Below are 70,401 nucleotides of genomic sequence, written 5' to 3' on the forward strand. Positions count from 1 at the left end.
ACATAAGAGGTCTGAGTTTACTCGTGACGGAAGCCGTCTGAGTGTACTCGTGTGAGGCCTGCTGCTCTCAGGTCCTTGCTGGGAGCTTCAGCAAGAGCACTCTGGAGCTCGCCGACAAAAGAATTGTGAGCCCCCCCGGCCTCAAGTAAAAGTCCAGATTTCCCCCGTCAGTAACACCTCGGAGTGCCATAGGAGCGAAGAAGCATGCGTTAACGGGATGCTTCAACAGTGCTAGGGATTTCTTTCACGAGACACTGTGCACTCACGTTCGTCGTAACAACTGTCAAAGGGCACTGTATGCCTTCCAACTCCTCTGTTGCGTTTGAGCCACAGGAAGTAAAGGCATTCGTTTGATTAAGCTCCGTGAACGGGCAACGATGATGGCGAAGCGCTGCCCTGTTCGCTCGAAAGCTCTCGTCTGTACGGCCTTCCAACGGCCTCAGGGTACGCAGTTGTAAACAGCCTTACATTCCATGCTGGTGTGCCCCCAATTAGGAACTTGGGCTCTTCTGTGAGACACCCACGTGCGTCCCAAATGAAACCGGGGAGCTCCCCCAGGACGTCTGCGTACGGCAGTCGGTTGCCAGCTGTTTACTTCCAGCCGGAGAAAGAAGAAGAGGACAGCTTTCCCAGGGACAACTCTGGACCCTTGGGACCATCCAGAGTCACCAAAGCCTAAACTTTGCACGGCCTGGGGAACACTCTTCCTCATGGCCAGCAATCCCCACGTCAAAACCTTTCTCAGCAGAGGCAGGCACTCTCTCCCTCGTACTAGATAGCTCGGCAGAGCCTTCCGAGAAACATGCTGCGTCATTCAGCTTGAACGTGGGACGCGGAGGGGAGAGTACGCTTTCTCCCCGTTTGGAGGCGCCTTGCGCTTGGCTTCAAAGCTGCCTGAACAGCACTAGCGGCCCGACGTCTCTGCACGGCAGGATTGTCGTTGTGGGCCGAGGCTGCGTGTTCTCTCAAAACGAAAACCGTGCTGGCGATCCCTTTCTAGGAACTCCTCCCACGGCACCACATGTTCAGCTCCGGCCGAACGAAAGGTGACCTCAGGCCTCAAGGTAAGTTCCAGTGTTTCACGTCGGGGGAGTTGGGTGTGCAGTGGTTTCCATGAGGCCATACTCCACCACGGAGCGCCTTCACTCTGCGACGCTCCTGGGGGCACACAGGATAGGAGCGCGTTCGCCAAGTTCGCAGGATGACTTCTCTCCGTGCCGGAACGGCGGCTCCTGGCTTCTGAGGAACCTTAGCCTCAACAGGGCCCTGGAGAAAGCTCTTCACATTCATAGCAAGGGCAAGGTACTGCTCTCTGGCTTGCCTGGGTTGAGTGCCCCAGTCGTCAAAGAGCCTCGCGAAGGCAGTGCTGCACAGACTCCCTTTGCCAGTCGCACGGCCTCCCTGACTGAAAGAGAACTGCAGTGCCAAAAGGCACCGTGCTGACGACTGGCTCCAGGAGGAGACTCGGGACAGCACTCTCACAGAAGCGAAAGCTAGGCTGTGGGCCCAGCCTGAGGACCAGCACGTTTTCCACACTTAACACAGCTAAGGCATGAGCCAGACGACAGCCTTGGTCCCTGAGGCCTACCTAAGGTACTGCCATACTTACCCAGTAGATCCCACGCAGAGGTCCCTGTGCCCAAAAGGGCCTCCATGGAAGGGCCCTGTTCCTCCCGTGTGTTTCCTTGAGGTAATCGGAAACCACTGAGGATAACTACGTGAGCTCAGCTTTGAAACTGGGCGACCCTGGGCAAACCTTATTCCCCTCCGTGGTAGACGAGACAGTTGCGGGTCCTAAGCTGCCTGAAGCACACTCCTCGCGCCCACCTTCTCTTTGCTGCCGGAAGGCCTCACATAAGACGTCTGAGTTTACTCGTGACGGAAGCCGTCTGAGTGTACTCGTGTGAGGCCTGCTGCTCTCAGGTCCTTGCTGGGAGCTTCAGCAAGAGCACTCTGGAGCTCGCCGACAAAAGAATTGTGAGCCCCCACGGCCTCAAGTAAAAGTCCAGATTTCCCCCGTCAGTAACACCTCGGAGTGCCATAGGAGCGAAGAAGCATGCGTTAACGGGATGCTTCAACAGTGCTAGGGATTTCTTTCACGAGACACTGTGCACTCACGTTCGTCGTAACAACTGTCAAAGGGCACTGTATGCCTTCCAACTCCTCTGTTGCGTTTGAGCCACAGGAAGTAAAGGCATTCGTTTGATTAAGCTCCGTGAACGGGCAACGATGATGGCGAAGCGCTGCCCTGTTCGCTCGAAAGCTCTCGTCTGTACGGCCTTCCAACGGCCTCAGGGTACGCAGTTGTAAACAGCCTTACATTCCATGCTGGTGTGCCCCCAATTAGGAACTTGGGCTCTTCTGTGAGACACCCACGTGCGTCCCAAATGAAACCGGGGAGCTCCCCCAGGACGTCTGCGTACGGCAGTCGCTTGCCAGCTGTTTACTTCCAGCCGGAGAAAGAAGAAGAGGACAGCTTTCCCAGGGACAACTCTGGACCCTTGGGACCATCCAGAGTCACCAAAGCCTAAACTTTGCACGGCCTGGGGAACGCTCTTCCTCATGGCCAGCAATCCCCACGTCAAAACCTTTCTCAGCAGAGGCAGGCACTCTCTCCCTCGTACTAGATAGCTCGGCAGAGCCTTCCGAGAAACATGCTGCGTCATTCAGCTTGAACGTGGGACGCGGAGGGGAGAGTACGCTTTCTCCCCGTTTGGAGGCGCCTTGCGCTTGGCTTCAAAGCTGCCTGAACAGCACTAGCGGCCCGACGTCTCTGCACGGCAGGATTGTCGTTGTGGGCCGAGGCTGCGTGTTCTCTCAAAACGAAAACCGTGCTGGCGATCCCTTTCTAGGAACTCCTCCCACGGCACCACATGTTCAGCTCCGGCCGAACGAAAGGTGACCTCAGGCCTCAAGGTAAGTTCCAGTGTTTCACGTCGGGGGAGTTGGGTGTGCAGTGGTTTCCATGAGGCCATACTCCACCACGGAGCGCCTTCACTCTGCGACGCTCCTGGGGGCACACAGGATAGGAGCGCGTTCGCCAAGTTCGCAGGATGACTTCTCTCCGTGCCAGAACGGCGGCTCCTGGCTTCTGAGGAACCTTAGCCTCAACAGGGCCCTGGAGAAAGCTCTTCACATTCATAGCAAGGGCAACGTACTGCTCTCTGGCTTGCCTGGGTTGAGTGCCCCAGTCGTCAAAGAGCCTCGCGAAGGCAGTGCTGCACAGACTCCCTTTGCCAGTCGCACGGCCTCCCTGACTGAAAGAGAACTGCAGTGCCAAAAGGCACCGTGCTGACGACTGGCTCCAGGAGGAGACTCGGGACAGCACTCTCACAGAAGCGAAAGCTAGGCTGTGGGCCCAGCCTGAGGACCAGCACGTTTTCCACACTTAACACAGCTAAGGCATGAGCCAGACGACAGCCTTGGTCCCTGAGGCCTACCTAAGGTACTGCCATACTTACCCAGTAGATCCCACGCAGAGGTCCCTGTGCCCAAAAGGGCCTCCATGGAAGGGCCCTGTTCCTCCCGTGTGTTTCCTTGAGGTAATCGGAAACCACTGAGGATAACTACGTGAGCTCAGCTTTGAAACTGGGCGACCCTGGGCAAACCTTATTCCCCTCCGTGGTAGACGAGACAGTTGCGGGTCCTAAGCTGCCTGAAGCACGCTCCTCGCGCCCACCTTCTCTTTGCTGCCGGAAGGCCTCACATAAGACGTCTGAGTTTACTCGTGACGGAAGCCGTCTGAGTGTACTCGTGTGAGGCCTGCTGCTCTCAGGTCCTTGCTGGGAGCTTCAGCAAGAGCACTCTGGAGCTCGCCGACAAAAGAATTGTGAGCCCCCATGGCCTCAAGTAAAAGTCCAGATTTCCCCCGTCAGTAACACCTCGGAGTGCCATAGGAGCGAAGAAGCATGCGTTAACGGGATGCTTCAACAGTGCTAGGGATTTCTTTCATGAGACACTGTGCACTCACGTTCGTCGTAACAACTGTCAAAGGGCACTGTATGCCTTCCAACTCCTCTGTTGCGTTTGAGCCACAGGAAGTAAAGGCATTCGTTTGATTAAGCTCCGTGAACGGGCAACGATGATGGCGAAGCGCTGCCCTGTTCGCTCGAAAGCTCTCGTCTGTACGGCCTTCCAACGGCCTCAGGGTACGCAGTTGTAAACAGCCTTACATTCCATGCTGGTGTGCCCCCAATTAGGAACTTGGGCTCTTCTGTGAGACACCCACGTGCGTCCCAAATGAAACCGGGGAGCTCCCCCAGGACGTCTGCGTACGGCAGTCGCTTGCCAGCTGTTTACTTCCAGCCGGAGAAAGAAGAAGAGGACAGCTTTCCCAGGGACAACTCTGGACCCTTGGGACCATCCAGAGTCACCAAAGCCTAAACTTTGCACGGCCTGGGGAACGCTCTTCCTCATGGCCAGCAATCCCCACGTCAAAACCTTTCTCAGCAGAGGCAGGCACTCTCTCCCTCGTACTAGATAGCTCGGCAGAGCCTTCCGAGAAACATGCTGCGTCATTCAGCTTGAACGTGGGACGCGGAGGGGAGAGTACGCTTTCTCCCCGTTTGGAGGCGCCTTGCGCTTGGCTTCAAAGCTGCCTGAACAGCACTAGCGGCCCGACGTCTCTGCACGGCAGGATTGTCGTTGTGGGCCGAGGCTGCGTGTTCTCTCAAAACGAAAACCGTGCTGGCGATCCCTTTCTAGGAACTCCTCCCACGGCACCACATGTTCAGCTCCGGCCGAACGAAAGGTGACCTCAGGCCTCAAGGTAAGTTCCAGTGTTTCACGTCGGGGGAGTTGGGTGTGCAGTGGTTTCCATGAGGCCATACTCCACCACGGAGCGCCTTCACTCTGCGACGCTCCTGGGGGCACACAGGATAGGAGCGCGTTCGCCAAGTTCGCAGGATGACTTCTCTCCGTGCCGGAACGGCGGCTCCTGGCTTCTGAGGAACCTTAGCCTCAACAGGGCCCTGGAGAAAGCTCTTCACATTCATAGCAAGGGCAACGTACTGCTCTCTGGCTTGCCTGGGTTGAGTGCCCCAGTCGTCAAAGAGCCTCGCGAAGGCAGTGCTGCACAGACTCCCTTTGCCAGTCGCACGGCCTCCCTGACTGAAAGAGAACTGCAGTGCCAAAAGGCACCGTGCTGACGACTGGCTCCAGGAGGAGACTCGGGACAGCACTCTCACAGAAGCGAAAGCTAGGCTGTGGGCCCAGCCTGAGGACCAGCACGTTTTCCACACTTAACACAGCTAAGGCATGAGCCAGACGACAGCCTTGGTCCCTGAGGCCTACCTAAGGTACTGCCATACTTACCCAGTAGATCCCACGCAGAGGTCCCTGTGCCCAAAAGGGCCTCCATGGAAGGGCCCTGTTCCTCCCGTGTGTTTCCTTGAGGTAATCGGAAACCACTGAGGATAACTACGTGAGCTCAGCTTTGAAACTGGGCGACCCTGGGCAAACCTTATTCCCCTCCGTGGTAGACGAGACAGTTGCGGGTCCTAAGCTGCCTGAAGCACGCTCCTCGCGCCCACCTTCTCTTTGCTGCCGGAAGGCCTCACATAAGACGTCTGAGTTTACTCGTGACGGAAGCCGTCTGAGTGTACTCGTGTGAGGCCTGCTGCTCTCAGGTCCTTGCTGGGAGCTTCAGCAAGAGCACTCTGGAGCTCGCCGACAAAAGAATTGTGAGCCCCCCCGGCCTCAAGTAAAAGTCCAGATTTCCCCCGTCAGTAACACCTCGGAGTGCCATAGGAGCGAAGAAGCATGCGTTAACGGGATGCTTCAACAGTGCTAGGGATTTCTTTCACGAGACACTGTGCACTCACGTTCGTCGTAACAACTGTCAAAGGGCACTGTATGCCTTCCAACTCCTCTGTTGCGTTTGAGCCACAGGAAGTAAAGGCATTCGTTTGATTAAGCTCCGTGAACGGGCAACGATGATGGCGAAGCGCTGCCCTGTTCGCTCGAAAGCTCTCGTCTGTACGGCCTTCCAACGGCCTCAGGGTACGCAGTTGTAAACAGCCTTACATTCCATGCTGGTGTGCCCCCAATTAGGAACTTGGGCTCTTCTGTGAGACACCCACGTGCGTCCCAAATGAAACCGGGGAGCTCCCCCAGGACGTCTGCGTACGGCAGTCTGTTGCCAGCTGTTTACTTCCAGCCGGAGAAAGAAGAAGAGGACAGCTTTCCCAGGGACAACTCTGGACCCTTGGGACCATCCAGAGTCACCAAAGCCTAAACTTTGCACGGCCTGGGGAACGCTCTTCCTCATGGCCAGCAATCCCCACGTCAAAACCTTTCTCAGCAGAGGCAGGCACTCTCTCCCTCGTACTAGATAGCTCGGCAGAGCCTTCCGAGAAACATGCTGCGTCATTCAGCTTGAACGTGGGACGCGGAGGGGAGAGTACGCTTTCTCCCCGTTTGGAGGCGCCTTGCGCTTGGCTTCAAAGCTGCCTGAACAGCACTAGCGGCCCGACGTCTCTGCACGGCAGGATTGTCGTTGTGGGCCGAGGCTGCGTGTTCTCTCAAAACGAAAACCGTGCTGGCGATCCCTTTCTAGGAACTCCTCCCACGGCACCACATGTTCAGCTCCGGCCGAACGAAAGGTGACCTCAGGCCTCAAGGTAAGTTCCAGTGTTTCACGTCGGGGACGTTGGGTGTGCAGTGGTTTCCATGAGGCCATACTCCACCACGGAGTGCCTTCACTCTGCGACGCTCCTGGGGGCACACAGGATAGGAGCGCGTTCGCCAAGTTCGCAGGATGACTTCTCTCCGCGCCGGAACGGCGGCTCCTGGCTTCTGAGGAACCTTAGCCTCAACAGGGCCCTGGAGAAAGCTCTTCACATTCATAGCAAGGGCAAGGTACTGCTCTCTGGCTTGCCTGGGTTGAGTGCCCCAGTCGTCAAAGAGCCTCGCGAAGGCAGTGCTGCACAGACTCCCTTTGCCAGTCGCACGGCCTCCCTGACTGAAAGAGAACTGCAGTGCCAAAAGGCACCGTGCTGACGACTGGCTCCAGGAGGAGACTCGGGACAGCACTCTCACAGAAGCGAAAGCTAGGCTGTGGGCCCAGCCTGAGGACCAGCACGTTTTCCACACTTAACACAGCTAAGGCATGAGCCAGACGACAGCCTTGGTCCCTGAGGCCTACCTAAGGTACTGCCATACTTACCCAGTAGATCCCACGCAGAGGTCCCTGTGCCCAAAAGGGCCTCCATGGAAGGGCCCTGTTCCTCCCGTGTGTTTCCTTGAGGTAATCGGAAACCACTGAGGATAACTACGTGAGCTCAGCTTTGAAACTGGGCGACCCTGGGCAAACCTTATTCCCCTCCGTGGTAGACGAGACAGTTGCGGGTCCTAAGCTGCCTGAAGCACGCTCCTCGCGCCCACCTTCTCTTTGCTGCCGGAAGGCCTCACATAAGACGTCTGAGTTTACTCGTGACGGAAGCCGTCTGAGTGTACTCGTGTGAGGCCTGCTGCTCTCAGGTCCTTGCTGGGAGCTTCAGCAAGAGCACTCTGGAGCTCGCCGACAAAAGAATTGTGAGCCCCCCCGGCCTCAAGTAAAAGTCCAGATTTCCCCCGTCAGTAACACCTCGGAGTGCCATAGGAGCGAAGAAGCATGCGTTAACGGGATGCTTCAACAGTGCTAGGGATTTCTTTCACGAGACACTGTGCACTCACGTTCGTCGTAACAACTGTCAAAGGGCACTGTATGCCTTCCAACTCCTCTGTTGCGTTTGAGCCACAGGAAGTAAAGGCATTCGTTTGATTAAGCTCCGTGAACGGGCAACGATGATGGCGAAGCGCTGCCCTGTTCGCTCGAAAGCTCTCGTCTGTACGGCCTTCCAACGGCCTCAGGGTACGCAGTTGTAAACAGCCTTACATTCCATGCTGGTGTGCCCCCAATTAGGAACTTGGGCTCTTCTGTGAGACACCCACGTGCGTCCCAAATGAAACCGGGGAGCTCCCCCAGGACGTCTGCGTACGGCAGTCGCTTGCCAGCTGTTTACTTCCAGCCGGAGAAAGAAGAAGAGGACAGCTTTCCCAGGGACAACTCTGGACCCTTGGGACCATCCAGAGTCACCAAAGCCTAAACTTTGCACGGCCTGGGGAACGCTCTTCCTCATGTCCAGCAATCCCCACGTCAAAACCTTTCTCAGCAGAGGCAGGCACTCTCTCCCTCGTACTAGATAGCTCGGCAGAGCCTTCCGAGAAACATGCTGCGTCATTCAGCTTGAACGTGGGACGCGGAGGGGAGAGTACGCTTTCTCCCCGTTTGGAGGCGCCTTGCGCTTGGCTTCAAAGCTGCCTGAACAGCACTAGCGGCCCGACGTCTCTGCACGGCAGGATTGTCGTTGTGGGCCGAGGCTGCGTGTTCTCTCAAAACGAAAACCGTGCTGGCGATCCCTTTCTAGGAACTCCTCCCACGGCACCACATGTTCAGCTCCGGCCGAACGAAAGGTGACCTCAGGCCTCAAGGTAAGTTCCAGTGTTTCACGTCGGGGACGTTGGGTGTGCAGTGGTTTCCATGAGGCCATACTCCACCACGGAGTGCCTTCACTCTGCGACGCTCCTGGGGGCACACAGGATAGGAGCGCGTTCGCCAAGTTCGCAGGATGACTTCTCTCCGCGCCGGAACGGCGGCTCCTGGCTTCTGAGGAACCTTAGCCTCAACAGGGCCCTGGAGAAAGCTCTTCACATTCATAGCAAGGGCAAGGTACTGCTCTCTGGCTTGCCTGGGTTGAGTGCCCCAGTCGTCAAAGAGCCTCGCGAAGGCAGTGCTGCACAGACTCCCTTTGCCAGTCGCACGGCCTCCCTGACTGAAAGAGAACTGCAGTGCCAAAAGGCACCGTGCTGACGACTGGCTCCAGGAGGAGACTCGGGACAGCACTCTCACAGAAGCGAAAGCTAGGCTGTGGGCCCAGCCTGAGGACCAGCACGTTTTCCACACTTAACACAGCTAAGGCATGAGCCAGACGACAGCCTTGGTCCCTGAGGCCTACCTAAGGTACTGCCATACTTACCCAGTAGATCCCACGCAGAGGTCCCTGTGCCCAAAAGGGCCTCCATGGAAGGGCCCTGTTCCTCCCGTGTGTTTCCTTGAGGTAATCGGAAACCACTGAGGATAACTACGTGAGCTCAGCTTTGAAACTGGGCGACCCTGGGCAAACCTTATTCCCCTCCGTGGTAGACGAGACAGTGGCGGGTCCTAAGCTGCCTGAAGCACGCTCCTCGCGCCCACCTTCTCTTTGCTGCCGGAAGGCCTCACATAAGAGGTCTGAGTTTACTCGTGACGGAAGCCGTCTGAGTGTACTCGTGTGAGGCCTGCTGCTCTCAGGTCCTTGCTGGGAGCTTCAGCAAGAGCACTCTGGAGCTCGCCGACAAAAGAATTGTGAGCCCCCCCGGCCTCAAGTAAAAGTCCAGATTTCCCCCGTCAGTAACACCTCGGAGTGCCATAGGAGCGAAGAAGCATGCGTTAACGGGATGCTTCAACAGTGCTAGGGATTTCTTTCACGAGACACTGTGCACTCACGTTCGTCGTAACAACTGTCAAAGGGCACTGTATGCCTTCCAACTCCTCTGTTGCGTTTGAGCCACAGGAAGTAAAGGCATTCGTTTGATTAAGCTCCGTGAACGGGCAACGATGATGGCGAAGCGCTGCCCTGTTCGCTCGAAAGCTCTCGTCTGTACGGCCTTCCAACGGCCTCAGGGTACGCAGTTGTAAACAGCCTTACATTCCATGCTGGTGTGCCCCCAATTAGGAACTTGAGCTCTTCTGTGAGACACCCACGTGCGTCCCAAATGAAACTGGGGAGCTCCCCCAGGACGTCTGCGTACGGCAGTCGGTTGCCAGCTGTTTACTTCCAGCCGGAGAAAGAAGAAGAGGACAGCTTTCCCAGGGACAACTCTGGACCCTTGGGACCATCCAGAGTCACCAAAGCCTAAACTTTGCACGGCCTGGGGAACGCTCTTCCTCATGGCCAGCAATCCCCACGTCAAAACCTTTCTCAGCAGAGGCAGGCACTCTCTCCCTCGTACTAGATAGCTCGGCAGAGCCTTCCGAGAAACATGCTGCGTCATTCAGCTTGAACGTGGGACGCGGAGGGGAGAGTACGCTTTCTCCCCGTTTGGAGGCGCCTTGCGCTTGGCTTCAAAGCTGCCTGAACAGCACTAGCGGCCCGACGTCTCTGCACGGCAGGATTGTCGTTGTGGGCCGAGGCTGCGTGTTCTCTCAAAACGAAAACCGTGCTGGCGATCCCTTTCTAGGAACTCCTCCCACGGCACCACATGTTCAGCTCCGGCCGAACGAAAGGTGACCTCAGGCCTCAAGGTAAGTTCCAGTGTTTCACGTCGGGGACGTTGGGTGTGCAGTGGTTTCCATGAGGCCATACTCCACCACGGAGCGCCTTCACTCTGCGACGCTCCTGGGGGCACACAGGATAGGAGCTCGTTCGCCAAGTTCGCAGGATGACTTCTCTCCGTGCCGGAACGGCGGCTCCTGGCTTCTGAGGAACCTTAGCCTCAACAGGGCCCTGGAGAAAGCTCTTCACATTCATAGCAAGGGCAACGTACTGCTCTCTGGCTTGCCTGGGTTGAGTGCCCCAGTCGTCAAAGAGCCTCGCGAAGGCAGTGCTGCACAGACTCCCTTTGCCAGTCGCACGGCCTCCCTGACTGAAAGAGAACTGCAGTGCCAAAAGGCACCGTGCTGACGACTGGCTCCAGGAGGAGACTCGGGACAGCACTCTCACAGAAGCGAAAGCTAGGCTGTGGGCCCAGCCTGAGGACCAGCACGTTTTCCACACTTAACACAGCTAAGGCATGAGCCAGACGACAGCCTTGGTCCCTGAGGCCTACCTAAGGTACTGCCATACTTACCCAGTAGATCCCACGCAGAGGTCCCTGTGCCCAAAAGGGCCTCCATGGAAGGGCCCTGTTCCTCCCGTGTGTTTCCTTGAGGTAATCGGAAACCACTGAGGATAACTACGTGAGCTCAGCTTTGAAACTGGGCGACCCTGGGCAAACCTTATTCCCCTCCGTGGTAGACGAGACAGTGGCGGGTCCTAAGCTGCCTGAAGCACGCTCCTCGCGCCCACCTTCTCTTTGCTGCCGGAAGGCCTCACATAAGACGTCTGAGTTTACTCGTGACGGAAGCCGTCTGAGTGTACTCGTGTGAGGCCTGCTGCTCTCAGGTCCTTGCTGGGAGCTTCAGCAAGAGCACTCTGGAGCTCGCCGACAAAAGAATTGTGAGCCCCCCCGGCCTCAAGTAAAAGTCCAGATTTCCCCCGTCAGTAACACCTCGGAGTGCCATAGGAGCGAAGAAGCATGCGTTAACGGGATGCTTCAACAGTGCTAGGGATTTCTTTCACGAGACACTGTGCACTCACGTTCGTCGTAACAACTGTCAAAGGGCACTGTATGCCTTCCAACTCCTCTGTTGCGTTTGAGCCACAGGAAGTAAAGGCATTCGTTTGATTAAGCTCCGTGAACGGGCAACGATGATGGCGAAGCGCTGCCCTGTTCGCTCGAAAGCTCTCGTCTGTACGGCCTTCCAACGGCCTCAGGGTACGCAGTTGTAAACAGCCTTACATTCCATGCTGGTGTGCCCCCAATTAGGAACTTGGGCTCTTCTGTGAGACACCCACGTGCGTCCCAAATGAAACCGGGGAGCTCCCCCAGGACGTCTGCGTACGGCAGTCGGTTGCCAGCTGTTTACTTCCAGCCGGAGAAAGAAGAAGAGGACAGCTTTCCCAGGGACAACTCTGGACCCTTGGGACCATCCAGAGTCACCAAAGCCTAAACTTTGCACGGCCTGGGGAACGCTCTTCCTCATGGCCAGCAATCCCCACGTCAAAACCTTTCTCAGCAGAGGCAGGCACTCTCTCCCTCGTACTAGATAGCTCGGCAGAGCCTTCCGAGAAACATGCTGCGTCATTCAGCTTGAACGTGGGACGCGGAGGGGAGAGTACGCTTTCTCCCCGTTTGGAGGCGCCTTGCGCTTGGCTTCAAAGCTGCCTGAACAGCACTAGCGGCCCGACGTCTCTGCACGGCAGGATTGTCGTTGTGGGCCGAGGCTGCGTGTTCTCTCAAAACGAAAACCGTGCTGGCGATCCCTTTCTAGGAACTCCTCCCACGGCACCACATGTTCAGCTCCGGCCGAACGAAAGGTGACCTCAGGCCTCAAGGTAAGTTCCAGTGTTTCACGTCGGGGACGTTGGGTGTGCAGTGGTTTCCATGAGGCCATACTCCACCACGGAGTGCCTTCACTCTGCGACGCTCCTGGGGGCACACAGGATAGGAGCGCGTTCGCCAAGTTCGCAGGATGACTTCTCTCCGTGCCGGAACGGCGGCTCCTGGCTTCTGAGGAACCTTAGCCTCAACAGGGCCCTGGAGAAAGCTCTTCACATTCATAGCAAGGGCAAGGTACTGCTCTCTGGCTTGCCTGGGTTGAGTGCCCCAGTCGTCAAAGAGCCTCGCGAAGGCAGTGCTGCACAGACTCCCTTTGCCAGTCGCACGGCCTCCCTGACTGAAAGAGAACTGCAGTGCCAAAAGGCACCGTGCTGACGACTGGCTCCAGGAGGAGACTCGGGACAGCACTCTCACAGAAGCGAAAGCTAGGCTGTGGGCCCAGCCTGAGGACCAGCACGTTTTCCACACTTAACACAGCTAAGGCATGAGCCAGACGACAGCCTTGGTCCCTGAGGCCTACCTAAGGTACTGCCATACTTACCCAGTAGATCCCACGCAGAGGTCCCTGTGCCCAAAAGGGCCTCCATGGAAGGGCCCTGTTCCTCCCGTGTGTTTCCTTGAGGTAATCGGAAACCACTGAGGATAACTACGTGAGCTCAGCTTTGAAACTGGGCGACCCTGGGCAAACCTTATTCCCCTCCGTGGTAGACGAGACAGTTGCGGGTCCTAAGCTGCCTGAAGCACGCTCCTCGCGCCCACCTTCTCTTTGCTGCCGGAAGGCCTCACATAAGAGGTCTGAGTTTACTCGTGACGGAAGCCGTCTGAGTGTACTCGTGTGAGGCCTGCTGCTCTCAGGTCCTTGCTGGGAGCTTCAGCAAGAGCACTCTGGAGCTCGCCGACAAAAGAATTGTGAGCCCCCCCGGCCTCAAGTAAAAGTCCAGATTTCCCCCGTCAGTAACACCTCGGAGTGCCATAGGAGCGAAGAAGCATGCGTTAACGGGATGCTTCAACAGTGCTAGGGATTTCTTTCACGAGACACTGTGCACTCACGTTCGTCGTAACAACTGTCAAAGGGCACTGTATGCCTTCCAACTCCTCTGTTGCGTTTGAGCCACAGGAAGTAAAGGCATTCGTTTGATTAAGCTCCGTGAACGGGCAACGATGATGGCGAAGCGCTGCCCTGTTCGCTCGAAAGCTCTCGTCTGTACGGCCTTCCAACGGCCTCAGGGTACGCAGTTGTAAACAGCCTTACATTCCATGCTGGTGTGCCCTCAATTAGGAACTTGGGCTCTTCTGTGAGACACCCACGTGCGTCCCAAATGAAACCGGGGAGCTCCCCCAGGACGTCTGCGTACGGCAGTCGGTTGCCAGCTGTTTACTTCCAGCCGGAGAAAGAAGAAGAGGACAGCTTTCCCAGGGACAACTCTGGACCCTTGGGACCATCCAGAGTCACCAAAGCCTAAACTTTGCACGGCCTGGGGAACGCTCTTCCTCATGGCCAGCAATCCCCACGTCAAAACCTTTCTCAGCAGAGGCAGGCACTCTCTCCCTCGTACTAGATAGCTCGGCAGAGCCTTCCGAGAAACATGCTGCGTCATTCAGCTTGAACGTGGGACGCGGAGGGGAGAGTACGCTTTCTCCCCGTTTGGAGGCGCCTTGCGCTTGGCTTCAAAGCTGCCTGAACAGCACTAGCGGCCCGACGTCTCTGCACGGCAGGATTGTCGTTGTGGGCCGAGGCTGCGTGTTCTCTCAAAACGAAAACCGTGCTGGCGATCCCTTTCTAGGAACTCCTCCCACGGCACCACATGTTCAGCTCCGGCCGAACGAAAGGTGACCTCAGGCCTCAAGGTAAGTTCCAGTGTTTCACGTCGGGGGAGTTGGGTGTGCAGTGGTTTCCATGAGGCCATACTCCACCACGGAGTGCCTTCACTCTGCGACGCTCCTGGGGGCACACAGGATAGGAGCGCGTTCGCCAAGTTCGCAGGATGACTTCTCTCCGTGCCGGAACGGCGGCTCCTGGCTTCTGAGGAACCTTAGCCTCAACAGGGCCCTGGAGAAAGCTCTTCACATTCATAGCAAGGGCAACGTACTGCTCTCTGGCTTGGCTGGGTTGAGTGCCCCAGTCGTCAAAGAGCCTCGCGAAGGCAGTGCTGCACAGACTCCCTTTGCCAGTCGCACGGCCTCCCTGACTGAAAGAGAACTGCAGTGCCAAAAGGCACCGTGCTGACGACTGGCTCCAGGAGGAGACTCGGGACAGCACTCTCACAGAAGCGAAAGCTAGGCTGTGGGCCCAGCCTGAGGACCAGCACGTTTTCCACACTTAACACAGCTAAGGCATGAGCCAGACGACAGCCTTGGTCCCTGAGGCCTACCTAAGGTACTGCCATACTTACCCAGTAGATCCCACGCAGAGGTCCCTGTGCCCAAAAGGGCCTCCATGGAAGGGCCCTGTTCCTCCCGTGTGTTTCCTTGAGGTAATCGGAAACCACTGAGGATAACTACGTGAGCTCAGCTTTGAAACTGGGCGACCCTGGGCAAACCTTATTCCCCTCCGTGGTAGACGAGACAGTTGCGGGTCCTAAGCTGCCTGAAGCACACTCCTCGCGCCCACCTTCTCTTTGCTGCCGGAAGGCCTCACATAAGACGTCTGAGTTTACTCGTGACGGAAGCCGTCTGAGTGTACTCGTGTGAGGCCTGCTGCTCTCAGGTCCTTGCTGGGAGCTTCAGCAAGAGCACTCTGGAGCTCGCCGACAAAAGAATTGTGAGCCCCCCCGGCCTCAAGTAAAAGTCCAGATTTCCCCCGTCAGTAACACCTCGGAGTGCCATAGGAGCGAAGAAACATGCGTTAACGGGATGCTTCAACAGTGCTAGGGATTTCTTTCACGAGACACTGTGCACTCACGTTCGTCGTAACAACTGTCAAAGGGCACTGTATGCCTTCCAACTCCTCTGTTGCGTTTGAGCCACAGGAAGTAAAGGCATTCGTTTGATTAAGCTCCGTGAACGGGCAACGATGATGGCGAAGCGCTGCCCTGTTCTCTCGAAAGCTCTCGTCTGTACGGCCTTCCAACGGCCTCAGGGTACGCAGTTGTAAACAGCCTTACATTCCATGCTGGTGTGCCCCCAATTAGGAACTTGGGCTCTTCTGTGAGACACCCACGTGCGTCCCAAATGAAACCGGGGAGCTCCCCCAGGACGTCTGCGTACGGCAGTCGGTTGCCAGCTGTTTACTTCCAGCCGGAGAAAGAAGAAGAGGACAGCTTTCCCAGGGACAACTCTGGACCCTTGGGACCATCCAGAGTCACCAAAGCCTAAACTTTGCACGGCCTGGGGAACGCTCTTCCTCATGGCCAGCAATCCCCACGTCAAAACCTTTCTCAGCAGAGGCAGGCACTCTCTCCCTCGTACTAGATAGCTCGGCAGAGCCTTCCGAGAAACATGCTGCGTCATTCAGCTTGAACGTGGGACGCGGAGGGGAGAGTACGCTTTCTCCCCGTTTGGAGGCGCCTTGCGCTTGGCTTCAAAGCTGCCTGAACAGCACTAGCGGCCCGACGTCTCTGCACGGCAGGATTGTCGTTGTGGGCCGAGGCTGCGTGTTCTCTCAAAACGAAAACCGTGCTGGCGATCCCTTTCTAGGAACTCCTCCCACGGCACCACATGTTCAGCTCCGGCCGAACGAAAGGTGACCTCAGGCCTCAAGGTAAGTTCCAGTGTTTCACGTCGGGGGAGTTGGGTGTGCAGTGGTTTCCATGAGGCCATACTCCACCACGGAGTGCCTTCACTCTGCGACGCTCCTGGGGGCACACAGGATAGGAGCGCGTTCGCCAAGTTCGCAGGATGACTTCTCTCCGCGCCGGAACGGCGGCTCCTGGCTTCTGAGGAACCTTAGCCTCAACAGGGCCCTGGAGAAAGCTCTTCACATTCATAGCAAGGGCAAGGTACTGCTCTCTGGCTTGCCTGGGTTGAGTGCCCCAGTCGTCAAAGAGCCTCGCGAAGGCAGTGCTGCACAGACTCCCTTTGCCAGTCGCACGGCCTCCCTGACTGAAAGAGAACTGCAGTGCCAAAAGGCACCGTGCTGACGACTGGCTCCAGGAGGAGACTCGGGACAGCACTCTCACAGAAGCGAAAGCTAGGCTGTGGGCCCAGCCTGAGGACCAGCACGTTTTCCACACTTAACACAGCTAAGGCATGAGCCAGACGACAGCCTTGGTCCCTGAGGCCTACCTAAGGTACTGCCATACTTACCCAGTAGATCCCACGCAGAGGTCCCTGTGCCCAAAAGGGCCTCCATGGAAGGGCCCTGTTCCTCCCGTGTGTTTCCTTGAGGTAATCGGAAACCACTGAGGATAACTACGTGAGCTCAGCTTTGAAACTGGGCGACCCTGGGCAAACCTTATTCCCCTCCGTGGTAGACGAGACAGTTGCGGGTCCTAAGCTGCCTGAAGCACACTCCTCGCGCCCACCTTCTCTTTGCTGCCGGAAGGCCTCACATAAGAGGTCTGAGTTTACTCGTGACGGAAGCCGTCTGAGTGTACTCGTGTGAGGCCTGCTGCTCTCAGGTCCTTGCTGGGAGCTTCAGCAAGAGCACTCTGGAGCTCGCCGACAAAAGAATTGTGAGCCCCCCCGGCCTCAAGTAAAAGTCCAGATTTCCCCCGTCAGTAACACCTCGGAGTGCCATAGGAGCGAAGAAACATGCGTTAACGGGATGCTTCAACAGTGCTAGGGATTTCTTTCACGAGACACTGTGCACTCACGTTCGTCGTAACAACTGTCAAAGGGCACTGTATGCCTTCCAACTCCTCTGTTGCGTTTGAGCCACAGGAAGTAAAGGCATTCGTTTGATTAAGCTCCGTGAACGGGCAACGATGATGGCGAAGCGCTGCCCTGTTCGCTCGAAAGCTCTCGTCTGTACGGCCTTCCAACGGCCTCAGGGTACGCAGTTGTAAACAGCCTTACATTCCATGCTGGTGTGCCCCCAATTAGGAACTTGGGCTCTTCTGTGAGACACCCACGTGCGTCCCAAATGAAACCGGGGAGCTCCCCCAGGACGTCTGCGTACGGCAGTCGGTTGCCAGCTGTTTACTTCCAGCCGGAGAAAGAAGAAGAGGACAGCTTTCCCAGGGACAACTCTGGACCCTTGGGACCATCCAGAGTCACCAAAGCCTAAACTTTGCACGGCCTGGGGAACGCTCTTCCTCATGTCCAGCAATCCCCACGTCAAAACCTTTCTCAGCAGAGGCAGGCACTCTCTCCCTCGTACTAGATAGCTCGGCAGAGCCTTCCGAGAAACATGCTGCGTCATTCAGCTTGAACGTGGGACGCGGAGGGGAGAGTACGCTTTCTCCCCGTTTGGAGGCGCCTTGCGCTTGGCTTCAAAGCTGCCTGAACAGCACTAGCGGCCCGACGTCTCTGCACGGCAGGATTGTCGTTGTGGGCCGAGGCTGCGTGTTCTCTCAAAACGAAAACCGTGCTGGCGATCCCTTTCTAGGAACTCCTCCCACGGCACCACATGTTCAGCTCCGGCCGAACGAAAGGTGACCTCAGGCCTCAAGGTAAGTTCCAGTGTTTCACGTCGGGGGAGTTGGGTGTGCAGTGGTTTCCATGAGGCCATACTCCACCACGGAGTGCCTTCACTCTGCGACGCTCCTGGGGGCACACAGGATAGGAGCGCGTTCGCCAAGTTCGCAGGATGACTTCTCTCCGCGCCGGAACGGCGGCTCCTGGCTTCTGAGGAACCTTAGCCTCAACAGGGCCCTGGAGAAAGCTCTTCACATTCATAGCAAGGGCAACGTACTGCTCTCTGGCTTGCCTGGGTTGAGTGCCCCAGTCGTCAAAGAGCCTCGCGAAGGCAGTGCTGCACAGACTCCCTTTGCCAGTCGCACGGCCTCCCTGACTGAAAGAGAACTGCAGTGCCAAAAGGCACCGTGCTGACGACTGGCTCCAGGAGGAGACTCGGGACAGCACTCTCACAGAAGCGAAAGCTAGGCTGTGGGCCCAGCCTGAGGACCAGCACGTTTTCCACACTTAACACAGCTAAGGCATGAGCCAGACGACAGCCTTGGTCCCTGAGGCCTACCTAAGGTACTGCCATACTTACCCAGTAGATCCCACGCAGAGGTCCCTGTGCCCAAAAGGGCCTCCATGGAAGGGCCCTGTTCCTCCCGTGTGTTTCCTTGAGGTAATCGGAAACCACTGAGGATAACTACGTGAGCTCATCTTTGAAACTGGGCGACCCTGGGCAAACCTTATTCCCCTCCGTGGTAGACGAGACAGTTGCGGGTCCTAAGCTGCCTGAAGCACACTCCTCGCGCCCACCTTCTCTTTGCTGCCGGAAGGCCTCACATAAGACGTCTGAGTTTACTCGTGACGGAAGCCGTCTGAGTGTACTCGTGTGAGGCCTGCTGCTCTCAGGTCCTTGCTGGGAGCTTCAGCAAGAGCACTCTGGAGCTCGCCGACAAAAGAATTGTGAGCCCCCCCGGCCTCAAGTAAAAGTCCAGATTTCCCCCGTCAGTAACACCTCGGAGTGCCATAGGAGCGAAGAAGCATGCGTTAACGGGATGCTTCAACAGTGCTAGGGATTTCTTTCACGAGACACTGTGCACTCACGTTCGTCGTAACAACTGTCAAAGGGCACTGTATGCCTTCCAACTCCTCTGTTGCGTTTGAGCCACAGGAAGTAAAGGCATTCGTTTGATTAAGCTCCGTGAACGGGCAACGATGATGGCGAAGCGCTGCCCTGTTCGCTCGAAAGCTCTCGTCTGTACGGCCTTCCAACGGCCTCAGGGTACGCAGTTGTAAACAGCCTTACATTCCATGCTGGTGTGCCCTCAATTAGGAACTTGGGCTCTTCTGTGAGACACCCACGTGCGTCCCAAATGAAACCGGGGAGCTCCCCCAGGACGTCTGCGTACGGCAGTCGCTTGCCAGCTGTTTACTTCCAGCCGGAGAAAGAAGAAGAGGACAGCTTTCCCAGGGACAACTCTGGACCCTTGGGACCATCCAGAGTCACCAAAGCCTAAACTTTGCACGGCCTGGGGAACGCTCTTCCTCATGGCCAGCAATCCCCACGTCAAAACCTTTCTCAGCAGAGGCAGGCACTCTCTCCCTCGTACTAGATAGCTCGGCAGAGCCTTCCGAGAAACATGCTGCGTCATTCAGCTTGAACGTGGGACGCGGAGGGGAGAGTACACTTTCTCCCCGTTTGGAGGCGCCTTGCGCTTGGCTTCAAAGCTGCCTGAACAGCACTAGCGGCCCGACGTCTCTGCACGGCAGGATTGTCGTTGTGGGCCGAGGCTGCGTGTTCTCTCAAAACGAAAACCGTGCTGGCGATCCCTTTCTAGGAACTCCTCCCACGGCACCACATGTTCAGCTCCGGCCGAACGAAAGGTGACCTCAGGCCTCAAGGTAAGTTCCAGTGTTTCACGTCGGGGGAGTTGGGTGTGCAGTGGTTTCCATGAGGCCATACTCCACCACGGAGTGCCTTCACTCTGCGACGCTCCTGGGGGCACACAGGATAGGAGCGCGTTCGCCAAGTTCGCAGGATGACTTCTCTCCGCGCCGGAACGGCGGCTCCTGGCTTCTGAGGAACCTTAGCCTCAACAGGGCCCTGGAGAAAGCTCTTCACATTCATAGCAAGGGCAACGTACTGCTCTCTGGCTTGCCTGGGTTGAGTGCCCCAGTCGTCAAAGAGCCTCGCGAAGGCAGTGCTGCACAGACTCCCTTTGCCAGTCGCACGGCCTCCCTGACTGAAAGAGAACTGCAGTGCCAAAAGGCACCGTGCTGACGACTGGCTCCAGGAGGAGACTCGGGACAGCACTCTCACAGAAGCGAAAGCTAGGCTGTGGGCCCAGCCTGAGGACCAGCACGTTTTCCACACTTAACACAGCTAAGGCATGAGCCAGACGACAGCCTTGGTCCCTGAGGCCTACCTAAGGTACTGCCATACTTACCCAGTAGATCCCACGCAGAGGTCCCTGTGCCCAAAAGGGCCTCCATGGAAGGGCCCTGTTCCTCCCGTGTGTTTCCTTGAGGTAATCGGAAACCACTGAGGATAACTACGTGAGCTCAGCTTTGAAACTGGGCGACCCTGGGCAAACCTTATTCCCCTCCGTGGTAGACGAGACAGTGGCGGGTCCTAAGCTGCCTGAAGCACACTCCTCGCGCCCACCTTCTCTTTGCTGCCGGAAGGCCTCACATAAGAGGTCTGAGTTTACTCGTGACGGAAGCCGTCTGAGTGTACTCGTGTGAGGCCTGCTGCTCTCAGGTCCTTGCTGGGAGCTTCAGCAAGAGCACTCTGGAGCTCGCCGACAAAAGAATTGTGAGCCCCCCCGGCCTCAAGTAAAAGTCCAGATTTCCCCCGTCAGTAACACCTCGGAGTGCCATAGGAGCGAAGAAGCATGCGTTAACGGGATGCTTCAACAGTGCTAGGGATTTCTTTCACGAGACACTGTGCACTCACGTTCGTCGTAACAACTGTCAAAGGGCACTGTATGCCTTCCAACTCCTCTGTTGCGTTTGAGCCACAGGAAGTAAAGGCATTCGTTTGATTAAGCTCCGTGAACGGGCAACGATGATGGCGAGGCGCTGCCCTGTTCGCTCGAAAGCTCTCGTCTGTACGGCCTTCCAACGGCCTCAGGGTACGCAGTTGTAAACAGCCTTACATTCCATGCTGGTGTGCCCCCAATTAGGAACTTGGGCTCTTCTGTGAGACACCCACGTGCGTCCCAAATGAAACCGGGGAGCTCCCCCAGGACGTCTGCGTACGGCAGTCGGTTGCCAGCTGTTTACTTCCAGCCGGAGAAAGAAGAAGAGGACAGCTTTCCCAGGGACAACTCTGGACCCTTGGGACCATCCAGAGTCACCAAAGCCTAAACTTTGCACGGCCTGGGGAACGCTCTTCCTCATGGCCAGCAATCCCCACGTCAAAACCTTTCTCAGCAGAGGCAGGCACTCTCTCCCTCGTACTAGATAGCTCGGCAGAGCCTTCCGAGAAACATGCTGCGTCATTCAGCTTGAACGTGGGACGCGGAGGGGAGAGTACGCTTTCTCCCCGTTTGGAGGCGCCTTGCGCTTGGCTTCAAAGCTGCCTGAACAGCACTAGCGGCCCGACGTCTCTGCACGGCAGGATTGTCGTTGTGGGCCGAGGCTGCGTGTTCTCTCAAAACGAAAACCGTGCTGGCGATCCCTTTCTAGGAACTCCTCCCACGGCACCACATGTTCAGCTCCGGCCGAACGAAAGGTGACCTCAGGCCTCAAGGTAAGTTCCAGTGTTTCACGTCGGGGGAGTTGGGTGTGCAGTGGTTTCCATGAGGCCATACTCCAAGACGGAGTGCCTTCACTCTGCGACGCTCCTGGGGGCACACAGTATAGGAGCGCGTTCGCCAAGTTCGCAGGATGACTTCTCTCCGCGCCGGAACGGCGGCTCCTGGCTTCTGAGGAACCTTAGCCTCAACAGGGCCCTGGAGAAAGCTCTTCACATTCATAGCAAGGGCAACGTACTGCTCTCTGGCTTGCCTGGGTTGAGTGCCCCAGTCGTCAAAGAGCCTCGCGAAGGCAGTGCTGCACAGACTCCCTTTGCCAGTCGCACGGCCTCCCTGACTGAAAGAGAACTGCAGTGCCAAAAGGCACCGTGCTGACGACTGGCTCCAGGAGGAGACTCGGGACAGCACTCTCACAGAAGCGAAAGCTAGGCTGTGGGCCCAGCCTGAGGACCAGCACGTTTTCCACACTTAACACAGCTAAGGCATGAGCCAGACGACAGCCTTGGTCCCTGAGGCCTACCTAAGGTACTGCCATACTTACCCAGTAGATCCCACGCAGAGGTCCCTGTGCCCAAAAGGGCCTCCATGGAAGGGCCCTGTTCCTCCCGTGTGTTTCCTTGAGGTAATCGGAAACCACTGAGGATAACTACGTGAGCTCAGCTTTGAAACTGGGCGACCCTGGGCAAACCTTATTCCCCTCCGTGGTAGACGAGACAGTGGCGGGTCCTAAGCTGCCTGAAGCACACTCCTCGCGCCCACCTTCTCTTTGCTGCCGGAAGGCCTCACATAAGACGTCTGAGTTTACTCGTGACGGAAGCCGTCTGAGTGTACTCGTGTGAGGCCTGCTGCTCTCAGGTCCTTGCTGGGAGCTTCAGCAAGAGCACTCTGGAGCTCGCCGACAAAAGAATTGTGAGCCCCCCCGGCCTCAAGTAAAAGTCCAGATTTCCCCCGTCAGTAACACCTCGGAGTGCCATAGGAGCGAAGAAGCATGCGTTAACGGGATGCTTCAACAGTGCTAGGGATTTCTTTCACGAGACACTGTGCACTCACGTTCGTCGTAACAACTGTCAAAGGGCACTGTATGCCTTCCAACTCCTCTGTTGCGTTTGAGCCACAGGAAGTAAAGGCATTCGTTTGATTAAGCTCCGTGAACGGGCAACGATGATGGCGAGGCGCTGCCCTGTTCGCTCGAAAGCTCTCGTCTGTACGGCCTTCCAACGGCCTCAGGGTACGCAGTTGTAAACAGCCTTACATTCCATGCTGGTGTGCCCCCAATTAGGAACTTGGGCTCTTCTGTGAGACACCCACGTGCGTCCCAAATGAAACCGGGGAGCTCCCCCAGGACGTCTGCGTACGGCAGTCGCTTGCCAGCTGTTTACTTCCAGCCGGAGAAAGAAGAAGAGGACAGCTTTCCCAGGGACAACTCTGGACCCTTGGGACCATCCAGAGTCACCAAAGCCTAAACTTTGCACGGCCTGGGGAACGCTCTTCCTCATGGCCAGCAATCCCCACGTCAAAACCTTTCTCAGCAGAGGCAGGCACTCTCTCCCTCGTACTAGATAGCTCGGCAGAGCCTTCCGAGAAACATGCTGCGTCATTCAGCTTGAACGTGGGACGCGGAGGGGAGAGTACGCTTTCTCCCCGTTTGGAGGCGCCTTGCGCTTGGCTTCAAAGCTGCCTGAACAGCACTAGCGGCCCGACGTCTCTGCACGGCAGGATTGTCGTTGTGGGCCGAGGCTGCGTGTTCTCTCAAAACGAAAACCGTGCTGGCGATCCCTTTCTAGGAACTCCTCCCACGGCACCACATGTTCAGCTCCGGCCGAACGAAAGGTGACCTCAGGCCTCAAGGTAAGTTCCAGTGTTTCACGTCGGGGGAGTTGGGTGTGCAGTGGTTTCCATGAGGCCATACTCCACCACGGAGTGCCTTCACTCTGCGACGCTCCTGGGGGCACACAGGATAGGAGCGCGTTCGCCAAGTTCGCAGGATGACTTCTCTCCGCGCCGGAACGGCGGCTCCTGGCTTCTGAGGAACCTTAGCCTCAACAGGGCCCTGGAGAAAGCTCTTCACATTCATAGCAAGGGCAACGTACTGCTCTCTGGCTTGCCTGGGTTGAGTGCCCCAGTCGTCAAAGAGCCTCGCGAAGGCAGTGCTGCACAGACTCCCTTTGCCAGTCGCACGGCCTCCCTGACTGAAAGAGAACTGCAGTGCCAAAAGGCACCGTGCTGACGACTGGCTCCAGGAGGAGACTCGGGACAGCACTCTCACAGAAGCGAAAGCTAGGCTGTGGGCCCAGCCTGAGGACCAGCACGTTTTCCACACTTAACACAGCTAAGGCATGAGCCAGACGACAGCCTTGGTCCCTGAGGCCTACCTAAGGTACTGCCATACTTACCCAGTAGATCCCACGCAGAGGTCCCTGTGCCCAAAAGGGCCTCCATGGAAGGGCCCTGTTCCTCCCGTGTGTTTCCTTGAGGTAATCGGAAACCACTGAGGATAAGTACGTGAGCTCAGCTTTGAAACTGGGCGACCCTGGGCAAACCTTATTCCCCTCCGTGGTAGACGAGACAGTGGCGGGTCCTAAGCTGCCTGAAGCACACTCCTCGCGCCCACCTTCTCTTTGCTGCCGGAAGGCCTCACATAAGAGGTCTGAGTTTACTCGTGACGGAAGCCGTCTGAGTGTACTCGTGTGAGGCCTGCTGCTCTCAGGTCCTTGCTGGGAGCTTCAGCAAGAGCACTCTGGAGCTCGCCGACAAAAGAATTGTGAGCCCCCCCGGCCTCAAGTAAAAGTCCAGATTTCCCCCGTCAGTAACACCTCGGAGTGCCATAGGAGCGAAGAAGCATGCGTTAACGGGATGCTTCAACAGTGCTAGGGATTTCTTTCACGAGACACTGTGCACTCACGTTCGTCGTAACAACTGTCAAAGGGCACTGTATGCCTTCCAACTCCTCTGTTGCGTTTGAGCCACAGGAAGTAAAGGCATTCGTTTGATTAAGCTCCGTGAACGGGCAACGATGATGGCGAAGCGCTGCCCTGTTCGCTCGAAAGCTCTCGTCTGTACGGCCTTCCAACGGCCTCAGGGTACGCAGTTGTAAACAGCCTTACATTCCATGCTGGTGTGCCCCCAATTAGGAACTTGGGCTCTTCTGTGAGACACCCACGTGCGTCCCAAATGAAACCGGGGAGCTCCCCCAGGACGTCTGCGTACGGCAGTCGCTTGCCAGCTGTTTACTTCCAGCCGGAGAAAGAAGAAGAGGACAGCTTTCCCAGGGACAACTCTGGACCCTTGGGACCATCCAGAGTCACCAAAGCCTAAACTTTGCACGGCCTGGGGAACGCTCTTCCTCATGGCCAGCAATCCCCACGTCAAAACCTTTCTCAGCAGAGGCAGGCACTCTCTCCCTCGTACTAGATAGCTCGGCAGAGCCTTCCGAGAAACATGCTGCGTCATTCAGCTTGAACGTGGGACGCGGAGGGGAGAGTACGCTTTCTCCCCGTTTGGAGGCGCCTTGCGCTTGGCTTCAAAGCTGCCTGAACAGCACTAGCGGCCCGACGTCTCTGCACGGCAGGATTGTCGTTGTGGGCCGAGGCTGCGTGTTCTCTCAAAACGAAAACCGTGCTGGCGATCCCTTTCTAGGAACTCCTCCCACGGCACCACATGTTCAGCTCCGGCCGAACGAAAGGTGACCTCAGGCCTCAAGGTAAGTTCCAGTGTTTCACGTCGGGGGAGTTGGGTGTGCAGTGGTTTCCATGAGGCCATACTCCACCACGGAGTGCCTTCACTCTGCGACGCTCCTGGGGGCACACAGGATAGGAGCGCGTTCGCCAAGTTCGCAGGATGACTTCTCTCCGTGCCGGAACGGCGGCTCCTGGCTTCTGAGGAACCTTAGCCTCAACAGGGCCCTGGAGAAAGCTCTTCACATTCATAGCAAGGGCAACGTACTGCTCTCTGGCTTGCCTGGGTTGAGTGCCCCAGTCGTCAAAGAGCCTCGCGAAGGCAGTGCTGCACAGACTCCCTTTGCCAGTCGCACGGCCTCCCTGACTGAAAGAGAACTGCAGTGCCAAAAGGCACCGTGCTGACGACTGGCTCCAGGAGGAGACTCGGGACAGCACTCTCACAGAAGCGAAAGCTAGGCTGTGGGCCCAGCCTGAGGACCAGCACGTTTTCCACACTTAACACAGCTAAGGCATGAGCCAGACGACAGCCTTGGTCCCTGAGGCCTACCTAAGGTACTGCCATACTTACCCAGTAGATCCCACGCAGAGGTCCCTGTGCCCAAAAGGGCCTCCATGGAAGGGCCCTGTTCCTCCCGTGTGTTTCCTTGAGGTAATCGGAAACCACTGAGGATAACTACGTGAGCTCAGCTTTGAAACTGGGCGACCCTGGGCAAACCTTATTCCCCTCCGTGGTAGACGAGACAGTTGCGGGTCCTAAGCTGCCTGAAGCACACTCCTCGCGCCCACCTTCTCTTTGCTGCCGGAAGGCCTCACATAAGAGGTCTGAGTTTACTCGTGACGGAAGCCGTCTGAGTGTACTCGTGTGAGGCCTGCTGCTCTCAGGTCCTTGCTGGGAGCTTCAGCAAGAGCACTCTGGAGCTCGCCGACAAAAGAATTGTGAGCCCCCCCGGCCTCAAGTAAAAGTCCAGATTTCCCCCGTCAGTAACACCTCGGAGTGCCATAGGAGCGAAGAAGCATGCGTTAACGGGATGCTTCAACAGTGCTAGGGATTTCTTTCACGAGACACTGTGCACTCACGTTCGGCGTAACAACTGTCAAAGGGCACTGTATGCCTTCCAACTCCTCTGTTGCGTTTGAGCCACAGGAAGTAAAGGCATTCGTTTGATTAAGCTCCGTGAACGGGCAACGATGATGGCGAAGCGCTGCCCTGTTCGCTCGAAAGCTCTCGTCTGTACGGCCTTCCAACGGCCTCAGGGTACGCAGTTGTAAACAGCCTTACATTCCATGCTGGTGTGCCCCCAATTAGGAACTTGGGCTCTTCTGTGAGACACCCACGTGCGTCCCAAATGAAACCGGGGAGCTCCCCCAGGACGTCTGCGTACGGCAGTCGCTTGCCAGCTGTTTACTTCCAGCCGGAGAAAGAAGAAGAGGACAGCTTTCCCAGGGACAACTCTGGACCCTTGGGACCATCCAGAGTCACCAAAGCCTAAACTTTGCACGGCCTGGGGAACGCTCTTCCTCATGGCCAGCCAATCCCCACGTCAAAACCTTTCTCAGCAGAGGCAGGCACTCTCTCCCTCGTACTAGATAGCTCGGCAGAGCCTTCCGAGAAACATGCTGCGTCATTCAGCTTGAACGTGGGACGCGGAGGGGAGAGTACGCTTTCTCCCCGTTTGGAGGCGCCTTGCGCTTGGCTTCAAAGCTGCCTGAACAGCACTAGCGGCCCGACGTCTCTGCACGGCAGGATTGTCGTTGTGGGCCGAGGCTGCGTGTTCTCTCAAAACGAAAACCGTGCTGGCGATCCCTTTCTAGGAACTCCTCCCACGGCACCACATGTTCAGCTCCGGCCGAACGAAAGGTGACCTCAGGCCTCAAGGTAAGTTCCAGTGTTTCACGTCGGGGGAGTTGGGTGTGCAGTGGTTTCCATGAGGCCATACTCCACCACGGAGTGCCTTCACTCTGCGACGCTCCTGGGGGCACACAGGATAGGAGCTCGTTCGCCAAGTTCGCAGGATGACTTCTCTCCGCGCCGGAACGGCGGCTCCTGGCTTCTGAGGAACCTTAGCCTCAACAGGGCCCTGGAGAAAGCTCTTCACATTCATAGCAAGGGCAACGTACTGCTCTCTGGCTTGCCTGGGTTGAGTGCCCCAGTCGTCAAAGAGCCTCGCGAAGGCAGTGCTGCACAGACTCCCTTTGCCAGTCGCACGGCCTCCCTGACTGAAAGAGAACTGCAGTGCCAAAAGGCACCGTGCTGACGACTGGCTCCAGGAGGAGACTCGGGACAGCACTCTCACAGAAGCGAAAGCTAGGCTGTGGGCCCAGCCTGAGGACCAGCACGTTTTCCACACTTAACACAGCTAAGGCATGAGCCAGACGACAGCCTTGGTCCCTGAGGCCTACCTAAGGTACTGCCATACTTACCCAGTAGATCCCACGCAGAGGTCCCTGTGCCCAAAAGGGCCTCCATGGAAGGGCCCTGTTCCTCCCGTGTGTTTCCTTGAGGTAATCGGAAACCACTGAGGATAACTACGTGAGCTCAGCTTTGAAACTGGGCGACCCTGGGCAAACCTTATTCCCCTCCGTGGTAGTCGAGACAGTTGCGGGTCCTAAGCTGCCTGAAGCACACTCCTCGCACCCACCTTCTCTTTGCTGCCGGAAGGCCTCACATAAGAGGTCTGAGTTTACTCGTGACGGAAGCCGTCTGAGTGTACTCGTGTGAGGCCTGCTGCTCTCAGGTCCTTGCTGGGAGCTTCAGCAAGAGCACTCTGGAGCTCGCCGACAAAAGAATTGTGAGCCCCCCCGGCCTCAAGTAAAAGTCCAGATTTCCCCCGTCAGTAACACCTCGGAGTGCCATAGGAGCGAAGAAGCATGCGTTAACGGGATGCTTCAACAGTGCTAGGGATTTCTTTCACGAGACACTGTGCACTCACGTTCGGCGTAACAACTGTCAAAGGGCACTGTATGCCTTCCAACTCCTCTGTTGCGTTTGAGCCACAGGAAGTAAAGGCATTCGTTTGATTAAGCTCCGTGAACGGGCAACGATGATGGCGAAGCGCTGCCCTGTTCGCTCGAAAGCTCTCGTCTGTACGGCCTTCCAACGGCCTCAGGGTACGCAGTTGTAAACAGCCTTACATTCCATGCTGGTGTGCCCCCAATTAGGAACTTGGGCTCTTCTGTGAGACACCCACGTGCGTCCCAAATGAAACCGGGGAGCTCCCCCAGGACGTCTGCGTACGGCAGTCGCTTGCCAGCTGTTTACTTCCAGCCGGAGAAAGAAGAAGAGGACAGCTTTCCCAGGGACAACTCTGGACCCTTGGGACCATCCAGAGTCACCAAAGCCTAAACTTTGCACGGCCTGGGGAACGCTCTTCCTCATGGCCAGCCAATCCCCACGTCAAAACCTTTCTCAGCAGAGGCAGGCACTCTCTCCCTCGTACTAGATAGCTCGGCAGAGCCTTCCGAGAAACATGCTGCGTCATTCAGCTTGAACGTGGGACGCGGAGGGGAGAGTACGCTTTCTCCCCGTTTGGAGGCGCCTTGCGCTTGGCTTCAAAGCTGCCTGAACAGCACTAGCGGCCCGACGTCTCTGCACGGCAGGATTGTCGTTGTGGGCCGAGGCTGCGTGTTCTCTCAAAACGAAAACCGTGCTGGCGATCCCTTTCTAGGAACTCCTCCCACGGCACCACATGTTCAGCTCCGGCCGAACGAAAGGTGACCTCAGGCCTCAAGGTAAGTTCCAGTGTTTCACGTCGGGGGAGTTGGGTGTGCAGTGGTTTCCATGAGGCCATACTCCACCACGGAGTGCCTTCACTCTGCGACGCTCCTGGGGGCACACAGGATAGGAGCTCGTTCGCCAAGTTCGCAGGATGACTTCTCTCCGCGCCGGAACGGCGGCTCCTGGCTTCTGAGGAACCTTAGCCTCAACAGGGCCCTGGAGAAAGCTCTTCACATTCATAGCAAGGGCAACGTACTGCTCTCTGGCTTGCCTGGGTTGAGTGCCCCAGTCGTCAAAGAGCCTCGCGAAGGCAGTGCTGCACAGACTCCCTTTGCCAGTCGCACGGCCTCCCTGACTGAAAGAGAACTGCAGTGCCAAAAGGCACCGTGCTGACGACTGGCTCCAGGAGGAGACTCGGGACAGCACTCTCACAGAAGCGAAAGCTAGGCTGTGGGCCCAGCCTGAGGACCAGCACGTTTTCCACACTTAACACAGCTAAGGCATGAGCCAGACGACAGCCTTGGTCCCTGAGGCCTACCTAAGGTACTGCCATACTTACCCAGTAGATCCCACGCAGAGGTCCCTGTGCCCAAAAGGGCCTCCATGGAAGGGCCCTGTTCCTCCCGTGTGTTTCCTTGAGGTAATCGGAAACCACTGAGGATAACTACGTGAGCTCAGCTTTGAAACTGGGCGACCCTGGGCAAACCTTATTCCCCTCCGTGGTAGTCGAGACAGTTGCGGGTCCTAAGCTGCCTGAAGCACACTCCTCGCGCCCACCTTCTCTTTGCTGCCGGAAGGCCTCACATAAGAGGTCTGAGTTTACTCGTGACGGAAGCCGTCTGAGTGTACTCGTGTGAGGCCTGCTGCTCTCAGGTCCTTGCTGGGAGCTTCAGCAAGAGCACTCTGGAGCTCGCCGACAAAAGAATTGTGAGCCCCCCCGGCCTCAAGTAAAAGTCCAGATTTCCCCCGTCAGTAACACCTCGGAGTGCCATAGGAGCGAAGAAACATGCGTTAACGGGATGCTTCAACAGTGCTAGGGATTTCTTTCACGAGACACTGTGCACTCACGTTCGTCGTAACAACTGTCAAAGGGCACTGTATGCCTTCCAACTCCTCTGTTGCGTTTGAGCCACAGGAAGTAAAGGCATTCGTTTGATTAAGCTCCGTGAACGGGCAACGATGATGGCGAAGCGCTGCCCTGTTCGCTCGAAAGCTCTCGTCTGTACGGCCTTCCAACGGCCTCAGGGTACGCAGTTGTAAACAGCCTTACATTCCATGCTGGTGTGCCCCCAATTAGGAACTTGGGCTCTTCTGTGAGACACCCACGTGCGTCCCAAATGAAACCGGGGAGCTCCCCAAGGACGTCTGCGTACGGCAGTCGCTTGCCAGCTGTTTACTTCCAGCCGGAGAAAGAAGAAGAGGACAGCTTTCCCAGGGACAACTCTGGACCCTTGGGACCATCCAGAGTCACCAAAGCCTAAACTTTGCACGGCCTGGGGAACGCTCTTCCTCATGGCCAGCCAATCCCCACGTCAAAACCTTTCTCAGCAGAGGCAGGCGCTCTCTCCCTCGTACTAGATAGCTCGGCAGAGCCTTCCGAGAAACATGCTGCGTCATTCAGCTTGAACGTGGGACGCGGAGGGGAGAGTACGCTTTCTCCCCGTTTGGAGGCGCCTTGCGCTTGGCTTCAAAGCTGCCTGAACAGCACTAGCGGCCCGACGTCTCTGCACGGCAGGATTGTCGTTGTGGGCCGAGGCTGCGTGTTCTCTCAAAACGAAAACCGTGCTGGCGATCCCTTTCTAGGAACTCCTCCCACGGCACCACATGTTCAGCTCCGGCCGAACGAAAGGTGACCTCAGGCCTCAAGGTAAGTTCCAGTGTTTCACGTCGGGGGAGTTGGGTGTGCAGTGGTTTCCATGAGGCCATACTCCACCACGGAGTGCCTTCACTCTGCGACGCTCCTGGGGGCACACAGGATAGGAGCGCGTTCGCCAAGTTCGCAAGATGACTTCTCTCCGTGCCGGAACGGCGGCTCCTGGCTTCTGAGGAACCTTAGCCTCAACAGGGCCCTGGAGAAAGCTCTTCACATTCATAGCAAGGGCAACGTACTGCTCTCTGGCTTGCCTGGGTTGAGTGCCCCAGTCGTCAAAGAGCCTCGCGAAGGCAGTGCTGCACAGACTCCCTTTGCCAGTCGCACGGCCTCCCTGACTGAAAGAGAACTGCAGTGCCAAAAGGCACCGTGCTGACGACTGGCTCCAGGAGGAGACTCGGGACAGCACTCTCACAGAAGCGAAAGCTAGGCTGTGGGCCCAGCCTGAGGACCAGCACGTTTTCCACACTTAACACAGCTAAGGCATGAGCCAGACGACAGCCTTGGTCCCTGAGGCCTACCTAAGGTACTGCCATACTTACCCAGTAGATCCCACGCAGAGGTCCCTGTGCCCAAAAGGGCCTCCATGGAAGGGCCCTGTTCCTCCCGTGTGTTTCCTTGAGGTAATCGGAAACCACTGAGGATAACTACGTGAGCTCAGCTTTGAAACTGGGCGACCCTGGGCAAACCTTATTCCCCTCCGTGGTAGACGAGACAGTTGCGGGTCCTAAGCTGCCTGAAGCACACTCCTCGCGCCCACCTTCTCTTTGCTGCCGGAAGGCCTCACATAAGAGGTCTGAGTTTACTCGTGACGGAAGCCGTCTGAGTGTACTCGTGTGAGGCCTGCTGCTCTCAGGTCTTTGCTGGGAGCTTCAGCAAGAGCACTCTGGAGCTCGCCGACAAAAGAATTGTGAGCCCCCCCGGCCTCAAGTAAAAGTCCAGATTTCCCCCATCAGTAACACCTCGGAGTGCCATAGGAGCGAAGAAACATGCGTTAACGGGATGCTTCAACAGTGCTAGGGATTTCTTTCACGAGACACTGTGCACTCACGTTCGTCGTAACAACTGTCAAAGGGCACTGTATGCCTTCCAACTCCTCTGTTGCGTTTGAGCCACAGGAAGTAAAGGCATTCGTTTGATTAAGCTCCGTGAACGGGCAACGATGATGGCGAAGCGCTGCCCTGTTCGCTCGAAAGCTCTCGTCTGTACGGCCTTCCAACGGCCTCAGGGTACGCAGTTGTAAACAGCCTTACATTCCATGCTGGTGTGCCCCCAATTAGGAACTTGGGCTCTTCTGTGAGACACCCACGTGCGTCCCAAATGAAACCGGGGAGCTCCCCCAGGACGTCTGCGTACGGCAGTCGGTTGCCAGCTGTTTACTTCCAGCCGGAGAAAGAAGAAGAGGACAGCTTTCCCAGGGACAACTCTGGACCCTTGGGACCATCCAGAGTCACCAAAGCCTAAACTTTGCACGGCCTGGGGAACGCTCTTCCTCATGGCCAGCAATCCCCACGTCAAAACCTTTCTCAGCAGAGGCAGGCACTCTCTCCCTCGTACTAGATAGCTCGGCAGAGCCTTCCGAGAAACACGCTGCGTCATTCAGCTTGAACGTGGGACGCGGAGGGGAGAGTACGCTTTCTCCCCGTTTGGAGGCGCCTTGCTCTTGGCTTCAAAGCTGCCTGAACAGCACTAGCGGCCCGACGTCTCTGCACGGCAGGACTGTCGTTGTGGGCCGAGGCTGCGTGTTCTCTCAAAACGAAAACCGTGCTGGCGATCCCTTTCTAGGAACTCCTCCCACGGCACCACATGTTCAGCTCCGGCCGAACGAAAGGTGACCTCAGGCCTCAAGGTAAGTTCCAGTGTTTCACGTCGGGGGAATTAGGTGTGCAGTGGTTTCCAACGAGGCCATACTCCACCACGGAGTGCCTTCACTCTGCGACGCTCCTGGGGGCACACAGGATAGGCTCTCGTTCGCCAAGTTCGCAGGATGACTTCTCTCCGTGCCGGAACGGCGGCTCCTGGCTTCTGAGGAACCTTAGCCTCAACAGGGCCCTGGAGAAAGCTCTTCACATTCATAGCAAGGGCAACGTACTGCTCTCTGGCTTGCCTGGGTTGAGTGCCCCAGTCGTCAAAGAGCCTCGCGAAGGCAGTGCTGCACAGACTCCCTTTGCCAGTCGCACGGCCTCCCTGACTGAAAGAGAACTGCAGTGCCAAAAGGCACCGTGCTGACGACTGGCTCCAGGAGGAGACTCGGGACAGCACTCTCACAGAAGCGAAAGCTAGGCTGTGGGCCCAGCCTGAGGACCAGCACGTTTTCCACACTTAACACAGCTAAGGCATGAGCCAGACGACAGCCTTGGTCCCTGAGGCCTACCTAAGGTACTGCCATACTTACCCAGTAGATCCCACGCAGAGGTCCCTGTGCCCAAAAGGGCCTCCATGGAAGGGCCCTGTTCCTCCCGTGTGTTTCCTTGAGGTAATCGGAAACCACTGAGGATAACTACGTGAGCTCAGCTTTGAAACTGGGCGACCCTGGGCAAACCTTATTCCCCTCCGTGGTAGACGAGACAGTTGCGGGTCCTAAGCTGCCTGAAGCACACTCCTCGCGCCCACCTTCTCTTTGCTGCCGGAAGGCCTCACATAAGAGGTCTGAGTTTACTCGTGACGGAAGCAGTCTGAGTGTACTCGTGTGAGGCCTGCTGCTCTCAGGTCCTTGCTGGGAGCTTCAGCAAGAGCACTCTGGAGCTCGCCGACAAAAGAATTGTGAGCCCCCCCGGCCTCAAGTAAAAGTCCAGATTTCCCCCGTCAGTAACACCTCGGAGTGCCATAGGAGCGAAGAAGCATGCGTTAACGGGATGCTTCAACAGTGCTAGGGATTTCTTTCACGAGACACTGTGCACTCACGTTCGTCGTAACAACTGTCAAAGGGCACTGTATGCCTTCCAACTCCTCTGTTGCGTTTGAGCCACAGGAAGTAAAGGCATTCGTTTGATTAAGCTCCGTGAACGGGCAACGATGATGGCGAAGCGCTGCCCTGTTCGCTCGGAAGCTCTCGTCTGTACGGCCTTCCAACGGCCTCAGGGTACGCAGTTGTAAACAGCCTTACATTCCATGCTGGTGTGCCCCCAATTAGGAACTTGGGCTCTTCTGTGAGACACCCACGTGCGTCCCAAATGAAACCGGGGAGCTCCCCCAGGACGTCTGCGTACGGCAGTCGCTTGCCAGCTGTTTACTTCCAGCCGGAGAAAGAAGAAGAGGACAGCTTTCCCAGGGACAACTCTGGACCCTTGGGACCATCCAGAGTCACCAAAGCCTAAACTTTGCACGGCCTGGGGAACGCTCTTCCTCATGGCCAGCAATCCCCACGTCAAAACCTTTCTCAGCAGAGGCAGGCACTCTCTCCCTCGTACTAGATAGCTCGGCAGAGCCTTCCGAGAAACATGCTGCGTCATTCAGCTTGAACGTGGGACGCGGAGGGGAGAGTACGCTTTCTCCCCGTTTGGAGGCGCCTTGCGCTTGGCTTCAAAGCTGCCTGAACAGCACTAGCGGCCCGACGTCTCTGCACGGCAGGACTGTCGTTGTGGGCCGAGGCTGCGTGTTCTCTCAAAACGAAAACCGTGCTGGCGATCCCTTTCTAGGAACTCCTCCCACGGCACCACATGTTCAGCTCCGGCCGAACGAAAGGTGACCTCAGGCCTCAAGGTAAGTTCCAGTGTTTCACGTCGGGGGAATTGGGTGTGCAGTGGTTTCCAACGAGGCCATACTCCACCACGGAGTGCCTTCACTCTGCGACGCTCCTGGGGGCACACAGGATAGGAGCTCGTTCGCCAAGTTCGCAGGATGACTTCTCTCCGTGCCGGAACGGCGGCTCCTGGCTTCTGAGGAACCTTAGCCTCAACAGGGCCCTGGAGAAAGCTCTTCACATTCATAGCAAGGGCAACGTACTGCTCTCTGGCTTGCCTGGGTTGAGTGCCCCAGTCGTCAAAGAGCCTCGCGAAGGCAGTGCTGCACAGACTCCCTTTGCCAGTCGCACGGCCTCCCTGACTGAAAGAGAACTGCAGTGCCAAAAGGCACCGTGCTGACGACTGGCTCCAGGAGGAGACTCGGGACAGCACTCTCACAGAAGCGAAAGCTAGGCTGTGGGCCCAGCCTGAGGACCAGCACGTTTTCCACACTTAACACAGCTAAGGCATGAGCCAGACGACAGCCTTGGTCCCTGAGGCCTACCTAAGGTACTGCCATACTTACCCAGTAGATCCCACGCAGAGGTCCCTGTGCCCAAAAGGGCCTCCATGGAAGGGCCCTGTTCCTCCCGTGTGTTTCCTTGAGGTAATCGGAAACCACTGAGGATAACTACGTGAGCTCAGCTTTGAAACTGGGCGACCCTGGGCAAACCTTATTCCCCTCCGTGGTAGACGAGACAGTTGCGGGTCCTAAGCTGCCTGAACCACACTCCTCGCACCCACCTTCTCTTTGCTGCCGGAAGGCCTCACATAAGACGTCTGAGTTTACTCGTGACGGAAGCCGTCTGAGTGTACTCGTGTGAGGCCTGCTGCTCTCAGGTCCTTGCTGGGAGCTTCAGCAAGAGCACTCTGGAGCTCGCCGACAAAAGAATTGTGAGCCCCCCCGGCCTCAAGTAAAAGTCCAGATTTCCCCCGTCAGTAACACCTCGGAGTGCCATAGGAGCGAAGAAGCATGCGTTAACGGGATGCTTCAACAGTGCTAGGGATTTCTTTCACGAGACACTGTGCACTCACGTTCGTCGTAACAACTGTCAAAGGGCACTGTATGCCTTCCAACTCCTCTGTTGCGTTTGAGCCACAGGAAGTAAAGGCATTCGTTTGATTAAGCTCCGTGAACGGGCAACGATGATGGCGAAGCGCTGCCCTGTTCGCTCGAAAGCTCTCGTCTGTACGGCCTTCCAACGGCCTCAGGGTACGCAGTTGTAAACAGCCTTACATTCCATGCTGGTGTGCCCCCAATTAGGAACTTGGGCTCTTCTGTGAGACACCCACGTGCGTCCCAAATGAAACCGGGGAGCTCCCCCAGGACGTCTGCGTACGGCAGTCGCTTGCCAGCTGTTTACTTCCAGCCGGAGAAAGAAGAAGAGGACAGCTTTCCCAGGGACAACTCTGGACCCTTGGGACCATCCAGAGTCACCAAAGCCTAAACTTTGCACGGCCTGGGGAACGCTCTTCCTCATGGCCAGCAATCCCCACGTCAAAACCTTTCTCAGCAGAGGCAGGCACTCTCTCCCTCGTACTAGATAGCTCGGCAGAGCCTTCCGAGAAACACGCTGCGTCATTCAGCTTGAACGTGGGACGCGGAGGGGAGAGTACGCTTTCTCCCCGTTTGGAGGCGCCTTGCTCTTGGCTTCAAAGCTGCCTGAACAGCACTAGCGGCCCGACGTCTCTGCACGGCAGGACTGTCGTTGTGGGCCGAGGCTGCGTGTTCTCTCAAAACGAAAACCGTGCTGGCGATCCCTTTCTAGGAACTCCTCCCACGGCACCACATGTTCAGCTCCGGCCGAACGAAAGGTGACCTCAGGCCTCAAGGTAAGTTCCAGTGTTTCACGTCGGGGGAATTGGGTGTGCAGTGGTTTCCAACGAGGCCATACTCCACCACGGAGTGCCTTCACTCTGCGACGCTCCTGGGGGCACACAGGATAGGAGCTCGTTCGCCAAGTTCGCAGGATGACTTCTCTCCGTGCCGGAACGGCGGCTCCTGGCTTCTGAGGAACCTTAGCCTCAACAGGGCCCTGGAGAAAGCTCTTCACATTCATAGCAAGGGCAACGTACTGCTCTCTGGCTTGCCTGGGTTGAGTGCCCCAGTCGTCAAAGAGCCTCGCGAAGGCAGTGCTGCACAGACTCCCTTTGCCAGTCGCACGGCCTCCCTGACTGAAAGAGAACTGCAGTGCCAAAAGGCACCGTGCTGACGACTGGCTCCAGGAGGAGACTCGGGACAGCACTCTCACAGAAGCGAAAGCTAGGCTGTGGGCCCAGCCTGAGGACCAGCACGTTTTCCACACTTAACACAGCTAAGGCATGAGCCAGACGACAGCCTTGGTCCCTGAGGCCTACCTAAGGTACTGCCATACTTACCCAGTAGATCCCACGCAGAGGTCCCTGTGCCCAAAAGGGCCTCCATGGAAGGGCCCTGTTCCTCCCGTGTGTTTCCTTGAGGTAATCGGAAACCACTGAGGATAACTACGTGAGCTCAGCTTTGAAACTGGGCGACCCTGGGCAAACCTTATTCCCCTCCGTGGTAGACGAGACAGTTGCGGGTCCTAAGCTGCCTGAAGCACACTCCTCGCGCCCACCTTCTCTTTGCTGCCGGAAGGCCTCACATAAGACGTCTGAGTTTACTCGTGACGGAAGCCGTCTGAGTGTACTCGTGTGAGGCCTGCTGCTCTCAGGTCCTTGCTGGGAGCTTCAGCAAGAGCACTCTGGAGCTCGCCGACAAAAGAATTGTGAGCCCCCACGGCCTCAAGTAAAAGTCCAGATTTCCCCCGTCAGTAACACCTCGGAGTGCCATAGGAGCGAAGAAGCATGCGTTAACGGGATGCTTCAACAGTGCTAGGGATTTCTTTCACGAGACACTGTGCACTCACGTTCGTCGTAACAACTGTCAAAGGGCACTGTATGCCTTCCAACTCCTCTGTTGCGTTTGAGCCACAGGAAGTAAAGGCATTCGTTTGATTAAGCTCCGTGAACGGGCAACGATGATGGCGAAGCGCTGCCCTGTTCGCTCGGAAGCTCTCGTCTGTACGGCCTTCCAACGGCCTCAGGGTACGCAGTTGTAAACAGCCTTACATTCCATGCTGGTGTGCCCCCAATTAGGAACTTGGGCTCTTCTGTGAGACACCCACGTGCGTCCCAAATGAAACCGGGGAGCTCCCCCAGGACGTCTGCGTACGGCAGTCGCTTGCCAGCTGTTTACTTCCAGCCGGAGAAAGAAGAAGAGGACAGCTTTCCCAGGGACAACTCTGGACCCTTGGGACCATCCAGAGTCACCAAAGCCTAAACTTTGCACGGCCTGGGGAACGCTCTTCCTCATGGCCAGCAATCCCCACGTCAAAACCTTTCTCAGCAGAGGCAGGCACTCTCTCCCTCGTACTAGATAGCTCGGCAGAGCCTTCCGAGAAACACGCTGCGTCATTCAGCTTGAACGTGGGACGCGGAGGGGAGAGTACGCTTTCTCCCCGTTTGGAGGCGCCTTGCGCTTGGCTTCAAAGCTGCCTGAACAGCACTAGCGGCCCGACGTCTCTGCACGGCAGGACTGTCGTTGTGGGCCGAGGCTGCGTGTTCTCTCAAAACGAAAACCGTGCTGGCGATCCCTTTCTAGGAACTCCTCCCACGGCACCACATGTTCAGCTCCGGCCGAACGAAAGGTGACCTCAGGCCTCAAGGTAAGTTCCAGTGTTTCACGTCGGGGGAATTGGGTGTGCAGTGGTTTCCAACGAGGCCATACTCCACCACGGAGTGCCTTCACTCTGCGACGCTCCTGGGGGCACACAGGATAGGAGCTCGTTCGCCAAGTTCGCAGGATGACTTCTCTCCGTGCCGGAACGGCGGCTCCTGGCTTCTGAGGAACCTTAGCCTCAACAGGGCCCTGGAGAAAGCTCTTCACATTCATAGCAAGGGCAACGTACTGCTCTCTGGCTTGCCTGGGTTGAGTGCCCCAGTCGTCAAAGAGCCTCGCGAAGGCAGTGCTGCACAGACTCCCTTTGCCAGTCGCACGGCCTCCCTGACTGAAAGAGAACTGCAGTGCCAAAAGGCACCGTGCTGACGACTGGCTCCAGGAGGAGACTCGGGACAGCACTCTCACAGAAGCGAAAGCTAGGCTGTGGGCCCAGCCTGAGGACCAGCACGTTTTCCACACTTAACACAGCTAAGGCATGAGCCAGACGACAGCCTTGGTCCCTGAGGCCTACCTAAGGTACTGCCATACTTACCCAGTAGATCCCACGCAGAGGTCCCTGTGCCCAAAAGGGCCTCCATGGAAGGGCCCTGTTCCTCCCGTGTGTTTCCTTGAGGTAATCGGAAACCACTGAGGATAACTACGTGAGCTCAGCTTTGAAACTGGGCGACCCTGGGCAAACCTTATTCCCCTCCGTGGTAGACGAGACAGTTGCGGGTCCTAAGCTGCCTGAAGCACACTCCTCGCACCCACCTTCTCTTTGCTGCCGGAAGGCCTCACATAAGACGTCTGAGTTTACTCGTGACGGAAGCCGTCTGAGTGTACTCGTGTGAGGCCTGCTGCTCTCAGGTCCTTGCTGGGAGCTTCAGCAAGAGCACTCTGGAGCTCGCCGACAAAAGAATTGTGAGCCCCCCCGGCCTCAAGTAAAAGTCCAGATTTCCCCCGTCAGTAACACCTCGGAGTGCCATAGGAGCGAAGAAGCATGCGTTAACGGGATGCTTCAACAGTGCTAGGGATTTCTTTCACGAGACACTGTGCACTCACGTTCGTCGTAACAACTGTCAAAGGGCACTGTATGCCTTCCAACTCCTCTGTTGCGTTTGAGCCACAGGAAGTAAAGGCATTCGTTTGATTAAGCTCCGTGAACGGGCAACGATGATGGCGAAGCGCTGCCCTGTTCGCTCGAAAGCTCTCGTCTGTACGGCCTTCCAACGGCCTCAGGGTACGCAGTTGTAAACAGCCTTACATTCCATGCTGGTGTGCCCCCAATTAGGAACTTGGGCTCTTCTGTGAGACACCCACGTGCGTCCCAAATGAAACCGGGGAGCTCCCCCAGGACGTCTGCGTACGGCAGTCGGTTGCCAGCTGTTTACTTCCAGCCGGAGAAAGAAGAAGAGGACAGCTTTCCCAGGGACAACTCTGGACCCTTGGGACCATCCAGAGTCACCAAAGCCTAAACTTTGCACGGCCTGGGGAACGCTCTTCCTCATGGCCAGCAATCCCCACGTCAAAACCTTTCTCAGCAGAGGCAGGCACTCTCTCCCTCGTACTAGATAGCTCGGCAGAGCCTTCCGAGAAACATGCTGCGTCATTCAGCTTGAACGTGGGACGCGGAGGGGAGAGTACGCTTTCTCCCCGTTTGGAGGCGCCTTGCGCTTGGCTTCAAAGCTGCCTGAACAGCACTAGCGGCCCGACGTCTCTGCACGGCAGGACTGTCGTTGTGGGCCGAGGCTGCGTGTTCTCTCAAAACGAAAACCGTGCTGGCGATCCCTTTCTAGGAACTCCTCCCACGGCACCACATGTTCAGCTCCGGCCGAACGAAAGGTGACCTCAGGCCTCAAGGTAAGTTCCAGTGTTTCACGTCGGGGGAATTGGGTGTGCAGTGGTTTCCAACGAGGCCATACTCCACCACGGAGTGCCTTCACTCTGCGACGCTCCTGGGGGCACACAGGATAGGAGCTCGTTCGCCAAGTTCGCAGGATGACTTCTCTCCGTGCCGGAACGGCGGCTCCTGGCTTCTGAGGAACCTTAGCCTCAACAGGGCCCTGGAGAAAGCTCTTCACATTCATAGCAAGGGCAACGTACTGCTCTCTGGCTTGCCTGGGTTGAGTGCCCCAGTCGTCAAAGAGCCTCGCGAAGGCAGTGCTGCACAGACTCCCTTTGCCAGTCGCACGGCCTCCCTGACTGAAAGAGAACTGCAGTGCCAAAAGGCACCGTGCTGACGACTGGCTCCAGGAGGAGACTCGGGACAGCACTCTCACAGAAGCGAAAGCTAGGCTGTGGGCCCAGCCTGAGGACCAGCACGTTTTCCACACTTAACACAGCTAAGGCATGAGCCAGACGACAGCCTTGGTCCCTGAGGCCTACCTAAGGTACTGCCATACTTACCCAGTAGATCCCACGCAGAGGTCCCTGTGCCCAAAAGGGCCTCCATGGAAGGGCCCTGTTCCTCCCGTGTGTTTCCTTGAGGTAATCGGAAACCACTGAGGATAACTACGTGAGCTCAGCTTTGAAACTGGGCGACCCTGGGCAAACCTTATTCCCCTCCGTGGTAGACGAGACAGTTGCGGGTCCTAAGCTGCCTGAAGCACACTCCTCGCGCCCACCTTCTCTTTGCTGCCGGAAGGCCTCACATAAGAGGTCTGAGTTTACTCGTGACGGAAGCCGTCTGAGTGTACTCGTGTGAGGCCTGCTGCTCTCAGGTCCTTGCTGGGAGCTTCAGCAAGAGCACTCTGGAGCTCGCCGACAAAAGAATTGTGAGCCCCCCCGGCCTCAAGTAAAAGTCCAGATTTCCCCCGTCAGTAACACCTCGGAGTGCCATAGGAGCGAAGAAGCATGCGTTAACGGGATGCTTCAACAGTGCTAGGGATTTCTTTCACGAGACACTGTGCACTCACGTTCGTCGTAACAACTGTCAAAGGGCACTGTATGCCTTCCAACTCCTCTGTTGCGTTTGAGCCACAGGAAGTAAAGGCATTCGTTTGATTAAGCTCCGTGAACGGGCAACGATGATGGCGAAGCGCTGCCCTGTTCGCTCGAAAGCTCTCGTCTGTACGGCCTTCCAACGGCCTCAGGGTACGCAGTTGTAAACAGCCTTACATTCCATGCTGGTGTGCCCCCAATTAGGAACTTGGGCTCTTCTGTGAGACACCCACGTGCGTCCCAAATGAAACCGGGGAGCTCCCCCAGGACGTCTGCGTACGGCAGTCGGTTGCCAGCTGTTTACTTCCAGCCGGAGAAAGAAGAAGAGGACAGCTTTCCCAGGGACAACTCTGGACCCTTGGGACCATCCAGAGTCACCAAAGCCTAAACTTTGCACGGCCTGGGGAACGCTCTTCCTCATGGCCAGCAATCCCCACGTCAAAACCTTTCTCAGCAGAGGCAGGCACTCTCTCCCTCGTACTAGATAGCTCGGCAGAGCCTTCCGAGAAACATGCTGCGTCATTCAGCTTGAACGTGGGACGCGGAGGGGAGAGTACGCTTTCTCCCCGTTTGGAGGCGCCTTGCGCTTGGCTTCAAAGCTGCCTGAACAGCACTAGCGGCCCGACGTCTCTGCACGGCAGGACTGTCGTTGTGGGCCGAGGCTGCGTGTTCTCTCAAAACGAAAACCGTGCTGGCGATCCCTTTCTAGGAACTCCTCCCACGGCACCACATGTTCAGCTCCGGCCGAACGAAAGGTGACCTCAGGCCTCAAGGTAAGTTCCAGTGTTTCACGTCGGGGGAATTGGGTGTGCAGTGGTTTCCAACGAGGCCATACTCCACCACGGAGTGCCTTCACTCTGCGACGCTCCTGGGGGCACACAGGATAGGAGCTCGTTCGCCAAGTTCGCAGGATGACTTCTCTCCGTGCCGGAACGGCGGCTCCTGGCTTCTGAGGAACCTTAGCCTCAACAGGGCCCTGGAGAAAGCTCTTCACATTCATAGCAAGGGCAACGTACTGCTCTCTGGCTTGCCTGGGTTGAGTGCCCCAGTCGTCAAAGAGCCTCGCGAAGGCAGTGCTGCACAGACTCCCTTTGCCAGTCGCACGGCCTCCCTGACTGAAAGAGAACTGCAGTGCCAAAAGGCACCGTGCTGACGACTGGCTCCAGGAGGAGACTCGGGACAGCACTCTCACAGAAGCGAAAGCTAGGCTGTGGGCCCAGCCTGAGGACCAGCACGTTTTCCACACTTAACACAGCTAAGGCATGAGCCAGACGACAGCCTTGGTCCCTGAGGCCTACCTAAGGTACTGCCATACTTACCCAGTAGATCCCACGCAGAGGTCCCTGTGCCCAAAAGGGCCTCCATGGAAGGGCCCTGTTCCTCCCGTGTGTTTCCTTGAGGTAATCGGAAACCACTGAGGATAAGTACGTGAGCTCAGCTTTGAAACTGGGCGACCCTGGGCAAACCTTATTCCCCTCCGTGGTAGACGAGACAGTTGCGGGTCCTAAGCTGCCTGAAGCACACTCCTCGCACCCACCTTCTCTTTGCTGCCGGAAGGCCTCACATAAGACGTCTGAGTTTACTCGTGACGGAAGCCGTCTGAGTGTACTCGTGTGAGGCCTGCTGCTCTCAGGTCCTTGCTGGGAGCTTCAGCAAGAGCACTCTGGAGCTCGCCGACAAAAGAATTGTGAGCCCCCCCGGCCTCAAGTAAAAGTCCAGATTTCCCCCGTCAGTAACACCTCGGAGTGCCATAGGAGCGAAGAAGCATGCGTTAACGGGATGCTTCAACAGTGCTAGGGATTTCTTTCACGAGACACTGTGCACTCACGTTCGTCGTAACAACTGTCAAAGGGCACTGTATGCCTTCCAACTCCTCTGTTGCGTTTGAGCCACAGGAAGTAAAGGCATTCGTTTGATTAAGCTCCGTGAACGGGCAACGATGATGGCGAAGCGCTGCCCTGTTCGCTCGAAAGCTCTCGTCTGTACGGCCTTCCAACGGCCTCAGGGTACGCAGTTGTAAACAGCCTTACATTCCATGCTGGTGTGCCCCCAATTAGGAACTTGGGCTCTTCTGTGAGACACCCACGTGCGTCCCAAATGAAACCGGGGAGCTCCCCCAGGACGTCTGCGTACGGCAGTCGGTTGCCAGCTGTTTACTTCCAGCCGGAGAAAGAAGAAGAGGACAGCTTTCCCAGGGACAACTCTGGACCCTTGGGACCATCCAGAGTCACCAAAGCCTAAACTTTGCACGGCCTGGGGAACGCTCTTCCTCATGGCCAGCAATCCCCACGTCAAAACCTTTCTCAGCAGAGGCAGGCACTCTCTCCCTCGTACTAGATAGCTCGGCAGAGCCTTCCGAGAAACACGCTGCGTCATTCAGCTTGAACGTGGGACGCGGAGGGGAGAGTACGCTTTCTCCCCGTTTGGAGGCGCCTTGCTCTTGGCTTCAAAGCTGCCTGAACAGCACTAGCGGCCCGACGTCTCTGCACGGCAGGACTGTCGTTGTGGGCCGAGGCTGCGTGTTCTCTCAAAACGAAAACCGTGCTGGCGATCCCTTTCTAGGAACTCCTCCCACGGCACCACATGTTCAGCTCCGGCCGAACGAAAGGTGACCTCAGGCCTCAAGGTAAGTTCCAGTGTTTCACGTCGGGGGAGTTGGGTGTGCAGTGGTTTCCATGAGGCCATACTCCACCACGGAGTGCCTTCACTCTGCGACGCTCCTGGGGGCACACAGGATAGGAGCTCGTTCGCCAAGTTCGCAGGATGACTTCTCTCCGTGCCGGAACGGCGGCTCCTGGCTTCTGAGGAACCTTAGCCTCAACAGGGCCCTGGAGAAAGCTCTTCACATTCATAGCAAGGGCAACGTACTGCTCTCTGGCTTGCCTGGGTTGAGTGCCCCAGTCGTCAAAGAGCCTCGCGAAGGCAGTGCTGCACAGACTCCCTTTGCCAGTCGCACGGCCTCCCTGACTGAAAGAGAACTGCAGTGCCAAAAGGCACCGTGCTGACGACTGGCTCCAGGAGGAGACTCGGGACAGCACTCTCACAGAAGCGAAAGCTAGGCTGTGGGCCCAGCCTGAGGACCAGCACGTTTTCCACACTTAACACAGCTAAGGCATGAGCCAGACGACAGCCTTGGTCCCTGAGGCCTACCTAAGGTACTGCCATACTTACCCAGTAGATCCCACGCAGAGGTCCCTGTGCCCAAAAGGGCCTCCATGGAAGGGCCCTGTTCCTCCCGTGTGTTTCCTTGAGGTAATCGGAAACCACTGAGGATAACTACGTGAGCTCAGCTTTGAAACTGGGCGACCCTGGGCAAACCTTATTCCCCTCCGTGGTAGACGAGACAGTGGCGGGTCCTAAGCTGCCTGAAGCACACTCCTCGCGCCCACCTTCTCTTTGCTGCCGGAAGGCCTCACATAAGACGTCTGAGTTTACTCGTGACGGAAGCCGTCTGAGTGTACTCGTGTGAGGCCTGCTGCTCTCAGGTCCTTGCTGGGAGCTTCAGCAAGAGCACTCTGGAGCTCGCCGACAAAAGAATTGTGAGCCCCCACGGCCTCAAGTAAAAGTCCAGATTTCCCCCGTCAGTAACACCTCGGAGTGCCATAGGAGCGAAGAAGCATGCGTTAACGGGATGCTTCAACAGTGCTAGGGATTTCTTTCACGAGACACTGTGCACTCACGTTCGTCGTAACAACTGTCAAAGGGCACTGTATGCCTTCCAACTCCTCTGTTGCGTTTGAGCCACAGGAAGTAAAGGCATTCGTTTGATTAAGCTCCGTGAACGGGCAACGATGATGGCGAAGCGCTGCCCTGTTCGCTCGAAAGCTCTCGTCTGTACGGCCTTCCAACGGCCTCAGGGTACGCAGTTGTAAACAGCCTTACATTCCATGCTGGTGTGCCCCCAATTAGGAACTTGGGCTCTTCTGTGAGACACCCACGTGCGTCCCAAATGAAACCGGGGAGCTCCCCCAGGACGTCTGCGTACGGCAGTCGCTTGCCAGCTGTTTACTTCCAGCCGGAGAAAGAAGAAGAGGACAGCTTTCCCAGGGACAACTCTGGACCCTTGGGACCATCCAGAGTCACCAAAGCCTAAACTTTGCACGGCCTGGGGAACGCTCTTCCTCATGGCCAGCAATCCCCACGTCAAAACCTTTCTCAGCAGAGGCAGGCACTCTCTCCCTCGTACTAGATAGCTCGGCAGAGCCTTCCGAGAAACATGCTGCGTCATTCAGCTTGAACGTGGGACGCGGAGGGGAGAGTACGCTTTCTCCCCGTTTGGAGGCGCCTTGCGCTTGGCTTCAAAGCTGCCTGAACAGCACTAGCGGCCCGACGTCTCTGCACGGCAGGACTGTCGTTGTGGGCCGAGGCTGCGTGTTCTCTCAAAACGAAAACCGTGCTGGCGATCCCTTTCTAGGAACTCCTCCCACGGCACCACATGTTCAGCTCCGGCCGAACGAAAGGTGACCTCAGGCCTCAAGGTAAGTTCCAGTGTTTCACGTCGGGGGAATTGGGTGTGCAGTGGTTTCCAACGAGGCCATACTCCACCACGGAGTGCCTTCACTCTGCGACGCTCCTGGGGGCACACAGGATAGGCTCTCGTTCTCCAAGTTCGCAGGATGACTTCTCTCCGTGCCGGAACGGCGGCTCCTGGCTTCTGAGGAACCTTAGCCTCAACAGGGCCCTGGAGAAAGCTCTTCACATTCATAGCAAGGGCAACGTACTGCTCTCTGGCTTGCCTGGGTTGAGTGCCCCAGTCGTCAAAGAGCCTCACGAAGGCAGTGCTGCACAGACTCCCTTTGCCAGTCGCACGGCCTCCCTGACTGAAAGAGAACTGCAGTGCCAAAAGGCACCGTGCTGACGACTGGCTCCAGGAGGAGACTCGGGACAGCACTCTCACAGAAGCGAAAGCTAGGCTGTGGGCCCAGCCTGAGGACCAGCACGTTTTCCACACTTAACACAGCTAAGGCATGAGCCAGACGACAGCCTTGGTCCCTGAGGCCTACCTAAGGTACTGCCATACTTACCCAGTAGATCCCACGCAGAGGTCCCTGTGCCCAAAAGGGCCTCCATGGAAGGGCCCTGTTCCTCCCGTGTGTTTCCTTGAGGTAATCGGAAACCACTGAGGATAACTACGTGAGCTCAGCTTTGAAACTGGGCGACCCTGGGCAAACCTTATTCCCCTCCGTGGTAGACGAGACAGTTGCGGGTCCTAAGCTGCCTGAAGCACACTCCTCGCACCCACCTTCTCTTTGCTGCCGGAAGGCCTCACATAAGACGTCTGAGTTTACTCGTGACGGAAGCCGTCTGAGTGTACCCGTGTGAGGCCTGCTGCTCTCAGGTCCTTGCTGGGAGCTTCAGCAAGAGCACTCTGGAGCTCGCTGACAAAAGAATTGTGAGCCCCCCCGGCCTCAAGTAAAAGTCCAGATTTCCCCCGTCAGTAACACCTCGGAGTGCCATAGGAGCGAAGAAGCATGCGTTAACGGGATGCTTCAACAGTGCTAGGGATTTCTTTCACGAGACACTGTGCACTCACGTTCGTCGTAACAACTGTCAAAGGGCACTGTATGCCTTCCAACTCCTCTGTTGCGTTTGAGCCACAGGAAGTAAAGGCATTCGTTTGATTAAGCTCCGTGAACGGGCAACGATGATGGCGAAGCGCTGCCCTGTTCGCTCGAAAGCTCTCGTCTGTACGGCCTTCCAACGGCCTCAGGGTACGCAGTTGTAAACAGCCTTACATTCCATGCTGGTGTGCCCCCAATTAGGAACTTGGGCTCTTCTGTGAGACACCCACGTGCGTCCCAAATGAAACCGGGGAGCTCCCCCAGGACGTCTGCGTACGGCAGTCGCTTGCCAGCTGTTTACTTCCAGCCGGAGAAAGAAGAAGAGGACAGCTTTCCCAGGGACAACTCTGGACCCTTGGGACCATCCAGAGTCACCAAAGCCTAAACTTTGCACGGCCTGGGGAACGCTCTTCCTCATGGCCAGCAATCCCCACGTCAAAACCTTTCTCAGCAGAGGCAGGCACTCTCTCCCTCGTACTAGATAGCTCGGCAGAGCCTTCCGAGAAACACGCTGCGTCATTCAGCTTGAACGTGGGACGCGGAGGGGAGAGTACGCTTTCTCCCCGTTTGGAGGCGCCTTGCGCTTGGCTTCAAAGCTGCCTGAACAGCACTAGCGGCCCGACGTCTCTGCACGGCAGGATTGTCGTTGTGGGCCGAGGCTGCGTGTTCTCTCAAAACGAAAACCGTGCTGGCGATCCCTTTCTAGGAACTCCTCCCACGGCACCACATGTTCAGCTCCGGCCGAACGAAAGGTGACCTCAGGCCTCAAGGTAAGTTCCAGTGTTTCACGTCGGGGGAGTTGGGTGTGCAGTGGTTTCCATGAGGCCATACTCCACCACGGAGCGCCTTCACTCTGCGACGCTCCTGGGGGCACACAGGATAGGAGCTCGTTCGCCAAGTTCGCAGGATGACCTCTCCGTGCCGGAACGGCGGCTCCTGGCTTCTGAGGAACCTTAGCCTCAACAGGGCCCTGGAGAAAGCTCTTCACATTCATAGCAAGGGCAACGTACTGCTCTCTGGCTTGCCTGGGTTGAGTGCCCCAGTCGTCAAAGAGCCTCGCGAAGGCAGTGCTGCACAGACTCCCTTTGCCAGTCGCACGGCCTCCCTGACTGAAAGAGAACTGCAGTGCCAAAAGGCACCGTGCTGACGACTGGCTCCAGGAGGAGACTCGGGACAGCACTCTCACAGAAGCGAAAGCTAGGCTGTGGGCCCAGCCTGAGGACCAGCACGTTTTCCACACTTAACACAGCTAAGGCATGAGCCAGACGACAGCCTTGGTCCCTGAGGCCTACCTAAGGTACTGCCATACTTACCCAGTAGATCCCACGCAGAGGTCCCTGTGCCCAAAAGGGCCTCCATGGAAGGGCCCTGTTCCTCCCGTGTGTTTCCTTGAGGTAATCGGAAACCACTGAGGATAACTACGTGAGCTCAGCTTTGAAACTGGGCGACCCTGGGCAAACCTTATTCCCCTCCGTGGTAGACGAGACAGTGGCGGGTCCTAAGCTGCCTGAAGCACACTCCTCGCGCCCACCTTCTCTTTGCTGCCGGAAGGCCTCACATAAGAGGTCTGAGTTTACTCGTGACGGAAGCCGTCTGAGTGTACTCGTGTGAGGCCTGCTGCTCTCAGGTCCTTGCTGGGAGCTTCAGCAAGAGCACTCTGGAGCTCGCCGACAAAAGAATTGTGAGCCCCCACGGCCTCAAGTAAAAGTCCAGATTTCCCCCGTCAGTAACACCTCGGAGTGCCATAGGAGCGAAGAAACATGCGTTAACGGGATGCTTCAACAGTGCTAGGGATTTCTTTCACGAGACACTGTGCACTCACGTTCGTCGTAACAACTGTCAAAGGGCACTGTATGCCTTCCAACTCCTCTGTTGCGTTTGAGCCACAGGAAGTAAAGGCATTCGTTTGATTAAGCTCCGTGAACGGGCAACGATGATGGCGAAGCGCTGCCCTGTTCGCTCGAAAGCTCTCGTCTGTACGACCTTCCAACGGCCTCAGGGTACGCAGTTGTAAACAGCCTTACATTCCATGCTGGTGTGCCCCCAATTAGGAACTTGGGCTCTTCTGTGAGACACCCACGTGCGTCCCAAATGAAACCGGGGAGCTCCCCCAGGACGTCTGCGTACGGCAGTCGGTTGCCAGCTGTTTACTTCCAGCCGGAGAAAGAAGAAGAGGACAGCTTTCCCAGGGACAACTCTGGACCCTTGGGACCATCCAGAGTCACCAAAGCCTAAACTTTGCACGGCCTGGGGAACGCTCTTCCTCATGGCCAGCAATCCCCACGTCAAAACCTTTCTCAGCAGAGGCAGGCACTCTCTCCCTCGTACTAGATAGTTCGGCAGAGCCTTCCGAGAAACACGCTGCGTCATTCAGCTTGAACGTGGGACGCGGAGGGGAGAGTACGGTTTCTCCCCGTTTGGAGGCGCCTTGCGCTTGGCTTCAAAGCTGCCTGAACAGCACTAGCGGCCCGACGTCTCTGCACGGCAGGATTGTCGTTGTGGGCCGAGGCTGCGTGTTCTCTCAAAACGAAAACCGTGCTGGCGATCCCTTTCTAGGAACTCCTCCCACGGCACCACATGTTCAGCTCCGGCCGAACGAAAGGTGACCTCAGGCCTCAAGGTAAGTTCCAGTGTTTCACGTCGGGGGAGTTGGGTGTGCAGTGGTTTCCATGAGGCCATACTCCACCACGGAGTGCCTTCACTCTGCGACGCTCCTGGGGGCACACAGGATAGGAGCTCGTTCGCCAAGTTCGCAGGATGACTTCTCTCCGTGCCGGAACGGCGGCTCCTGGCTTCTGAGGAACCTTAGCCTCAACAGGGCCCTGGAGAAAGCTCTTCACATTCATAGCAAGGGCAACGTACTGCTCTCTGGCTTGCCTGGGTTGAGTGCCCCAGTCGTCAAAGAGCCTCGCGAAGGCAGTGCTGCACAGACTCCCTTTGCCAGTCGCACGGCCTCCCTGACTGAAAGAGAACTGCAGTGCCAAAAGGCACCGTGCTGACGACTGGCTCCAGGAGGAGACTCGGGACAGCACTCTCACAGAAGCGAAAGCTAGGCTGTGGGCCCAGCCTGAGGACCAGCACGTTTTCCACACTTAACACAGCTAAGGCATGAGCCAGACGACAGCCTTGGTCCCTGAGGCCTACCTAAGGTACTGCCATACTTACCCAGTAGATCCCACGCAGAGGTCCCTGTGCCCAAAAGGGCCTCCATGGAAGGGCCCTGTTCCTCCCGTGTGTTTCCTTGAGGTAATCGGAAACCACTGAGGATAACTACGTGAGCTCAGCTTTGAAACTGGGCGACCCTGGGCAAACCTTATTCCCCTCCGTGGTAGACGAGACAGTGGCGGGTCCTAAGCTGCCTGAAGCACACTCCTCGCGCCCACCTTCTCTTTGCTGCCGGAAGGCCTCACATAAGACGTCTGAGTTTACTCGTGACGGAAGCCGTCTGAGTGTACTCGTGTGAGGCCTGCTGCTCTCAGGTCCTTGCTGGGAGCTTCAGCAAGAGCACTCTGGAGCTCGCCGACAAAAGAATTGTGAGCCCCCCCGGCCTCAAGTAAAAGTCCAGATTTCCCCCGTCAGTAACACCTCGGAGTGCCATAGGAGCGAAGAAGCATGCGTTAACGGGATGCTTCAACAGTGCTAGGGATTTCTTTCACGAGACACTGTGCACTCACGTTCGTCGTAACAACTGTCAAAGGGCACTGTATGCCTTCCAACTCCTCTGTTGCGTTTGAGCCACAGGAAGTAAAGGCATTCGTTTGATTAAGCTCCGTGAACGGGCAACGATGATGGCGAAGCGCTGCCCTGTTCGCTCGAAAGCTCTCGTCTGTACGGCCTTCCAACGGCCTCAGGGTACGCAGTTGTAAACAGCCTTACATTCCATGCTGGTGTGCCCCCAATTAGGAACTTGGGCTCTTCTGTGAGACACCCACGTGCGTCCCAAATGAAACCGGGGAGCTCCCCCAGGACGTCTGCGTACGGCAGTCGCTTGCCAGCTGTTTACTTCTAGCCGGAGAAAGAACAAGAGGACAGCTTTCCCAGGGACAATTCTGGACCCTTGGGACCATCCAGAGTCACCAAAGCCTAAACTTTGCACGGCCTGGGGAACTCTCTTCCTCATGTCCAGCAACCTCCACGTCAAAACCTTTCTCAGCAGAGGCAGGCACTCTCTCCCTCGTACTAGATAGCTCGGCAGAGCCTTCCGAGAAACATGCTGCGTCATTCAGCTTGAACGTGGGACGCGGAGGGGAGAGTACGCTTTCTCCCCGTTTGGAGGCGCCTTGCGCTTGGCTTCAAAGCTGCCTGAACAGCACTAGCGGCCCGACGTCTCTGCACGGCAGGATTGTCGTTGTGGGCCGAGGCTGCGTGTTCTCTCAAAACGAAAACCGTGCTGGCGATCCCTTTCTAGGAACTCCTCCCACGGCACCACATGTTCAGCTCCGGCCGAACGAAAGGTGACCTCAGGCCTCAAGGTAAGTTCCAGTGTTTCACGTCGGGGGAGTTGGGTGTGCAGTGGTTTCCATGAGGCCATACTCCACCACGGAGTGCCTTCACTCTGCGACGCTCCTGGGGGCACACAGGATAGGAGCTCGTTCGCCAAGTTCGCAGGATGACTTCTCTCCGTGCCGGAACGGCGGCTCCTGGCTTCTGAGGAACCTTAGCCTCAACAGGGCCCTGGAGAAAGCTCTTCACATTCATAGCAAGGGCAACGTACTGCTCTCTGGCTTGCCTGGGTTGAGTGCCCCAGTCGTCAAAGAGCCTCGCGAAGGCAGTGCTGCACAGACTCCCTTTGCCAGTCGCACGGCCTCCCTGACTGAAAGAGAACTGCAGTGCCAAAAGGCACCGTGCTGACGACTGGCTCCAGGAGGAGACTCGGGACAGCACTCTCACAGAAGCGAAAGCTAGGCTGTGGGCCCAGCCTGAGGACCAGCACGTTTTCCACACTTAACACAGCTAAGGCATGAGCCAGACGACAGCCTTGGTCCCTGAGGCCTACCTAAGGTACTGCCATACTTACCCAGTAGATCCCACGCAGAGGTCCCTGTGCCCAAAAGGGCCTCCATGGAAGGGCCCTGTTCCTCCCGTGTGTTTCCTTGAGGTAATCGGAAACCACTGAGGATAAGTACGTGAGCTCAGCTTTGAAACTGGGCGACCCTGGGCAAACCTTATTCCCTCCGTGGTAGACGAGACAGTTGCGGGTCCTAAGCTGCCTGAAGCACACTCCTCGCGCCCACCTTCTCTTTGCTGCCGGAAGGCCTCACATAAGACGTCTGAGTTTACTCGTGACGGAAGCCGTCTGAGTGTACTCGTGTGAGGCCTGCTGCTCTCAGGTCCTTGCTGGGAGCTTCAGCAAGAGCACTCTGGAGCTCGCCGACAAAAGAATTGTGAGCCCCCCCGGCCTCAAGTAAAAGTCCAGATTTCCCCCGTCAGTAACACCTCGGAGTGCCATAGGAGCGAAGAAGCATGCGTTAACGGGATGCTTCAACAGTGCTAGGGATTTCTTTCACGAGACACTGTGCACTCACGTTCGCCGTAACAACTGTCAAAGGGCACTGTATGCCTTCCAACTCCTCTGTTGCGTTTGAGCCACAGGAAGTAAAGGCATTCGTTTGATTAAGCTCCGTGAACGGGCAACGATGATGGCGAAGCGCTGCCCTGTTCGCTCGAAAGCTCTCGTCTGTACGGCCTTCCAACGGCCTCAGGGTACGCAGTTGTAAACAGCCTTACATTCCATGCTGGTGTGCCCCCAATTAGGAACTTGGGCTCTTCTGTGAGACACCCACGTGCGTCCCAAATGAAACCGGGGAGCTCCCCCAGGACGTCTGCGTACGGCAGTCGCTTGCCAGCTGTTTACTTCCAGCCGGAGAAAGAAGAAGAGGACAGCTTTCCCAGGGACAACTCTGGACCCTTGGGACCATCCAGAGTCACCAAAGCCTAAACTTTGCACGGCCTGGGGAACGCTCTTCCTCATGGCCAGCAATCCCCACGTCAAAACCTTTCTCAGCAGAGGCAGGCACTCTCTCCCTCGTACTAGATAGCTCGGCAGAGCCTTCCGAGAAACATGCTGCGTCATTCAGCTTGAACGTGGGACGCGGAGGGGAGAGTACGCTTTCTCCCCGTTTGGAGGCGCCTTGCGCTTGGCTTCAAAGCTGCCTGAACAGCACTAGCGGCCCGACGTCTCTGCACGGCAGGATTGTCGTTGTGGGCCGAGGCTGCGTGTTCTCTCAAAACGAAAACCGTGCTGGCGATCCCTTTCTAGGAACTCCTCCCACGGCACCACATGTTCAGCTCCGGCCGAACGAAAGGTGACCTCAGGCCTCAAGGTAAGTTCCAGTGTTTCACGTCGGGGGAGTTGGGTGTGCAGTGGTTTCCATGAGGCCATACTCCACCACGGAGTGCCTTCACTCTGCGACGCTCCTGGGGGCACACAGGATAGGAGCTCGTTCGCCAAGTTCGCAGGATGACTTCTCTCCGTGCCGGAACGGCGGCTCCTGGCTTCTGAGGAACCTTAGCCTCAACAGGGCCCTGGAGAAAGCTCTTCACATTCATAGCAAGGGCAACGTACTGCTCTCTGGCTTGCCTGGGTTGAGTGCCCCAGTCGTCAAAGAGCCTCGCGAAGGCAGTGCTGCACAGACTCCCTTTGCCAGTCGCACGGCCTCCCTGACTGAAAGAGAACTGCAGTGCCAAAAGGCACCGTGCTGACGACTGGCTCCAGGAGGAGACTCGGGACAGCACTCTCACAGAAGCGAAAGCTAGGCTGTGGGCCCAGCCTGAGGACCAGCACGTTTTCCACACTTAACACAGCTAAGGCATGAGCCAGACGACAGCCTTGGTCCCTGAGGCCTACCTAAGGTACTGCCATACTTACCCAGTAGATCCCACGCAGAGGTCCCTGTGCCCAAAAGGGCCTCCATGGAAGGGCCCTGTTCCTCCCGTGTGTTTCCTTGAGGTAATCGGAAACCACTGAGGATAACTACGTGAGCTCAGCTTTGAAACTGGGCGACCCTGGGCAAACCTTATTCCCCTCCGTGGTAGACGAGACAGTTGCGGGTCCTAAGCTGCCTGAAGCACACTCCTCGCGCCCACCTTCTCTTTGCTGCCGGAAGGCCTCACATAAGAGGTCTGAGTTTACTCGTGACGGAAGCCGTCTGAGTGTACTCGTGTGAGGCCTGCTGCTCTCAGGTCCTTGCTGGGAGCTTCAGCAAGAGCACTCTGGAGCTCGCCGACAAAAGAATTGTGAGCCCCCACGGCCTCAAGTAAAAGTCCAGATTTCCCCCGTCAGTAACACCTCGGAGTGCCATAGGAGCGAAGAAGCATGCGTTAACGGGATGCTTCAACAGTGCTAGGGATTTCTTTCACGAGACACTGTGCACTCACGTTCGTCGTAACAACTGTCAAAGGGCACTGTATGCCTTCCAACTCCTCTGTTGCGTTTGAGCCACAGGAAGTAAAGGCATTCGTTTGATTAAGCTCCGTGAACGGGCAATGATGATGGCGAAGCGCTGCCCTGTTCGCTCGAAAGCTCTCGTCTGTACGGCCTTCCAACGGCCTCAGGGTACGCAGTTGTAAACAGCCTTACATTCCATGCTGGTGTGCCCCCAATTAGGAACTTGGGCTCTTCTGTGAGACACCCACGTGCGTCCCAAATGAAACCGGGGAGCTCCCCCAGGACGTCTGCGTACGGCAGTCGGTTGCCAGCTGTTTACTTCCAGCCGGAGAAAGAACAAGAGGACAGCTTTCCCAGGGACAATTCTGGACCCTTGGGACCATCCAGAGTCACCAAAGCCTAAACTTTGCACGGCCTGGGGAACTCTCTTCCTCATGTCCAGCAACCTCCACGTCAAAACCTTTCTCAGCAGAGGCAGGCACTCTCTCCCTCGTACTAGATAGCTCGGCAGAGCCTTCCGAGAAACATGCTGCGTCATTCAGCTTGAACGTGGGACGCGGAGGGGAGAGTACGCTTTCTCCCCGTTTGGAGGCGCCTTGCGCTTGGCTTCAAAGCTGCCTGAACAGCACTAGCGGCCCGACGTCTCTGCACGGCAGGATTGTCGTTGTGGGCCGAGGCTGCGTGTTCTCTCAAAACGAAAACCGTGCTGGCGATCCCTTTCTAGGAACTCCTCCCACGGCACCACATGTTCAGCTCCGGCCGAACGAAAGGTGACCTCAGGCCTCAAGGTAAGTTCCAGTGTTTCACGTCGGGGGAGTTGGGTGTGCAGTGGTTTCCATGAGGCCATACTCCACCACGGAGTGCCTTCACTCTGCGACGCTCCTGGGGGCACACAGGATAGGAGCTCGTTCGCCAAGTTCGCAGGATGACTTCTCTCCGTGCCGGAACGGCGGCTCCTGGCTTCTGAGGAACCTTAGCCTCAACAGGGCCCTGGAGAAAGCTCTTCACATTCATAGCAAGGGCAACGTACTGCTCTCTGGCTTGCCTGGGTTGAGTGCCCCAGTCGTCAAAGAGCCTCGCGAAGGCAGTGCTGCACAGACTCCCTTTGCCAGTCGCACGGCCTCCCTGACTGAAAGAGAACTGCAGTGCCAAAAGGCACCGTGCTGACGACTGGCTCCAGGAGGAGACTCGGGACAGCACTCTCACAGAAGCGAAAGCTAGGCTGTGGGCCCAGCCTGAGGACCAGCACGTACGTTTGCCACACTTCTTTGCACAGCTAGGCGTGAGCCAGAGAACCTTGGTCCCTGAGGCCTACCTAAGGTACTGCCATACTTACCCAGTAGATCCCACGCAGAGGTCCCTGTGCCCAAAAGGGCCTCCATGGAAGGGCCCTGTTCCTCCCGTTGTGTTTCCTTGAGGTAATCAGAAACCACTTAGGATAACCGTATGAGCTCAGGTATGAAGCTGGGCGACCCTGGCCAAACCTTATTCCCCTCCGTGGTAGACGAGACAGTGGCGGGTCCTGAGCTGCCTGAAGCACACTCCTCGCGCGCACCTTCTCTTTGCTGCCGGAAGGCCTCACATAAGAAGTCTGAGTTGACTCGTGACAGAAGAAGTCTGAGTGTACTCGTGTGAGGCCTGCTGCTCTCAGGTCCTTGCTGGGAGCTTCAGCAAGAGCACTCTGGAGCTCGCCGACAAAAGAATTGTGAGCCCCCACGGCCTCAAGTAAAAGTCCAGATTTCCCCCGTCAGTAACACCTCGGAGTGCCATAGGAGCGAAGAAACATGCGTTAACGGGATGCTTCAACAGTGCTAGGGATTTCTTTCACGAGACACTGTGCACTCACGTTCGTCGTAACAACTGTCAAAGGGCACTGTATGCCTTCCAACTCCTCTGTTGCGTTTGAGCCACAGGAAGTAAAGGCATTCGTTTGATTAAGCTCCGTGAACGGGCAACGATGATGGCGAAGCGCTGCCCTGTTCGCTCGAAAGCTCTCGTCTGTACGACCTTCCAACGGCCTCAGGGTACGCAGTTGTAAACAGCCTTACATTCCATGCTGGTGTGCCCCCAATTAGGAACTTGGGCTCTTCTGTGAGACACCCACGTGCGTCCCAAATGAAACCGGGGAGCTCCCCCAGGACGTCTGCGTACGGCAGTCGGTTGCCAGCTGTTTACTTCCAGCCGGAGAAAGAAGAAGAGGACAGCTTTCCCAGGGACAACTCTGGACCCTTGGGACCATCCAGAGTCACCAAAGCCTAAACTTTGCACGGCCTGGGGAACGCTCTTCCTCATGTCCAGCAGTCCCCACGTCAAAACCTTTCTCAGCAGAGGCAGGCACTCTCTCCCTCGTACTAGATAGTTCGGCAGAGCCTTCCGAGAAACACGCTGCGTCATTCAGCTTGAACGTGGGACGCGGAGGGGAGAGTACGCTTTCTCCCCGTTTGGAGGCGCCTTGCGCTTGGCTTCAAAGCTGCCTGAACAGCACTAGCGGCCCGACGTCTCTGCACGGCAGGATTGTCGTTGTGGGCCGAGGCTGCGTGTTCTCTCAAAACGAAAACCGTGCTGGCGATCCCTTTCTAGGAACTCCTCCCACGGCACCACATGTTCAGCTCCGGCCGAACGAAAGGTGACCTCAGGCCTCAAGGTAAGTTCCAGTGTTTCACGTCGGGGGAGTTGGGTGTGCAGTGGTTTCCATGAGGCCATACTCCACCACGGAGTGCCTTCACTCTGCGACGCTCCTGGGGGCACACAGGATAGGAGCTCGTTCGCCAAGTTCGCAGGATGACTTCTCTCCGTGCCGGAACGGCGGCTCCTGGCTTCTGAGGAACCTTAGCCTCAACAGGGCCCTGGAGAAAGCTCTTCACATTCATAGCAAGGGCAACGTACTGCTCTCTGGCTTGCCTGGGTTGAGTGCCCCAGTCGTCAAAGAGCCTCGCGAAGGCAGTGCTGCACAGACTCCCTTTGCCAGTCGCACGGCCTCCCTGACTGAAAGAGAACTGCAGTGCCAAAAGGCACCGTGCTGACGACTGGCTCCAGGAGGAGACTCGGGACAGCACTCTCACAGAAGCGAAAGCTAGGCTGTGGGCCCAGCCTGAGGACCAGCACGTTTTCCACACTTAACACAGCTAAGGCATGAGCCAGACGACAGCCTTGGTCCCTGAGGCCTACCTAAGGTACTGCCATACTTACCCAGTAGATCCCACGCAGAGGTCCCTGTGCCCAAAAGGGCCTCCATGGAAGGGCCCTGTTCCTCCCGTGTGTTTCCTTGAGGTAATCGGAAACCACTGAGGATAACTACGTGAGCTCAGCTTTGAAACTGGGCGACCCTGGGCAAACCTTATTCCCCTCCGTGGTAGACGAGACAGTGGCGGGTCCTAAGCTGCCTGAAGCACACTCCTCGCGCCCACCTTCTCTTTGCTGCCGGAAGGCCTCACATAAGACGTCTGAGTTTACTCGTGACGGAAGCCGTCTGAGTGTACTCGTGTGAGGCCTGCTGCTCTCAGGTCCTTGCTGGGAGCTTCAGCAAGAGCACTCTGGAGCTCGCCGACAAAAGAATTGTGAGCCCCCCCGGCCTCAAGTAAAAGTCCAGATTTCCCCCGTCAGTAACACCTCGGAGTGCCATAGGAGCGAAGAAGCATGCGTTAACGGGATGCTTCAACAGTGCTAGGGATTTCTTTCACGAGACACTGTGCACTCACGTTCGTCGTAACAACTGTCAAAGGGCACTGTATGCCTTCCAACTCCTCTGTTGCGTTTGAGCCACAGGAAGTAAAGGCATTCGTTTGATTAAGCTCCGTGAACGGGCAACGATGATGGCGAAGCGCTGCCCTGTTCGCTCGAAAGCTCTCGTCTGTACGGCCTTCCAACGGCCTCAGGGTACGCAGTTGTAAACAGCCTTACATTCCATGCTGGTGTGCCCCCAATTAGGAACTTGGGCTCTTCTGTGAGACACCCACGTGCGTCCCAAATGAAACCGGGGAGCTCCCCCAGGACGTCTGCGTACGGCAGTCGGTTGCCAGCTGTTTACTTCTAGCCGGAGAAAGAACAAGAGGACAGCTTTCCCAGGGACAATTCTGGACCCTTGGGACCATCCAGAGTCACCAAAGCCTAAACTTTGCACGGCCTGGGGAACTCTCTTCCTCATGTCCAGCAACCTCCACGTCAAAACCTTTCTCAGCAGAGGCAGGCACTCTCTCCCTCGTACTAGATAGCTCGGCAGAGCCTTCCGAGAAACATGCTGCGTCATTCAGCTTGAACGTGGGACGCGGAGGGGAGAGTACGCTTTCTCCCCGTTTGGAGGCGCCTTGCGCTTGGCTTCAAAGCTGCCTGAACAGCACTAGCGGCCCGACGTCTCTGCACGGCAGGATTGTCGTTGTGGGCCGAGGCTGCGTGTTCTCTCAAAACGAAAACCGTGCTGGCGATCCCTTTCTAGGAACTCCTCCCACGGCACCACATGTTCAGCTCCGGCCGAACGAAAGGTGACCTCAGGCCTCAAGGTAAGTTCCAGTGTTTCACGTCGGGGGAGTTGGGTGTGCAGTGGTTTCCATGAGGCCATACTCCACCACGGAGTGCCTTCACTCTGCGACGCTCCTGGGGGCACACAGGATAGGAGCTCGTTCGCCAAGTTCGCAGGATGACTTCTCTCCGTGCCGGAACGGCGGCTCCTGGCTTCTGAGGAACCTTAGCCTCAACAGGGCCCTGGAGAAAGCTCTTCACATTCATAGCAAGGGCAACGTACTGCTCTCTGGCTTGCCTGGGTTGAGTGCCCCAGTCGTCAAAGAGCCTCGCGAAGGCAGTGCTGCACAGACTCCCTTTGCCAGTCGCACGGCCTCCCTGACTGAAAGAGAACTGCAGTGCCAAAAGGCACCGTGCTGACGACTGGCTCCAGGAGGAGACTCGGGACAGCACTCTCACAGAAGCGAAAGCTAGGCTGTGGGCCCAGCCTGAGGACCAGCACGTTTTCCACACTTAACACAGCTAAGGCATGAGCCAGACGACAGCCTTGGTCCCTGAGGCCTACCTAAGGTACTGCCATACTTACCCAGTAGATCCCACGCAGAGGTCCCTGTGCCCAAAAGGGCCTCCATGGAAGGGCCCTGTTCCTCCCGTGTGTTTCCTTGAGGTAATCGGAAACCACTGAGGATAAGTACGTGAGCTCAGCTTTGAAACTGGGCGACCCTGGGCAAACCTTATTCCCTCCGTGGTAGACGAGACAGTTGCGGGTCCTAAGCTGCCTGAAGCACACTCCTCGCGCCCACCTTCTCTTTGCTGCCGGAAGGCCTCACATAAGACGTCTGAGTTTACTCGTGACGGAAGCCGTCTGAGTGTACTCGTGTGAGGCCTGCTGCTCTCAGGTCCTTGCTGGGAGCTTCAGCAAGAGCACTCTGGAGCTCGCCGACAAAAGAATTGTGAGCCCCCCCGGCCTCAAGTAAAAGTCCAGATTTCCCCCGTCAGTAACACCTCGGAGTGCCATAGGAGCGAAGAAGCATGCGTTAACGGGATGCTTCAACAGTGCTAGGGATTTCTTTCACGAGACACTGTGCACTCACGTTCGCCGTAACAACTGTCAAAGGGCACTGTATGCCTTCCAACTCCTCTGTTGCGTTTGAGCCACAGGAAGTAAAGGCATTCGTTTGATTAAGCTCCGTGAACGGGCAACGATGATGGCGAAGCGCTGCCCTGTTCGCTCGAAAGCTCTCGTCTGTACGGCCTTCCAACGGCCTCAGGGTACGCAGTTGTAAACAGCCTTACATTCCATGCTGGTGTGCCCCCAATTAGGAACTTGGGCTCTTCTGTGAGACACCCACGTGCGTCCCAAATGAAACCGGGGAGCTCCCCCAGGACGTCTGCGTACGGCAGTCGCTTGCCAGCTGTTTACTTCCAGCCGGAGAAAGAAGAAGAGGACAGCTTTCCCAGGGACAACTCTGGACCCTTGGGACCATCCAGAGTCACCAAAGCCTAAACTTTGCACGGCCTGGGGAACGCTCTTCCTCATGGCCAGCAATCCCCACGTCAAAACCTTTCTCAGCAGAGGCAGGCACTCTCTCCCTCGTACTAGATAGCTCGGCAGAGCCTTCCGAGAAACATGCTGCGTCATTCAGCTTGAACGTGGGACGCGGAGGGGAGAGTACGCTTTCTCCCCGTTTGGAGGCGCCTTGCGCTTGGCTTCAAAGCTGCCTGAACAGCACTAGCGGCCCGACGTCTCTGCACGGCAGGATTGTCGTTGTGGGCCGAGGCTGCGTGTTCTCTCAAAACGAAAACCGTGCTGGCGATCCCTTTCTAGGAACTCCTCCCACGGCACCACATGTTCAGCTCCGGCCGAACGAAAGGTGACCTCAGGCCTCAAGGTAAGTTCCAGTGTTTCACGTCGGGGGAGTTGGGTGTGCAGTGGTTTCCATGAGGCCATACTCCACCACGGAGTGCCTTCACTCTGCGACGCTCCTGGGGGCACACAGGATAGGAGCTCGTTCGCCAAGTTCGCAGGATGACTTCTCTCCGTGCCGGAACGGCGGCTCCTGGCTTCTGAGGAACCTTAGCCTCAACAGGGCCCTGGAGAAAGCTCTTCACATTCATAGCAAGGGCAACGTACTGCTCTCTGGCTTGCCTGGGTTGAGTGCCCCAGTCGTCAAAGAGCCTCGCGAAGGCAGTGCTGCACAGACTCCCTTTGCCAGTCGCACGGCCTCCCTGACTGAAAGAGAACTGCAGTGCCAAAAGGCACCGTGCTGACGACTGGCTCCAGGAGGAGACTCGGGACAGCACTCTCACAGAAGCGAAAGCTAGGCTGTGGGCCCAGCCTGAGGACCAGCACGTTTTCCACACTTAACACAGCTAAGGCATGAGCCAGACGACAGCCTTGGTCCCTGAGGCCTACCTAAGGTACTGCCATACTTACCCAGTAGATCCCACGCAGAGGTCCCTGTGCCCAAAAGGGCCTCCATGGAAGGGCCCTGTTCCTCCCGTGTGTTTCCTTGAGGTAATCGGAAACCACTGAGGATAACTACGTGAGCTCAGCTTTGAAACTGGGCGACCCTGGGCAAACCTTATTCCCCTCCGTGGTAGACGAGACAGTTGCGGGTCCTAAGCTGCCTGAAGCACACTCCTCGCGCCCACCTTCTCTTTGCTGCCGGAAGGCCTCACATAAGAGGTCTGAGTTTACTCGTGACGGAAGCCGTCTGAGTGTACTCGTGTGAGGCCTGCTGCTCTCAGGTCCTTGCTGGGAGCTTCAGCAAGAGCACTCTGGAGCTCGCCGACAAAAGAATTGTGAGCCCCCACGGCCTCAAGTAAAAGTCCAGATTTCCCCCGTCAGTAACACCTCGGAGTGCCATAGGAGCGAAGAAGCATGCGTTAACGGGATGCTTCAACAGTGCTAGGGATTTCTTTCACGAGACACTGTGCACTCACGTTCGTCGTAACAACTGTCAAAGGGCACTGTATGCCTTCCAACTCCTCTGTTGCGTTTGAGCCACAGGAAGTAAAGGCATTCGTTTGATTAAGCTCCGTGAACGGGCAATGATGATGGCGAAGCGCTGCCCTGTTCGCTCGAAAGCTCTCGTCTGTACGGCCTTCCAACGGCCTCAGGGTACGCAGTTGTAAACAGCCTTACATTCCATGCTGGTGTGCCCCCAATTAGGAACTTGGGCTCTTCTGTGAGACACCCACGTGCGTCCCAAATGAAACCGGGGAGCTCCCCCAGGACGTCTGCGTACGGCAGTCGGTTGCCAGCTGTTTACTTCCAGCCGGAGAAAGAACAAGAGGACAGCTTTCCCAGGGACAATTCTGGACCCTTGGGACCATCCAGAGTCACCAAAGCCTAAACTTTGCACGGCCTGGGGAACTCTCTTCCTCATGTCCAGCAACCTCCACGTCAAAACCTTTCTCAGCAGAGGCAGGCACTCTCTCCCTCGTACTAGATAGCTCGGCAGAGCCTTCCGAGAAACATGCTGCGTCATTCAGCTTGAACGTGGGACGCGGAGGGGAGAGTACGCTTTCTCCCCGTTTGGAGGCGCCTTGCGCTTGGCTTCAAAGCTGCCTGAACAGCACTAGCGGCCCGACGTCTCTGCACGGCAGGATTGTCGTTGTGGGCCGAGGCTGCGTGTTCTCTCAAAACGAAAACCGTGCTGGCGATCCCTTTCTAGGAACTCCTCCCACGGCACCACATGTTCAGCTCCGGCCGAACGAAAGGTGACCTCAGGCCTCAAGGTAAGTTCCAGTGTTTCACGTCGGGGGAGTTGGGTGTGCAGTGGTTTCCATGAGGCCATACTCCACCACGGAGTGCCTTCACTCTGCGACGCTCCTGGGGGCACACAGGATAGGAGCTCGTTCGCCAAGTTCGCAGGATGACTTCTCTCCGTGCCGGAACGGCGGCTCCTGGCTTCTGAGGAACCTTAGCCTCAACAGGGCCCTGGAGAAAGCTCTTCACATTCATAGCAAGGGCAACGTACTGCTCTCTGGCTTGCCTGGGTTGAGTGCCCCAGTCGTCAAAGAGCCTCGCGAAGGCAGTGCTGCACAGACTCCCTTTGCCAGTCGCACGGCCTCCCTGACTGAAAGAGAACTGCAGTGCCAAAAGGCACCGTGCTGACGACTGGCTCCAGGAGGAGACTCGGGACAGCACTCTCACAGAAGCGAAAGCTAGGCTGTGGGCCCAGCCTGAGGACCAGCACGTACGTTTGCCACACTTCTTTGCACAGCTAGGCGTGAGCCAGAGAACCTTGGTCCCTGAGGCCTACCTAAGGTACTGCCATACTTACCCAGTAGATCCCACGCAGAGGTCCCTATGCCCAAAAGGGCCTCCATGGAAGGGCCCTGTTCCTCCCGTTGTGTTTCCTTGAGGTAATCAGAAACCACTTAGGATAACCGTATGAGCTCAGGTATGAAGCTGGGCGACCCTGGCCAAACCTTATTCCCCTCCGTGGTAGACGAGACAGTGGCGGGTCCTGAGCTGCCTGAAGCACACTCCTCGCGCGCACCTTCTCTTTGCTGCCGGAAGGCCTCACATAAGAAGTCTGAGTTGACTCGTGACAGAAGAAGTCTGAGTGTACTCGTGTGAGGCCTGCTGCTCTCAGTTCCTTGCTGGGAGCTTCAGCAGGAGCGCTCTGGAGCTCGCCGGCAGAAGAATTGTGAGTCCCCCCGCCCCACCCCGGCCTCAAGCAAAAGTCCAGATTTCCCCCGTTAGTAACACCTCGGAGCGCCAGAGGGAGCGGAGGGGCATGCCTTAACGGAATGCTTCGACCGTGGAAGGTATTTCACGAGACACTGTGCACTCACGTTCGTCGTAACAACTGTCAAAGGGCACTGTATGCCTTCCAACTCCTCTGTTGCGTTTGAGCCACAGGAAGTAAAGGCATTCGTTTGATTAAGCTCCGTGAACGGGCAACGATGATGGCGAAGCGCTGCCCTGTTCGCTCGAAAGCTCTCGTCTGTACGGCCTTCCAACGGCCTCAGGGTACGCAGTTGTAAACAGCCTTACATTCCATGCTGGTGTGCCCCCAATTAGGAACTTGGGCTCTTCTGTGAGACACCCACGTGCGTCCCAAATGAAACCGGGGAGCTCCCCCAGGACGTCTGCGTACGGCAGTCGCTTGCCAGCTGTTTACTTCCAGCCGGAGAAAGAAGAAGAGGACAGCTTTCCCAGGGACAACTCTGGACCCTTGGGACCATCCAGAGTCACCAAAGCCTAAACTTTGCACGGCCTGGGGAACGCTCTTCCTCATGGCCAGCAATCCCCACGTCAAAACCTTTCTCAGCAGAGGCAGGCACTCTCTCCCTCGTACTAGATAGCTCGGCAGAGCCTTCCGAGAAACATGCTGCGTCATTCAGCTTGAACGTGGGACGCGGAGGGGAGAGTACGCTTTCTCCCCGTTTGGAGGCGCCTTGCGCTTGGCTTCAAAGCTGCCTGAACAGCACTAGCGGCCCGACGTCTCTGCACGGCAGGATTGTCGTTGTGGGCCGAGGCTGCGTGTTCTCTCAAAACGAAAACCGTGCTGGCGATCCCTTTCTAGGAACTCCTCCCACGGCACCACATGTTCAGCTCCGGCCGAACGAAAGGTGACCTCAGGCCTCAAGGTAAGTTCCAGTGTTTCACGTCGGGGGAGTTGGGTGTGCAGTGGTTTCCATGAGGCCATACTCCACCACGGAGTGCCTTCACTCTGCGACGCTCCTGGGGGCACACAGGATAGGAGCTCGTTCACCAAGTTCGCAGGATGACTTCTCTCCGTGCCGGAACGGCGGCTCCTGGCTTCTGAGGAACCTTAGCCTCAACAGGGCCCTGGAGAAAGCTCTTCACATTCATAGCAAGGGCAACGTACTGCTCTCTGGCTTGCCTGGGTTGAGTGCCCCAGTCGTCAAAGAGCCTCGCGAAGGCAGTGCTGCACAGACTCCCTTTGCCAGTCGCACGGCCTCCCTGACTGAAAGAGAACTGCAGTGCCAAAAGGCACCGTGCTGACGACTGGCTCCAGGAGGAGACTCGGGACAGCACTCTCACAGAAGCGAAAGCTAGGCTGTGGGCCCAGCCTGAGGACCAGCACGTTTTCCACACTTAACACAGCTAAGGCATGAGCCAGACGACAGCCTTGGTCCCTGAGGCCTACCTAAGGTACTGCCATACTTACCCAGTAGATCCCACGCAGAGGTCCCTGTGCCCAAAAGGGCCTCCATGGAAGGGCCCTGTTCCTCCCGTGTGTTTCCTTGAGGTAATCGGAAACCACTGAGGATAACTACGTGAGCTCAGCTTTGAAACTGGGCGACCCTGGGCAAACCTTATTCCCCTCCGTGGTAGACGAGACAGTTGCGGGTCCTAAGCTGCCTGAAGCACACTCCTCGCGCCCACCTTCTCTTTGCTGCCGGAAGGCCTCACATAAGACGTCTGAGTTTACTCGTGACGGAAGCCGTCTGAGTGTACTCGTGTGAGGCCTGCTGCTCTCAGGTCCTTGCTGGGAGCTTCAGCAAGAGCACTCTGGAGCTCGCCGACAAAAGAATTGTGAGCCCCCCCCCGGCCTCAAGTAAAAGTCCAGATTTCCCCCGTCAGTAACACCTCGGAGTGCCATAGGAGCGAAGAAGCATGCGTTAACGGGATGCTTCAACAGTGCTAGGGATTTCTTTCACGAGACACTGTGCACTCACGTTCGTCGTAACAACTGTCAAAGGGCACTGTATGCCTTCCAACTCCTCTGTTGCGTTTGAGCCACAGGAAGTAAAGGCATTCGTTTGATTAAGCTCCGTGAACGGGCAACGATGATGGCGAAGCGCTGCCCTGTTCGCTCGAAAGCTCTCGTCTGTACGGCCTTCCAACGGCCTCAGGGTACGCAGTTGTAAACAGCCTTACATTCCATGCTGGTGTGCCCCCAATTAGGAACTTGGGCTCTTCTGTGAGACACCCACGTGCGTCCCAAATGAAACCGGGGAGCTCCCCCAGGACGTCTGCGTACGGCAGTCGGTTGCCAGCTCTTTACTTCCAGCCGGAGAAAGAAGAAGAGGACAGCTTTCCCAGGGACAACTCTGGACCCTTGGGACCATCCAGAGTCACCAAAGCCTAAACTTTGCACGGCCTGGGGAACGCTCTTCCTCATGGCCAGCAATCCCCACGTCAAAACCTTTCTCAGCAGAGGCAGGCACTCTCTCCCTCGTACTAGATAGCTCGGCAGAGCCTTCCGAGAAACACGCTGCGTCATTCAGCTTGAACGTGGGACGCGGAGGGGAGAGTACGCTTTCTCCCCGTTTGGAGGCGCCTTGCGCTTGGCTTCAAAGCTGCCTGAACAGCACTAGCGGCCCGACGTCTCTGCACGGCAGGATTGTCGTTGTGGGCCGAGGCTGCGTGTTCTCTCAAAACGAAAACCGTGCTGGCGATCCCTTTCTAGGAACTCCTCCCACGGCACCACATGTTCAGCTCCGGCCGAACGAAAGGTGACCTCAGGCCTCAAGGTAAGTTCCAGTGTTTCACGTCGGGGGAGTTGGGTGTGCAGTGGTTTCCATGAGGCCATACTCCACCACGGAGTGCCTTCACTCTGCGACGCTCCTGGGGGCACACAGGATAGGAGCTCGTTCGCCAAGTTCGCAGGATGACTTCTCTCCGTGCCGGAACGGCGGCTCCTGGCTTCTGAGGAACCTTAGCCTCAACAGGGCCCTGGAGAAAGCTCTTCACATTCATAGCAAGGGCAACGTACTGCTCTCTGGCTTGCCTGGGTTGAGTGCCCCAGTCGTCAAAGAGCCTCGCGAAGGCAGTGCTGCACAGACTCCCTTTGCCAGTCGCACGGCCTCCCTGACTGAAAGAGAACTGCAGTGCCAAAAGGCACCGTGCTGACGACTGGCTCCAGGAGGAGACTCGGGACAGCACTCTCACAGAAGCGAAAGCTAGGCTGTGGGCCCAGCCTGAGGACCAGCACGTTTTCCACACTTAACACAGCTAAGGCATGAGCCAGACGACAGCCTTGGTCCCAGAGGCCTACCTAAGGTACTGCCATACTTACCCAGTAGATCCCACGCAGAGGTCCCTGTGCCCAAAAGGGCCTCCATGGAAGGGCCCTGTTCCTCCCGTGTGTTTCCTTGAGGTAATCGGAAACCACTGAGGATAACTACGTGAGCTCAGCTTTGAAACTGGGCGACCCTGGGCAAACCTTATTCCCCTCCGTGGTAGACGAGACAGTGGCGGGTCCTAAGCTGCCTGAAGCACACTCCTCGCGCCCACCTTCTCTTTGCTGCCGGAAGGCCTCACATAAGACGTCTGAGTTTACTCGTGACGGAAGCCGTCTGAGTGTACTCGTGTGAGGCCTGCTGCTCTCAGGTCCTTGCTGGGAGCTTCAGCAAGAGCACTCTGGAGCTCGCCGACAAAAGAATTGTGAGCCCCCCCGGCCTCAAGTAAAAGTCCAGATTTCCCCCGTCAGTAACACCTCGGAGTGCCATAGGAGCGAAGAAGCATGCGTTAACGGGATGCTTCAACAGTGCTAGGGATTTCTTTCACGAGACACTGTGCACTCACGTTCGTCGTAACAACTGTCAAAGGGCACTGTATGCCTTCCAACTCCTCTGTTGCGTTTGAGCCACAGGAAGTAAAGGCATTCGTTTGATTAAGCTCCGTGAACGGGCAACGATGATGGCGAGGCGCTGCCCTGTTCGCTCGAAAGCTCTCGTCTGTACGGCCTTCCAACGGCCTCAGGGTACGCAGTTGTAAACAGCCTTACATTCCATGCTGGTGTGCCCCCAATTAGGAACTTGGGCTCTTCTGTGAGACACCCACGTGCGTCCCAAATGAAACCGGGGAGCTCCCCCAGGACGTCTGCGTACGGCAGTCGGTTGCCAGCTCTTTACTTCCAGCCGGAGAAAGAAGAAGAGGACAGCTTTCCCAGGGACAACTCTGGACCCTTGGGACCATCCAGAGTCACCAAAGCCTAAACTTTGCACGGCCTGGGGAACGCTCTTCCTCATGGCCAGCAATCCCCACGTCAAAACCTTTCTCAGCAGAGGCAGGCACTCTCTCCCTCGTACTAGATAGCTCGGCAGAGCCTTCCGAGAAACATGCTGCGTCATTCAGCTTGAACGTGGGACGCGGAGGGGAGAGTACGCTTTCTCCCCGTTTGGAGGCGCCTTGCGCTTGGCTTCAAAGCTGCCTGAACAGCACTAGCGGCCCGATGTCTCTGCACGGCAGGACTGTCGTTGTGGGCCGAGGCTGCGTGTTCTCTCAAAACGAAAACCGTGCTGGCGATCCCTTTCTAGGAACTCCTCCCACGGCACCACATGTTCAGCTCCGGCCGAACGAAAGGTGACCTCAGGCCTCAAGGTAAGTTCCAGTGTTTCACGTCGGGGGAGTTGGGTGTGCAGTGGTTTCCATGAGGCCATACTCCACCACGGAGTGCCTTCACTCTGCGACGCTCCTGGGGGCACACAGGATAGGAGCTCGTTCGCCAAGTTCGCAGGATGACTTCTCTCCGTGCCGGAACGGCGGCTCCTGGCTTCTGAGGAACCTTAGCCTCAACAGGGCCCTGGAGAAAGCTCTTCACATTCATAGCAAGGGCAACGTACTGCTCTCTGGCTTGCCTGGGTTGAGTGCCCCAGTCGTCAAAGAGCCTCGCGAAGGCAGTGCTGCACAGACTCCCTTTGCCAGTCGCACGGCCTCCCTGACTGAAAGAGAACTGCAGTGCCAAAAGGCACCGTGCTGACGACTGGCTCCAGGAGGAGACTCGGGACAGCACTCTCACAGAAGCGAAAGCTAGGCTGTGGGCCCAGCCTGAGGACCAGCACGTTTTCCACACTTAACACAGCTAAGGCATGAGCCAGACGACAGCCTTGGTCCCTGAGGCCTACCTAAGGTACTGCCATACTTACCCAGTAGATCCCACGCAGAGGTCCCTGTGCCCAAAAGGGCCTCCATGGAAGGGCCCTGTTCCTCCCGTGTGTTTCCTTGAGGTAATCGGAAACCACTGAGGATAACTACGTGAGCTCAGCTTTGAAACTGGGCGACCCTGGGCAAACCTTATTCCCCTCCGTGGTAGACGAGACAGTTGCGGGTCCTAAGCTGCCTGAAGCACGCTCCTCGCGCCCACCTTCTCTTTGCTGCCGGAAGGCCTCACATAAGACGTCTGAGTTTACTCGTGACGGAAGCCGTCTGAGTGTACTCGTGTGAGGCCTGCTGCTCTCAGGTCCTTGCTGGGAGCTTCAGCAAGAGCACTCTGGAGCTCGCCGACAAAAGAATTGTGAGCCCCCCCGGCCTCAAGTAAAAGTCCAGATTTCCCCCGTCAGTAACACCTCGGAGTGCCATAGGAGCGAAGAAGCATACGTTAACGGGATGCTTCAACAGTGCTAGGGATTTCTTTCACGAGACACTGTGCACTCACGTTCGGCGTAACAACTGTCAAAGGGCACTGTATGCCTTGCAACTCCTCTGTTGCGTTTGAGCCACAGGAAGTAAAGGCATTCGTTTGATTAAGCTCCGTGAACGGGCAACGATGATGGCGAAGCGCTGCCCTGTTCGCTCGAAAGCTCTCGTCTGTACGGCCTTCCAACGGCCTCAGGGTACGCAGTTGTAAACAGCCTTACATTCCATGCTGGTGTGTCCCCAATTAGGAACTTGGGCTCTTCTGTGAGACACCCACGTGCGTCCCAAATGAAACCGGGGAGCTCCCCCAGGACGTCTGCGTACGGCAGTCGCTTGCCAGCTGTTTACTTCCAGCCGGAGAAAGAAGAAGAGGACAGCTTTCCCAGGGACAACTCTGGACCCTTGGGACCATCCAGAGTCACCAAAGCCTAAACTTTGCACGGCCTGGGGAACGCTCTTCCTCATGGCCAGCAATCCCCACGTCAAAACCTTTCTCAGCAGAGGCAGGCACTCTCTCCCTCGTACTAGATAGCTCGGCAGAGCCTTCCGAGAAACATGCTGCGTCATTCAGCTTGAACGTGGGACGCGGAGGGGAGAGTACGCTTTCTCCCCGTTTGGAGGCGCCTTGCGCTTGGCTTCAAAGCTGCCTGAACAGCACTAGCGGCCCGACGTCTCTGCACGGCAGGATTGTCGTTGTGGGCCGAGGCTGCGTGTTCTCTCAAAACGAAAACCGTGCTGGCGATCCCTTTCTAGGAACTCCTCCCACGGCACCACATGTTCAGCTCCGGCCGAATGAAAGGTGACCTCAGGCCTCAAGGTAAGTTCCAGTGTTTCACGTCGGGGGAGTTGGGTGTGCAGTGGTTTCCATGAGGCCATACTCCACCACGGAGTGCCTTCACTCTGCGACGCTCCTGGGGGCACACAGGATAGGAGCTCGTTCACCAAGTTCGCAGGATGACTTCTCTCCGTGCCGGAACGGCGGCTCCTGGCTTCTGAGGAACCTTAGCCTCAACAGGGCCCTGGAGAAAGCTCTTCACATTCATAGCAAGGGCAACGTACTGCTCTCTGGCTTGCCTGGGTTGAGTGCCCCAGTCGTCAAAGAGCCTCGCGAAGGCAGTGCTGCACAGACTCCCTTTGCCAGTCGCACGGCCTCCCTGACTGAAAGAGAACTGCAGTGCCAAAAGGCACCGTGCTGACGACTGGCTCCAGGAGGAGACTCGGGACAGCACTCTCACAGAAGTGAAAGCTAGGCTGTGGGCCCAGCCTGAGGACCAGCACGTTTTCCACACTTAACACAGCTAAGGCATGAGCCAGACGACAGCCTTGGTCCCTGAGGCCTACCTAAGGTACTGCCATACTTACCCAGTAGATCCCACGCAGAGGTCCCTGTGCCCAAAAGGGCCTCCATGGAAGGGCCCTGTTCCTCCCGTGTGTTTCCTTGAGGTAATCGGAAACCACTGAGGATAACTACGTGAGCTCAGCTTTGAAACTGGGCGACCCTGGGCAAACCTTATTCCCCTCCGTGGTAGACGAGACAGTGGCGGGTCCTAAGCTGCCTGAAGCACACTCCTCGCGCCCACCTTCTCTTTGCTGCCGGAAGGCCTCAC

Source organism: Pseudorca crassidens, chromosome 14 (assembly GCF_039906515.1).
Source record: "Pseudorca crassidens isolate mPseCra1 chromosome 14, mPseCra1.hap1, whole genome shotgun sequence".
In the NCBI taxonomy this organism is placed as follows: Eukaryota; Metazoa; Chordata; class Mammalia; order Artiodactyla; family Delphinidae; genus Pseudorca; species Pseudorca crassidens.